The 72,089-nt window shown below is 36.8% G+C and overlaps 4 protein-coding genes and 1 pseudogene across 4 annotated transcripts in view; 1 reads left to right on the top strand and 4 right to left on the bottom strand.

Moving 5' to 3' along the window:
- Positions 1-7,516: 7,516 nt before the first annotated feature.
- On the bottom strand, positions 7,517-8,855 carry LOC125657717 (D-aminoacyl-tRNA deacylase-like; annotated as a pseudogene).
- Positions 8,856-12,061: 3,206 nt separating this feature from the next.
- On the top strand, positions 12,062-14,776 carry LOC125663032 (ATP-dependent DNA helicase RecQ-like). Its single transcript, XM_056150674.1, has 3 exons — positions 12,062-12,685; positions 13,782-13,941; positions 14,374-14,776. The coding sequence occupies exons 1-3, from the start codon at positions 12,343-12,345 to the stop codon at positions 14,774-14,776; spliced, it is 906 nt and encodes a 301-aa protein (XP_056006649.1). The 5' UTR covers positions 12,062-12,342.
- Positions 14,777-15,691: 915 nt separating this feature from the next.
- Positions 15,692-25,409, bottom strand: LOC125663031 (uncharacterized). The gene is made up of 6 exons (XM_056148942.1): positions 24,252-25,409; positions 19,568-20,036; positions 18,876-19,346; positions 18,472-18,598; positions 18,033-18,163; positions 15,692-16,886 (listed from the first exon to the last, which is right to left on the bottom strand). The coding sequence occupies exons 1-6, from the start codon at positions 24,314-24,316 to the stop codon at positions 15,714-15,716; spliced, it is 2,436 nt and encodes an 811-aa protein (XP_056004917.1). The 5' UTR covers positions 24,317-25,409; the 3' UTR covers positions 15,692-15,713.
- Positions 25,410-33,974: 8,565 nt separating this feature from the next.
- LOC125659276 (uncharacterized) lies at positions 33,975-38,148 on the bottom strand. Its single transcript, XM_048890889.2, has 3 exons — positions 37,610-38,148; positions 36,811-36,901; positions 33,975-36,024 (listed from the first exon to the last, which is right to left on the bottom strand). Exons 1-3 carry the CDS (start codon positions 37,919-37,921, stop codon positions 35,624-35,626), a joined length of 804 nt encoding a protein of 267 aa, XP_048746846.2. The 5' UTR covers positions 37,922-38,148; the 3' UTR covers positions 33,975-35,623.
- Positions 38,149-69,385: 31,237 nt separating this feature from the next.
- LOC125660376 (uncharacterized) overlaps positions 69,386-72,089 on the bottom strand; it is a 21,542-nt gene continuing 18,838 nt past the window's right edge. Inside the window, exon 5 of the mRNA XM_056148944.1 lies at positions 69,386-70,714. Coding sequence (XP_056004919.1) covers positions 70,629-70,714 — 86 coding nt within the window. The 3' untranslated portion in view covers positions 69,386-70,628. The remainder of the gene's footprint in view (positions 70,715-72,089) is intronic.

A 72,089-nucleotide genomic window follows, 5' to 3' on the forward strand; every position in this document is an offset into this window, starting at 1 on the left:
TCATGTTCTCGCTGCGTAGACTATACCAGATGTTGTAGTCAGGCAACCTGGACTGCTAGCTTCAGATAAACCACGTGTTCTCACCCGTTCGTACGAGTCACCCGACAACTTTGAAACTTCTGCGCAGTTTCTGGTTATGACATTGTGGTGAATTTCTTTTGAATAACTACTAAACAAATCAATGTCCGAAAGTATTTCTTTCTGAATGTGCGATGTTGCTTGGTGATCATTTATTTCTTATGAATACTATTGCATCGCTAAAAATCAAAGTAATGTATTTGCACAGTACTTACGTGTAATTATAATGTATTAGACTCTGATGAAAATGTTTCACATGATGTTGTGCTAGAAAGCATGAAACTCAACATTTCAGTCGTTAATAACCATTGTCCACTCACAGCATGGCTTCACCGATGTTATTCCACTTTCAAACTACATGTATGCAAATATATTCTAATTTCCTTGTAGTCACGAGAGGAAAGAAATAAATCAAAACTGATTGCATCCATGAGAATATCTAAAAAGGTAGGTGGATTATCAATATCGTCAAATACATTTGGCCGTGTATTATATTTCGAGGAAAGCAGCTACCGCTAAATTAAAATAAAGTACATCACGAAATGGCTTGCATCTATATATACTACTCAAAATTTGATAAGGATCATAGATATTTTTCTGTTTAAAAATCAATAACTGCATAACTGGCAATATTGTGTCCAAGTGAAATCAAAAACGTCTTCAACAAACTTTCACGTGCATTTCATGCCATGGGAAATGCGTTTCTCATCACAGCTTATGCTTTTGCTACCATTGCACGATTTTCAATCAGGCATCGGTATCTGATTCTTTCTAAAATTTCAAACTCACTTGAGTGTTTACACTACGTTTATCAACACAATGCCTTCTCAACGTGTAAGGCGTCGCCTGACGACATAACAACTGGGCAGATGTATTGGAATGCTTGACGCTGGCTATTCACAACGTGACGTTGCAAATGCACTAAACGTCAGTCAGAGCGTTGTAAACAGGGCCTGGAACCGACAGCAAACTTTTGGAACAGCTGCACACCGACATGGGGGTGGTCGTCAGAGGTCGACAACCCAACGCCAAGACCATTTTGTGGCTCTTTAGGCACGACGCCATCCCTTTTGGACAGCAACCAGCCTACGTAACGACCTCCTGAACGCCTCGGGGGTGAATGTGTCCACTCAGACGATACGGAATCGGCTTCACAATGCAGGTCTCAACTCGAGAAGGGCATGTGTTTGAGTCCCTCTGACTGTTCGACACCGGCGGGAGCGATTGGACTGGGCTGAAGATCATGTCACTTGGACACATAACGATTGGGTTCAAGTTCTGTTCACCAATGAGTCCAGGTATTGTTTGGACTTTACAGACAGGAGGCACCGAGTGTGGCGACGACAACGTGAACGTTTCCATGATTCCAACATCAGTGAACATGACCGTTATGGTGGTGGTTCCATCATGGTCTGGGGTGGAATCAGCAGGGATGGAAGAACAGATCTTCATGTCCTGGAGAGAGGAACAATGACGGGGGTGCAGTACCGGGATGAGATCCTCGATGTTTACGTCAGACCCTACGCTGGTGCTGTTGGCCCTGAGTTCATCCTGATGGATGATAACGCCCGTCCTCATCGCGCCAGGGTGGTGGAGCAGTACCTTCAGCAGGAGACAATTGTCCGTATGGACTGGCCAGCGCGTTCGCCGGACTTGAACCCGATTGAGCATGTATGGAACATGCTGCAGGTTGCCTTTTCACGCCGTAGAGCACAACCCACGACTTTGGCAGAGCTCGGAAACACCCTCGTGGAAGAGTGGAACAACCTTCCCATTGGAAACATCTGGGTGCTTATTGACAGCATGGCTCGACGTTGTCAAGCCGTCATTGATGCAAGGGGAGGCCATACCCGGTATTGACACTTCATCGACTAAGTGTAATGATGGACTATCCACAAAAACTGTGTAATTCTTTCTCTGGTTTGCTGTTAACTTTTTGTAATGAAATGCCTTTTGGTGTTGTTATCAGATTTCAAGCATTCCGTATTGATAAAAGTTCATGCCGTTCATGAATTTTCATTCATAACCTGAGTAAACACGTTTCTGAGTCAAATTTATGTCTTTTGTTATGTTAGTGGTAAATTACACACATATAACCTAGTGATCCTTATCAAATTTTGAGTAGTATATTTTATGTAGCACACTTAGAAAGTGTTAAATCACGTCTACGCCAACTTGCTGAAAAAGAAATTTCTGTCAAATATCTTGCAATATTTACAGTAATATTTAAAATTATTCAGGAACAAGTGGTTCTTTCTCTCTAAAAAGTCATGGATCGCTTCCCCATTTTATGTCATTAGTTAGTGAGACAGTATAGTTCTGAATTTACATATATTTGTCTTGTTGTCTTATAGCAACAACGCCCAGCCCTATCCTTTATAATAGGAGGGAAGGTCTTCAGTAAAGGGGGTACGTTTCTTGTACGATTATAATTTCTGGGATATAACCAAGCACATACAGTAAATACTGGTGTTTAGAATTGTTGACTGAAGCTGGTTCACCTTTATAGAATGAAAAGAATGTCATCACCTATGAGGATGAAGACATTCCAACCAATATTGTAAGTTCCGCTACTCAATTATTTACTAGTAAGTCATTTGTTGATATCAATTGAATCCCTTTAATGAAACTTGTTCTACAGAGTCACACACACTCAATATACATCCATCAACAGACAGCTCAATCAAATTCAGAAAACAATCACAAGGGGAAATAATAAAATCCGTACACTTTTTATCATTTCTTTTTGTAGCCCAAGAAAATAGTCCTAGAACAAGTGACAGAGGATGAACGAGAGGTACACCATTATTTATCGCAAATAGTTATATATTGAAATTATAATCTTGTGAATTCGAAAAGGAATTATACTTTCAGGTCATTGTACGGTGTCATAATTTGAGTGTTTTATTATGCTTGTTATGGTGTTTCATACTTTGTTCTCTTCATATAGTCGTTACGGATAGCTTGGTCACGGCTGTCAGACCGGTTTGTAAATGCTTACGTGTTAGTTCTGACCAGGCCGTGGAAGTGGGAAGGTGTGTCATCCCAATGTGTGAAATGATAGACCTGTGTGGTCGAGAGATTTACCTGTGTGGTTTACAGGGCCTGCATTGTATGTACATGTAGTACGGGTGTTCGAATGATGAAGTGAGAACACAATTTTGGGCATTTAGACAGCTGTGGGAGTGAGCTGTTTATTTTTGTTTACGTTAGGAAATTTTGTCACTTTTTAAAATTTGTGTAACCAGTTTATTTGTATTACACAATATACCCGACATATTCAAGTTTTCAGTGTATATAGTGTATACGTAAAAACCCCGACTGTTACTGTGTAATTATCTGATAATAGGTGACCAGCTGTGTGTATTGTATGGCTCGAGCAGGTGCTCGCAACATTATCGTGTAACCGAGATATTACATGGCATAAGAACACAAGGCATATAAGCAATGCCCTACCTTAATTCAGCAGGCTTTCAACATATGGCATGCAACAAACAGACATAATGCATACGAACACATCATCATAGGTTTGGGGTAAATCGTCGACTGCTGCAGGGTAGATGGAACGAGCTGAGTGAACTGTAGCTCCAGGTCAAGGGTTAGGAATAGGACAGACCAGGTTCAAGGGTCATTTACACGAGTACATACATATACATAAATACGTTTCACTACAACATGTATATTATGGCGTTCTGAGATATTTGATGAACAACGTTGGAGAACGACTTATAGAAATACAGGGAATATACGCTTACGGCTACAGAAACGTTGAGCGAATGATAGACAAAGTGTCGCCACGTGTATGAAGACAGCCAACGACTGTTATGTAAAGTGTGGTAACTCTTTAGTCAACGTATTTTGTTTCGCCACCCTGTTAAACCTATTTCGAATTCAAGAGACAAGTCTGCTGGTTTTCCTACATAAGGCAACATAACTAAACATTTAGCTTTGGTCGGGTACACGTGTAATAGTTTGTAAATTCATATTTTTTTGTTTTGTTATAATTTTTTTGTTATTGTTTGTGTGAGTGTTGTTGTGTGCAAGCGTGTGTATGAGTGTAAATGTTACTTGCGAAATTGGTGAGCACCATAATAAACTTGTTTGCACATACTCTTTATCTTTCTTCAAAAAACGGTTTCCAGCGAGTGATTATTTCAATGCCATTATCAAAAATTGTGATAATTGGGGGCTCATCCGGGATGGAAATATTTTGAATAACAACTTCCTTACGCTGATTAAACTGAGCTTTGAAAATGGAGAAAGAGTTAAAGAAATTAGTAAAAACTGGGCAGAAGTTAGGTTTGCAAGAAGATAAATTGTTGGAATATGTTAGAGAAAAGAGAAAACTGAAAGAAAAATGGAAGAAGATAAACTGTTGGGAGAGCAAGGGAAAGAGAGGGAAAAAGAGAAGAGAAAGAACTAGATTTGCAGATAATGCAATGTGAACGAGAAGCGAGGAAAAAAGAAAAAGAGTTAAGCATTGAAATGCAAATGAAAGAATCAAACAATCAAATGTCATTGTTAGAGAAACAAATCCAGTTAGAGAGAGTTAAAGCAGAAGCGTTAGCATTAGCATTAGAAATTAACTCTAAACATGAAGGTGTCCCCATAGCCCCAGGTGTTCAAAGTCGTGCTAGGTTGCCAAAGCTTCCTCCTTTTAATGATCAAAGAGATTGTATTGATGTTTATCTGCCAAGATTTGAAAGGTTTGCAGAAAATGCTAAATGATCTAGGGATATATGGTCAATAAACCTTAGTGCATTGCTCACAGGTACTTCTCAGGAGGTTTATTCTCGTTTGTCGCCTGGAGATGCATTTGATTATGACAAACTCAAATGTCCATTGTTTCAGAGATTTAGATTGTCTGAGGAAGGGTTTCGTGAGAAATTCAGAGGTACTAAGCCAGATAAGGGCGATAATCCTCCTCAATTCCTCGCGCGCATAGACAATTATTTAACAAGGTGGATGCTGCTCGCAAAATCCTCACCTACGTTTGACGGGTTAAAAGATTTAATGTTGCGCGAGCAATTCATTTCCAAGTTGTAGCAAGACACTTGCTACCAAATGCAGGTAAGAAAGACAAAAAATGTTACGAATGTGAACGTACAGGACACATATCTAGGGATTGTTTTGATAGGTTACAAAATAATATCGTCCCAACGCTAACAAGTGCGCGGCAATGTTAACTACTGGTGCAACCTCTAAAACTACTTCTTGATCTGGAAAGGCACAACTCCCAAAAACGGATGTTGAGGATGAGCATCAACAAAGGAATCAATCCTTTAAGTCAGGTAAACATGTTGGTTCTTTGTGTATATTGTCGGATAAGTTAAGAGATTGTTGCGTACAGGACAACCAAGTAACGTTACGTTGTGGACATATATTACCTGTCATTGGTGGAGCTTGTCGAGTTTGTCATGATATGCCAGTTTTAGATGGGTATGTAGATAATCATCCTGTCGAGGTTCTGCAAGAGAGTGGATGCAGTGGTGTTGTGGTAAAACACAGTCTCGTTTTTCAAGATCAACTGACAGGACGGAGTGTGGAATTGACGGCACTGACGGCACTGTCCGGAAAGTTCCAGAGGCATACATTAATGTACATACACTTTTCATAGCAGGTAACGTCAAAGCTCTATGTATGAACAATCCAGTCTATGGTTTAATCATAGGTAACATTATCGGCGCTAGAGATCCACCAAACCCTGACCCAGAATGGGATAATCGCAGAAATTACAAGGATATACCATATATCAGGTTTTTTCAGCGCGTATCCAATTTCTGCTTTGTTCGCGACGATTTCCGAATCGTGGAAAATAAATCCGCGTAAATTTGAACAAAGTTTGCTTTTATGACGGCCGATCTACCCCGCACATCTCAAAGTCTGTTGAAATTCACAACTATGAAAACAACGGCCTTGATTCCCCGATTCATGATTTTATTAAATAAACAACAACTTAAGTTTTGTTAATTAACTTCATCCTACCCTGTGTTTATTATACGTTAACCAGTTGATAGCTTGGGTATAATAATTGAGTCAGTGTGTCGACTAAATAAGATCACAGCCGAACTATTACCCGTGCGTTTTAAAACGAAAGTGTTAGGGACGATAATTCCCAGAATAGTCATGCTCTACTGAAATTGAAAGTGGGAACGCGTTATAATCGAAAAATGTACAGCCGTTCGTGAAATCACACGAAAGGGTTGTAGAAGTCATGGTCGTTGGTCGCGTCAGACAGGTGGTCGTTTAATACAGGTACAATAGATAGGGTAACGCCTTGGGCAGATTATTACGGTAACATACGGCAGTGAGTCGCCTATTTAGTTGAATGTAAAGAAAAGTGCAAAATCTTTGTGTGATCAGAAACGCAGAAATCGTGTACATCGTTTCACTGTGTGAATATTTTTGCATTAAAAGTTAAGAGTTACACTTTCACAAGCTGGCTTCTTTTATAAGTTTAAATAATCGTGAATTATATTTTCACAATCACTTTGAAATAGTGAAAAGGGGTATAGCGCTCTTGGTACGCAAATTCGCCTACAGAAATACATTTTTCTTGAATATCATTTTTTACAAATATTCTGCTATACCATGTCAGTTTATACTTGAGTTTACCCAAATTACTTAATAAAGATATCTATATGTTGATAGTATCTTTATTTGATAAACATAAACATCACCGTGATTATATAGAGTATATAGTAAGGTAATGGGCATAAAAAATTGCAAACTGTTGCAAAAGGCCACCATAAACCAGAAATAAAACACAAAAATTGTTTTACTTGATTATGACTGTATGTATGTCGGTTTGAGGAAATTTGGTTTAAGATGGCCCTCTTGTTGAAAATGGATAAAATATGAAAAAAATCGTTCTCAAAATTTAGCAGCCTGTCAAACATTAAACCTTTCAACTTACATGCCTGGGTGGCCTAGTGGTTTAAATGCTCGGTAATCTTACGCTTAAACTATACATCATTCCGAGTTCAAGTCCAATATTCCCCCCCCCCTTTTTTTGCTTATCATTTTTGGGGGTTGTTTTCTTGAGAGGTGTGTGTGTGTGTGTGTGTGTGTGTGTGTGTGTGTGTGTGTGTGTGTGTGTGTTGTAAATGTGATACATATATTGTCGTAATAGTCGAGGAAATACCTGACAAATCCCTCCAGATATGTCCTTTAGGCAGGCTGTGTCCGTAGAAACGTCTGGCAAGATGGCGGGTCAGGATATCAATATATCGTTAGGTAGATCGTACGCAGATGAGTCGGGCTGTGGTACCACACTCCTCCCCTCCTTGTAGAGCCGATGATGTTCATTGGCGAATTAATACTATATTAACTTTACAGCTATGTAAAATCCACCCCCCAAACAGTTCAACAATAGGACATGAAATATAGTAATAATTGAATTGTCCTCAAGATATGCGAAGACCAATATGTAACAGCAAACATCAGATAACAGAAAGCACTTTTTCTAGGTACATATATATGAAAAATGTATGTTCAATTCAAAATGAGGTCCCCAAAGAAAGAAAAGAAAAAAATTATAACAATAAGAAGACTGGCACTATATATAGTTAGTGGACTCAATGACCATATATCTCCATGGCATTAGTGTTGGCTATCTTCAACAGAAGGGATACCGGCATATTCCTTATAAAGGATACTCCAAGAGAATATTCCAAGGATGATTGAGGCGGCATCCAGGAGCAGGAGGAAGATAGGGGCATCTGTCTCAAGCAAAAGCTGCTCCGGCGGTATTAACGCTACCATCCTCGGGTCCTGCACGGATTTCATTGTGACCCCAAACTTGACATGGGTCAATTCCCTCTTCCACTGCCGGAGCTCCTCTAACTCGCCAATGAAGCAGTGTCTATGAAAGACATGATCCGACATATCCATCATGTGTATGGTAGCGAGTGTGTGCACTGCTGCTTCACCCGTGCCATTGTCTCGACAGTATAGTATGACGGGCTTGCCCAAGTCACGAGCCATCAGAAGCATTTCTGCAAGGAAGTCCAACTGTTTCCTGAGGCGCTCACGCTGGCAGTCCTGAGGGTTATGGCATGGATTACAGCTGCACTGCGATGTTAGATCTATGCCAATTTCACCAATAGCACAGCACTGTGTCAAGCTAGCCAATTCAGAGAGCCTTGTCAGGATGTCAGGGTGGGCATCACATACAGAGTGAGGGTGAATACCAAAGGAAACCTTCAGGTTAGTGGCCGACGCTATTTGTTCCCAAGCATCCCATTCTCTAGAAAATACATAGTTGGCAATTGCCAAGTCCACATAACCTCTGCCCTGAAGGGCATCTTGCAGTTGAGATAGCTGGAACGTTGGAGAACTTTGTCCAGATGGAAGTGACTGTCCACTAGTGATACCGGCTCTTCAAAAATGATTGGCTTATCTACAGTCATCCCTGTGGTTAGGAGCCTACATTGATGGTTCTTGAACATTTCCTGACGCTCCAGGGTCTGACCCTTGAGAATAGTGGATATGACCTGCCAATGGAGTACACACACTATGTGGTTTAGAGGGGAAATTATGTACGAGCATGGTTGGCTGTCACTGTAATGAGCGCTGTAGAATGCCATCAGTTGATGTTCAGAAACAGTAAATTCCCCACCTGGGATGTTAATTTGAGTTGCCAATAGTTGTAAGAGATCATTTAGATCCCCTGCACGAAACCATTCTCTGAGTAAATGTAATGACCCATTGAACAGCTGGCACCACTCATGTAGGTTATCATCGTCGAACGACCTCTGCTGTCCCTTATGGGCCATAGTGTGCTTCACTGTCAGGCTAAGGGCTGACCCTTCCAATTGTCTGCACTCCCAGCAGGAGAGATTACCTATCCAAAACCATGGCAGGTGGCTGTGTAAGACATGCCGTTTCACATGTCCAGACAGGCCTTTGCTACAGACTGGGCAATGGTAGCTCCGATTAGAGGCTGGAGACGTGCCAGAGCATGAAGCCCTAGACACGGACATCTGAGTGCCGGCATCGGATCCACTGCAGAGGCTGTCTCTGATAGGAAATGTTCTCCTGCAATTGACTGCTCCTGTAACCTTGCTCCTGGTCCAGGAGACCATGATGAGTGATCCAAACCGGTCTCGTCTAATACGATCCATTCGTCTCCGTTTGACGACTGACTGGTGGAGGACAGGTCGTAGTTTGGAACAAAATGGCTCTCGTCCAAACCATCCAAGTTTCTTAAATAAGCCATCTTAAATGAATGTGACGCCTAGTATATATTTTCTAAAAGAATGAAGAAAAAAAAGTGTAGGGAAATCAGTTTCCTAAGGTATAAAGAAAATACACGTCAAACATAATGACCGATTATTACTATATACATTATAATGTTAAGCACATTATTCTAGAGTAAAATCTCTAAATCTGGCTGGAGGGACCAACGGTCTTCCTCTTCGTGTTTGATGTCCATCTCTCTGAAGACTGTTACCAACGTCGACCTTGGTCGTGGCATACTAGTCTTCACCAGGATCGTTGTCATTGTAGTCTTGTGAGACATTCAAGCTTTGTCCAGGGGTTGCAACATCATCTAAGTCTGGTTCTTGACTTGCCGTTTCACTTAGATTTTGTATCTCTGTGTAGAAATATTGGTGCCGCAGTCGGAGGAGCCACATAGGAATATCTCGGTCTTGGCACAACTTAAGACGGTCATGGTGGATGACTTTTTCCTTCTTCCGGTCTCTGACCGTATACAAAGGAGGTCTACATGCCACAACAAGGAATGGCCCAGTCCAAGGTGATCTTAATTTAGGTGACTGGCCAATTTTTGTGCTTGAGTCCAGTTTGTAAACTATATCACCCTCATTGTAGTGGTACTCTGCTATTTTCAAGTCATAGTCTCGCTTTTGACGCATTTGGGCTTTCATCAAATTCTGGCGAGTAAATTGGTGGGCACCCGCCAGGCGTTGGAAAAGTTTGGCACTCCATTCACTTGGGTCTTGCGGTGTGAGGATTTCTGGTATGTTTCCCGTTATTAGATGTACCGGTTGAATGACTTCGCGACCCAGCATTAATCTATTAGGAGTGAACCCCGTTTGTCGGTGGACGGTTGAGTGCAGAGCCATAGCTAGTAGAGGCAAATCTCTGTCCCACTTTCTGTTATTTTTCTCAATAAAACACCTTATCATTTGCAAGACAGTTGTGTTACACCTCTCTACTTGTCCATTGGATGACGGATGATAGGGTGTAGTTCGGGTTTTAGCAATCTGAAGAGCTTCACATAGAGATTTGAATAGATTACTATCAAAGTTCTTGCCTTGGTCTGTATGAACCTGAAGTGGGCATCCAAATGTAACTATGAAGTGCACCAAGAACTTTTGAGCTATCGACAAGGCGCATTGATCAGGGAGGACAGCAATTTCTATCCACTTCGTGAACTGGTCAATCATCATTAAGACATAGCTGTTACCATCTTCACTAGTGTTGAATGGACCCAGGATGTCCAGATGCACATGCTCCATTGGGAAACCGGAATGGTAGGTACCCAAGGAGGTTCGAGGCCTCACATGCGGTTTCTTATTTTGATTGCAAGTACTGCATGACTGAACATATTCTATACAGTCACGAGACATGTTGTACCACATGTAATTTTGCTTGAGTCTTTCAAGGGTCTTTTGCTGCCCCAAATGTCCAGATGTTTTGAAATCGTGACACCCCTCCAAGACAGTTGCTTGAAGCTGTTTAGGTACCAACAAACATATACCTCTATTTACCTTGTTATCCCATTTGTAATGGAGCACGCTGTCAATCAGCCTTAAACATTTTCTTGTCATCCACAGCGCTCGTGTTGCTGGACTCTGAAGTGTAAGTTCTGCCTGAGAAGGTTCATGGTTATTGTCTAACCAGTCAATAATTGGATTCAGGTCAGCATCCTCTTTCTGCATTTCTCTGACATCTGTTGGAGTGAAACATGTGTGAGACTCCACATCCCTGGACTCTGGGCAGTGATCCTCCAGTGTTCGGATAGCTAGAACAGGGCCTGCGGGAAGGGATGGTCTAGTCGATAAGGGAACGACATCGTCAACATCTTCTGTAAATCGCCCCCACTGTGCATGAGCTCTGCAACAGTAATGGCAACCCCCGCAGGGTAAACTTGAAGGATCTGAGCCAGCCTGATAACAATCACATTCAGATATATCGTCTCGTAAACGACTCATTCCATCAGCATTTGTATGCTTTTTTCCCGGTCTGTGAATTATCTCCATGTTGTACTGTGCTAGTTCCTCCAGCCAACGGGCCAGCTGCCCCTCTATGTGCTTGAAGCGCATCAACCATACCAAGCTATTGTGGTCAGTGCGTAACAGGAAACGACGCCCAAGGAGGTAATGCCTGAAGTGTCTGCAGAATTTAACAATGGATAAGAGCTCTTTCCTAGTTGTGCAATACTTGCGTTGAGGTTTGAGCAAGACATGACTTGCATAACAGATAACCTTCTCCTGGCCATCCTGGACTTGAGATAGTACAGCTCCGATTGTCTTATCAGAGGCGTCAGTATCCAATATAAAAAGACCTTCAGGGCGTGGATATGACAAACAAGGTGCTGAAACTAAGGCCTTCTTTGCGCTGTCAAATGCAATTTGGTGCCTATCCATCCAAGCCATATCCCCCTTTTGCTGTGCCAAATCATAAAGGTCTGCACATATTGTAGTGTAGTCCTTAATATGGTCTCTATGTTAATTCAAGAAGCCCAAAAAAGATAGCAGCTCAGTTTGCGTGGTGGGTACGGGCCATTTCGCTACTGCCTCTGTCTTAGAAGGCGACACAGAAATGCCTGAACTGCTCACTACTTTGCCCAGGAATTCAACTTTTTTCTGGAATAACGTGCACTTTTTTGGTTTAAACTTCAAGTTGTGTAACCTAAATCTATCAAAGGCATCCCGCAAATTCTCCAAGCTATTTTCGAAACTATGCCCAAGAACTAAAACATCTAGATAGACAAGGACCTGGCTCCATATGAGACCTCTGAGCACAAGCTGCATTGCCCTTTGGAAAGTAGCTGGGGCATTGCAGAGACCCATTCCCATACGAGTGTGTTCAAACAGCCAATCTGATTAAAACCAGATCTTCAATCCGCTCCTCTATTCGCCATGTCGCGTTGAAGATCTGGCGAAATGCTATAAGGGGTCATGTTCTGGTGAACTCTAATGACGCAAGATTTACAAGTCGATCAGCCAATCGTCGGATTTCCTATCAACCAATCACGTTACACCTTGCTTATAAGTCTTCGGTTTAGTAACCAAGATGGCGCCTAAATTTGAGTATAGTCTCTCTGAAATATGTAAACAGTTCACGATCGACAATTTGAAGCCCGAGCAGAAAGAAATTATAAATGCATTGGTGAAGAAAGAAGATTGTATTGCAATTTTGCCCACCGGCTTCGGAAAGTCATTGCCATATCAAATTTTGGTACCCTTTATCCGCGAACTGAAAAAGATTGCGAGTGAACTTGAAGAGGACGTTCAGAAACAAGTGAAGAAACACTTTGATAATCAGACAATTGTGGTTTGCTGTCCTTTGATATCACTGATGCAGGACCAAGTGGAACGTCTTTCAGCTATTCCAAATCTACGTGTTGTGTTTAAAGGTATGTAGACTCGAGTCAAAGGGAATAAGAGTCGGACAATTATATTATTATAGATGATATATAGATGCTTACCAGTTTGCTTTTCAAAAATGCTAGGTGTTTGGATATTGAAATAGGCAACACTCAAGCAATGTTTATTTATATCTTATCATATGCTATGGGATAAGCAAAACTGTGAATGTCATTTGTACATGGGAGATACAGCACTCACAATTCTGACTGTGTTATGTAAACAAGGCTCGCGCCATGTTTTTGTTTACATCTAGGTTAAATATACTAGTAAAAGTAAAAGTTTTGTTTAAAGCAGACTTTTTCAATTTACAAGTCAAGTCTGAACACATTTAAATAGTTTTTAGTTTTTGGCACATCTCATTTTGTTTAAACATAATATTTTCTATTAAGCGCTTCATATGTAAACAAAAACATGGCACAAGCCTAGTTTACCTAGAAAAGAACTGCTGCAAGTGCTGTAACTCAATAACTGATATTCAAATTTTGGTTGACCATTATAAATACTTTAGTTTAGCATTGTAAACAAAATGGAAAAATAAAATTTGAAAGTTTTCAACTCTAATCGATTCCATGCCCCTTTAAAGCGCAAAGCATAGGTCAAAATTTCTGGTATTTCACCTACAACTGGTGACATTTCAATGACTGAAAAATTTTCAACGGGACACAAAACAATCAACAATTTAATAATCACCTGAATCAGTTCAAATTCATAAATTTCTGTTACACTCCTAAATAATATGTTCAACATGCTCATGCAGAAAATTTTCATCCCCTGTCCCTGTCTCTTTCATGTCATTGTTTGTTAGTTTAAACACATTTGGGAACATTTTTAACTTGTACAAATAAAAATCAAAATGTAATTTAACAATTTGATAACTTGGAAAAGTAGCTGTGCTGTTTGTTTTTCTGCAAGTGCAAGTGAATGTGCACATCTAAACATGATTGTATGAATTTATCCCATGACCAACTGCTCCAGATGCAGATCATTAAAAGGGGCTTGAATAGTGTCAACATGGAAAAAATGTTGATTAAATTCTTTTTTCAGACAATATGCATGTTAATATTTTCTGTTTAACATAACTAGGTACTGATCCAGCTGTGAATGAACAGATCAAGACCGGAGAAATAGATATTGTGTTTACCTCACCTGAGACTTTGGTTGGCGAATCTGACTGGAGAGCCGAGTTTCAGACACTGAAAGTTGACTTGATAGTTGTTGATGAGTTCCACACTATAGCAACATGGTAATATCATTAATTTATACTTTATTTGGACATTAAATATTAAGTATATTTTACAAGCATTTGAAAAGGATGAATGTTGGTGCTTTAAAATTTTTCAACAATTATTGAAACCCAAGTGCACAACTAAAACATGTACAAGTCAACCCTTTCATATACCACCACCAGATCACTTATATATGTAATGGTGTCTTAGAAGAAGTGAGTAAAAAGTCATGCAGACAGACACTCGGACAAACACGTGAACAGACATATGTCAGCATAATACCATAATACATCCCGTATAAAAATAACAGAGAAGATTAATTCGATTTATTATGAAATAAATATTCGACCCCAACCCAAAGGAATCCTGAATCTATTTAACTGACTCTGCTTATATTTAATCAGGGTGAGGGTATACACATATTTTTGATCTATTTCCTATAATTTTAGGGGAGGAGATGAAAATGAAGATGAGAGGGCTGTTTTCAGGAAATGGTTTCGCCATATTGGAGAATTACGATCAATGTTCCCATCAGCATCCCTACTTGCACTAAGTGCAACATGCACCATAAAAATTCGTAAACGTGTTGCCAATGTACTGGACTTGCGTGAAGAGTCGACCATTATGATAACAAAGTCTCCAAACAGAAGTAACATTAAACTTGTGATATCAAAAACAAATAATACAATTGAAGAGGGAATGTACTGGCTGATCAGTGGAATGGAAACTTTAAGACATGCATTTCCCAAGACTTTAATTTATGCTAACTCTATAAGTGATGTCGCAAAACTGTATACCTATGTTGTTAATGAGTTACCTGACTGCACCGAGTTTGTGGATGTTTCATTCTGAAACAACTGAGGAAAACAAAAAAACAATTTTAAATGCTTTGCGTGACAATACCAGCACAAAGAGAGTAGTGTTTGCAACAAGTGCCCTTGGCATGGGTATTGATATAGGAAATTGCCAAAGTGTTGTTTTATATGGTCCACCTCATAGTGTTGTTGATTTAGTTCAGGAAATTGGAAGAGTTGGGCGTGATGGACAGTCATCAGTTGCCATCATGCTCTACAATTCTTATCATCTGAGAAATGTGGACAAAGACATAAAAACCTTGTTTAAATCAGAGACTTGTAGGAGGCAAGTATTAATGGGTAATTTTCTAGAGGAACCACAACTAACTAAACTGAAAGCTGAATGCAATCTGCATACTTGTTGTGACGTTTGTGCCAAATTATGCCTATGTGGAAAGTGTGAAAAACCGCCAGTGGAAAAACTGTTGGAAAATATTGAGTGTGTTGAAACATGCAGCTTAAGTGACAGCAACACAGTTGACTACAGTGATTTAGAAGCAAGTGATGTAAACAGTGACTCCTTCACAAGTGATTGTGAGGAAATGTTGAAAGCTTGTGATGATACAAATTAAATGTGCTGGTCAATAAAATATTTTGGTATTTAAATTTTGTGCAAGTTTATTTCAAATTACCAAATCTTTTTAAAATTTCTTTTAAATGCCCTTATCCAACACAAGTATTGTTATTTTGCTTTTATTTACAAAATATATTAGCACGTTACCCTTTTCCAAATCATTTTAGAGCATAAAATTTATCATATGTATTGGGAAAAGTATGCAGAATTTTTTTTTGAATTACAGGAGGAAAAATTTGTTCCACACACATTTAGAAATTGGGTAAATGTTACCACAAATATTTGAAACCAAAGCAGGGAAAGCAATACCATATAAAGCATAAAACTAAAAAATAATTGTGGCTTTCATATTTATTTATAATTAGAATCGTTTATTACGTAAACGTCCATATGGTAGCATCGGTTTATGTCTCCGAATCATTGTTGCCAACCCTTGGCAACAATTCAGAAATGGATTTCTGTTTGTGGACAGCTGTGAGCAGTTTAATTTCCGATTAGGTTTATTTCTCAAAGCTTCAATTTCTATGAGCTCTTTGACTACCTTGTGAACATCAGCTTTGTATTCAGGCAATTTATGGAAACCCTTTCTTGCTTTCAGCTCTGAGATAATGTCAAAATGTTTCACATAATTAATTAAATGTGGATATTGCTTTGAGTGGGAAATTATGCTTTCCTTTGTTTGATTTCCTTTTGCAATGTCTTTGCTGTCCCTATTCAGCATCTCTAAGTATTCGTCCAATGCAATATTTCGGTTTGTTCCCCCTTGAATATTTACACATCGATTTGAAATAAGTCTTTCACGTTGCTGCTCCGGAAGAATCTCCTCAGTTAATGTTGTAAGATGGATGCACCCAATAACATACTTAGTTTTGTGCGTTTTATGAAAGATCGGAAGCTCATATTTACAAGATCGAACGGATCTATGACCATCTGCCATGTCAATAGCTGTGTCTAGGTTCTTCAGTAAAGCTGTTAGCTTAAACAGAAGACACATATAATTATACAGCTCATCTTCAGTATTTTTCACTTTGGGTTTCCTCTTCATTGGCTGGACTGTATGTTGATGTTTGATTTGTTCATGTGATTTCAGGCTGCCTACATAGGAGAAAGATTTCTCACAAAAATGACATGGAAATCGACCATCATTTGCATTGACCACATAGTAATTTTCTTCGTGATCCGGGTTTTCAAATACGCCACGTATTTCTTGACAAATATCATCACTGTCCTCAAAAAACCATTTCTTAACAATAGTTTCACATACATCATTCAACCACGATACTTTATCCAAATCACTTTTCTGATGAAAATCTGCTGGAAATTTTACTTCTTCTTCTAAATTATGCACACCAAATTCATTCAGGAATAAGATGCAGCATATTCCATCAAAAATGGAATAGTATAGATGTTTGTACGCTCGAAAGGAATTTTTTACTTCTCCTTTCACATTTCTGGCATTCAGCATGTTCCTGAAGTAGTGAGCTGTACCTCTGTCTCTTTGTGAAGTTGTATTATATGTTAATTTACAGATAGCCTATAAAATAAAATAAGACTTGCATTATCCTTATTCGTTTACATAATTAAAACAAAAGACTTATGGGCCACATCACTCACCCGAGTCACCTTAACCCATAGTTAAAGATTTTCTCTATATATTTGCATGTAAAACTTTGATGCCCTATTGTGGTTTTCTGCACTATGTTAGAAAGCTTTAATGGGATGGTTTGGCTGTTTTCCGCCGCACTCAACAATTTTTCAGTTATCTGGTGGCACCTAGTTTTTATTGGTGGAAAAGAGAACCCAGATGCAATGTACCTGAGAAGAGACCAAAGACCTTCCACAAGTAAACTGGGAAACTTTCGCACTTACCAGCGCGAGCGGGATTCAAACCCGCACCGACCAGAGGTGAGAGGCAGTGTGATTTGGAGTGCGATGGTCTAACCACTCGGCCACGGAGGATACAGAAAGGTCTAAAGTAAATTTGAACTTTTTCTGGCGCAGCGGATCCTGAGAATAAGACATTTCAATGACCCCCACCCTATTTTTGCATTTTGTGATTATCTTTTCTTTTGAGGGACACGACTCTTCATTTGAACAAACTTGAATCCCCTGCATCCAAGGATGCTTTTTGTCATGTTGGTTGAAATTGGCCCACTGGTTCTGGAGAAGTCGAAAATGTGAAGAAAAAAAAATGCAGACAGATGGACGACGGACAGCGGGTGATCAGAAAAGATTGTAGACTCATAAATGTCAGCGAAATAGCCCAGACACAAAAAAGCTAACAGACCGATGTCTGCAAATGCCATATCATTATAGAACCCATCTATATAGACGGGCACATAATAATCATGTCGCAGTTGTTACAACTATTGAGGATACATTGTATTGATTGTAAAGAAATATTATAGTGCAAAAATAGGAGTTATGGTTGTTTAGATTGCATAAATACACTTCAAAATGCTATTTTACACAATTTCTTTGATAGATTTTTAAGTGGTACTAAAAATTGTGGAATCGGATTTTTAAAAAAAATTATTTTAGCAATTTGATTGGATATGCATGAGAAGAATTTTGACAACATTCCAATTTTACATTAAATCTTCTATGATCGTATGGATAATCAGCAAGACTCTTTTTGACAATTTCAGACATGTTACAGGATAAACAATTGGATTTGTACCTCCATAAAATTCATCATGCGATGCCAATCCTCAATCTTTGAAATAAACCCTTCAAGTCGTTGGAGTTCTGTTGCAGCATTCCGCATAGCTTCCTGAGCCCCTTGAATTTTTTCATCTGTCAACCGGTCTCCTTAAAAAAAAATTAATCATTAAATTTGTGTTAAATAAATTGCACTTGACACTATCAAAAGTTCACCGAGGCGGATCCAGAAATTTTTGAAAGGGATGGGGGGGGGGGGGGGGGGGGGTCCACACGTGAATTTGGTTTTCAATGGGGAGGAGGTCCACCCTCAAAATGCATTATTTATAACTTTTACCAAAATATCTGATAGGGGGGGGCAACCCTCTGACCCCCACCCCCCCCCCCCCCCGCCCTTGGATTCACCACCGGATCTGAACCCAACCCTCTGGATCCACCACTAGTTCAGATGCACATACCTCCAAAAAAAACCTCTTCTACCATTTTCCCGTCCTGTACTGGAACATATTTCTCAGTCAGGTATTTCAAGAGTCTGATGACTTCTGCAGTTTTGGTCTCGTTAAAATCAAATAATCCGATAGGAAACTGAAAGAATGTACACCATAATTTAAACAGTGATAATAATAATAAAAGTACAGAATGGTAAACAGGCAACACAGCTTGAGATTCACATGATATGTTAAATTAATGTGAAATGTTCACATGAAGTTTAAAGTAAATTTCAAGTAAATATGTTAGTTTTAAAAATTCCATGTGAACAAAAGTATAAATTTATAAGTAAAATTTTAGTGTGGCACTATTATATATAGAAGCATTTAAGTTCATACAAGTTCAGTATAAAAAAAAGTAAACTATTGATTACTTGTTTTGTTTTCTCTCCAACTTGATTGCTGTACTTGTGTTGCAAGTGTTTTGGATATATTGCTTCAAACACTTCCTGCAGTTGATCCAAGTTACTAATTAGAGATGTTGCCACAATAAATGCAAGTTCTTTTAAAAGTAATTCTTGTTCTTGTACTGATGGTATGAAGTCAGCTGGTTCTAAATTTCTGTAATTGTCATCTACATGTACCAGTGGTGTGATTCTATCCACCACCACTATAGCATTAAAGAGATGCAAAGAAACAGTTTTATTTTGAGTGGTTCTGTACGATGGAAGAATATTTTTGTCCCAATTGTCACCTATAATCTGATATTTCACAGGATTGCCTTCAATCCACCCCTTCTTTATCTCTTGGATTTCCAAATCAAGAAAATCCATCCAGGATGATAGTTTCAGCTGAACGGATCGCTCTGATGTACAAAGACCAATTTTTGAAAGTCTCTCAATATCCTGAAAATTAAATTAAGATATCAAGGTTCAGTTACACATTAATCTCATGACAAGATTTTTGGAAGAACAAAAATAGAAATCTTTAAGATAAATATTTATTTGTGTGCCCTTGTATCTACATGTATGTAAATGGAAAGCAACACAATATTTATTTGTGTGCCCTTGTATCTAGGAAAGCAACACACTATTTGTTTAACTTTGTGTTATCATAAATCATGTACCCTTTTTTTACATCCTACATGTGCAAGGATTATCCCGATCTGGTAGTGCAGTGAGGACATCTCAACATTTCTGCTTTGTAAAAGGGTTGCCACTGAGTGCATCAAATGCAGGAATTTCTTTTGTCCTGGTATTACTGTAAAATCACTGATTGCAGAAGATACAATCTTTAAGGTATTTGGTGCCTTTATGTGTATCTCGTCATAAAACTTGTTCCAGTTGAAAGTAAATATGCCGTCATATGACTTTTCCCGTAACACAGAACCAGAACCACGTTTACACAGATCTTTACATTCCTTTGATACAATATCAGTTGCACCCGATATAACAAGGTCTGGGTGTGATTTGCAAATGATATTAACTATGCACTTCTCCAAATTCTTGTTCCTTTGGATTATCTTACAAATCTGCTTATGGCTCTCCTTTGGTATAAAGCTGGGTTTTTTTCCCGCTGGGATAATAGACTGAAACCTATGGATATAAAATAGTTCAGGATTTTAAAACACATATTTCTGTACATTTTTTATGTACAGACATTAGTCAAGAGGCATCATAAAGTTGAAAATCAAGCTTAAAAATAAATTTCATTCAAAAGTTGCAGTAAAACAAAATTACAGATTGCATATGCATATTTCAAATTAAAAGATATAGGACACGCAATGTTTGATGCAGTATAGGATTATATCCAGCATCTTGCATTCTATTCTTGGCCTATTCTGCTAATTTTAAGATTTTATTTTATGTGAAACAAAATTTTCACCTCTTCAATAACACATGAACAAGATACATACATTTACTAAATGAATGTCAAAAAAGTTTACCATGATAATTTTGTCTGTAAATATGCATGTAAAAGAATGCAATAGTTAAATTGAACTATTTAAATATTAATACCACATAACTCACTTTTCAAGAACTTTCACTTAAAGAAAATGGGGTCTGAACAAAGTTCCAACAGTTTCTTTAAACAATTTATAATAAATGTATCCAATCTTGTAAGGGAAAAATAAACATGTCAGTAAAACAGATAACTTTAAATTCAACATATTCGAATAATATCTAGAGGTCCCTGGGCCACAATACTCAGCTGAATCAACAGGTTGCTGAATAGTTTGATACAACATACAATGGTAAACATTCATTACACCTTACAGGCTTCAAACTTAACTAATTTAATTATACCCCTTGAATTTGACCAAGTATTTCTTGCTGCAACATGTAAAAAGCTTCATTCAAAATATCTAAACATTCTGCTTAGTACTTTCACACAACTTTTTGATAACCCTGTTAAAATTTGATCCACTCCTTTATTGTCCCTTGAGTCGACACATCAATTTCCCTTTAACAACTTGATTTCCGTTGCTGTAAGGGATTTTCATGCAAAATATCAAGTCATTCTACTATGTATTTTTAAGCAGAGCAGATTTTCTTCTAAACGTCTGTCAAACTTTGAACCCCCATAATGGGCTCCTACATTTGCAGATCAATTTCTCTTATAAAACAAACTTGAATCTTGTGGTCTCAGCAATGCCCAATATCAAATCATTCTCTCTACTATCTACTGAGAGGAAGATGTTTCTTTGAAAGAAAAGGTACATTTTCCCCATTTTGGACCCAAGTACAAAAACCTGGGGGTCAGAGTAAGCAATTGAAAACACCTGAATTCCCATCCTACATGTATAATGATAATAATGACTATCATATGGCACATGATTGAAATTGACCTTGCAGTTTCAACAGAGTAGTAAAAAATGTGACAAGTCATGAAGTGAACAGGCAGACAGACAGATGACAAAACTTTGATCAGAATATAATGATCACATGAGCTTTCATGTGTTTAAAACAAACTCTAACTAGTAATAGAAATAATAACTGAAAAAAAGCTGAACATAACTGTCTGAAATTAAAATAAACTCTATGACATGAAAGTTATTAAATGAAACTTTCATCCCAACAAAAATTAAATTAAAATACCCCCCCCCCTTTATTTAGGCTACATGAATCCATTTTAAAACTGTACTGTTCTACATGCATTCTGAATTTTTGATAAAAAATTACCTTTAAATTGTAATTTGGTTTTATGTAAACAGTTGCTTTTTCAAAACAAAAAAATAAATTAGTTACTATGTGTACCTCAGTTTAACAATATTTTATTTCATCATGTCCTTCTTTATGTAGTTATTTATTTCCTTTGTTTTAGTTTGTTTTACATGTAAAACACTTTAGGGTAATTATTTCATTATATAAGGTGCTACATGTATATAAATACAGTATAATAATAATATTGCCCTATTTTTGAGTAACCATGGTAACTACATGTATCAGCTATGTTTACTAACTGCATAAAAGCAGAATGACAAAAGGTGAAGTAAGTCTTAGAACATATGTAGATCTATGCATGATTGTTTTGTGTTTTATGTCTGAAGTTGGAACATAATTATGCAATACATGTAAACATAATTCAACCCTTTGCATTTTCAGTAGTGAAATATGAAAAGGTATCTGACATATAACAGTGATATTTTCACTGGTATTATCTTCACACTGTGAAAATATCAAAATTCATTTCTTCACAGTGTCAAACTAAGCCATATATGCAATTTGCTGTTTAATTCATTTCAAATTCATAATTTTTTCCCCATAAATTAATTACATTTATTTTGTTCAAGTAAAGTTGATGTAACTTAATTTAGTGTTTTTGCTCAGTACCATGTTGACTTGCTAGAACTACATTCAATGTGCAATACATGTATTGTTTTGTATAGCATTGTAAAGTATTGTTTTGGTGCAGAAAGTTTCAAAGAGGCTACAATGTACATCAAGGAAAATATAATAAACAGAAAATTCAACATTCTGTCATTAGATATGGATTTTATTTCACTTGATTGTGAGACAATATTTGTTTGGTATATTTCCAAGAGTGTAAAGTACTTATGAAAATATATTTTTAAAATCCTGTCTAACTTGTGAAATAAATTAACATCCAACTGCATAACATAACCTCCTCTATATATTTGGGCTTAATCTTTATTTGTGATATTGATAAGTTTTTTTTTAGTGAGTTCAATGATTTGATTTCCTCATACATGTACATGTATGTAGATAGGTGATATTTCTTTAACTTTTATATAAAACAGCCTAAGTTTAAAAAAATAAAATTTTAAAAAATAACGCAAAACAGAACACCATGCAATGAAATACAAGTAACCGAACATTTTCAAACAATACCTCTACTTCTCCTTCTAATACGTTTAGAAGTAAGTCTGATGTCGGTTTTGCAAAATTTTCCTTTTCATCACCAGAGAACTTAAGTGACTTCCGTGCTTTTTTTTTTTTTGGAAATGATAAAATTTTATTAATTAACATGAAACACTGGACCCCACATAAATAAGAGTTTATGTGGTGTTGTGACTCACCAGAAATAAACTTTTTGAAAAGTCCAATGGAACCAAATATTTTATGACATGCTTGGACCCTTTGGCAGGGTTGACAAAAAAGTGGTCAACATGAGTATTGACCGGGCTGGTGGTCAACACTGGTTAAAACCGGTCAATATTGGTCAATTTAAAATTATTTGGTCATTATAGTCTGTGTTATTTATTTTAAATGTTTAAGCGACCATTATGGTAAATACTGTAATTCATAACATACACTATCAGCTTATAATATACTTATAAGTCATAATATTGAATAAATAATGTGCAAATGAATCTGTTGAATTGGGGAAGAGGTAAAGGTTTCTGTTCAAATTCCTTAGTTAACAAGAACTACCTATTGTTTCAAATCTTCATTTTAACTGTTAAATAAACAGTCGAGGAGGTGCATTGGTGATGTTTTCATAACAATAACATGCACACTGGTCATCTCTGGTCCCAGCCTATGCTTATTAACACCTGTCAACTCTGCTTCCTGTGCTCAGGTAATGGCCTGTTACCTTTTATTCTTAATCTGTCCAGGTACACATATAAACAGGTCTGTCTCCAATTGTCAAGCTATGCTATATAGAACTTTGACCCTCTGGTATGTACTGAAGATATTTCTGTTAAGTTTCAGCAAACCAAATATATTAAACTTATGAAATTACATTTGATTATCTAATGAAAAATATTAATCAACAATTGATCCATATAATGAAAAGACTTAATTTATCTTTGTCTTTGCAAGAAATGTACAAAAGTAGGAAAATGGACAGTTTATATCACAATTGACCACTTGTGGAGTATTGATTGGGGCGGTTAAAACCACTGGTTAAAACTGCCTCTTGGTGAACTTTCAACAACTTTACAACATGTTCGTGAGCAGTATCTTGATATACTGAATGGGAGAAAACCAGTGGTAGATAAAAGCTAACGAGAAACATCAGACACAGTATTTTATAAAATATATCTCCCCAGAAACTTGACAGCACCTAGACAAGGAATGAGGGCTATTGTGAAACATTGATAAATTTATCTTGATTTAATTAATATGACAATATCATGGGTGAAGGGAGGGGGTATGTGGGTGGGGGTAAGCCACCCCTTTGAATGTTCACATACTAAAATTATGACAAAGCACACCATATATTTACATGTAAGAGCCCCTACCCCTAACACTTTTTCAAAGGTTTTGTTAATCTTAAGTACCCCACTTTTCAATTGCTTCTTGTGGCATATTACATTATGTTATATCTGATCAGTTACTTACGTTGCATTACTGGCTGTACAGATGGCAATTCTGTAACTGTTGGTACCAAAATCACTTGCCCACATGGTTGACCTAGAGGTAATGGAATCTGTGCATGTTGTAAAGGAGGTATCCGAACTGGGGACTTCATAACTACTGTCGTAGGAAATGGTTTAACTTGCTTAGGTGGCTGAGAAATACTTGGCGATCTAAGCAGCCTTTTTTGAGAAAACGATCTCTTATTTGGAGATGGCAGAGTTAAGAAAACTTGTTCCATTTTTGAACGTGATTGTTTCAGTTCAGTTTTCAGTTTACACCTTTCTTCCTGTAAATGGAGAACCCTTTCAACCTTGTTGAAACACTTAAGACAGACACCATTTCGTTCATCGCGAGCACTATCCAACTCAAAACTGTCTACCACAATTTTTATTTTATTTACCCTTTCATCAGTTAGCTTCAATTTCTTCTTCAAAAATTTCGTTTCCACGCGTTCCCCAGTAGAAGTTATTTCCGTCTGAATGAATGAAAAACAACACAAGACACACACATTTGACAGACAATATAGTCGTTTAGGCGTTCCAACTTCACATGCTGCCATTTCAATTGCTAATTTCTCCAAAGAATACGTGTCAGGCAGCTGTTAGGAACATTTTTTATGCATCAGTCGTAGTAAACATTGTTCTTCTAGGATGCCGCCATAATGGATTTCTCCGTATTTTTTTAACGCGCGGAAATGGTCGAAAATATCCGAATGCAGTCCACAGATTCTAGAGCCGATTCATTGATTGGCTGAATAGGAAGATAACGATTGGCTGAAACTAACGTCATTAGAGTTCACCAGAACATGACCCCTTATAGCATTTCGCCAGATCTTCAACGCGACATGGCGAATAGAGGAGCGGATTGAAGATCTGGTTTTAATCAGATTGTTCAAACAGCCCATAGCGTGTTATAAAGGCAGTTTTATGACGATCTTTTTTGTCTATCATTATCTGATAATAGCCGGAGGCCATATCAAGTGTGGCAAAATATTTTGTTCCTTGAAGGGTATCCAAACAATCCTCGATTATTGGTAAGGGGTAACAGTCTTTCACCGTCTTTTCATTCAAGGCTCGATAGTCTATGCACCATCGCATCGACCCATCTTTCTTTCTCACAAGGACGGGCGCTAATGCCCAATCAGAACTTGATGGCTGTATGACTCCAGCTTGTAGCATTTTGTCCAATTGTTCTTTTTCCTTATCTTGGAACCCAAGGGGGGTTCTGCGCATTTTGTGTTTGACTGGCCGATGATCCTGAGTGTTTATCTTGTGTCTTACCGCTGCTAAGCATCCAAGGTCAAGATCATGCTTTGAAAATATGTCCTGGTATTCCACTAGCAATTGTCTAACATGCCACTTTTCTGTGTCATTGAGATCAGCGACTGATCTATTGAACATGTCAGTAAGATGTGCTGGAAGTGTGTAGTCCTCACTGACACCAGTCTGGTTAGTTCGGATACGAAAAGCGCCACTGTTTTTTTTAGACAGATCTCCGTGTAAACTTCAGTCTCTCCAACTACAGTTCCTTCTTTGATCTTGACGTTTGTATTGGTATCATTTATAAAGTTCATGGTTGTGGTACATCCCATTCCTAAGGTATGTGAACCTAGAACACCAAATTTCAGACAAACTGGGGAAACAACATAATCACCAATAAATGGGTTGTCAAGTTGGACTGGTACTCGGGCTATAGAATTAGGTGGTATACACACTGTTCTCTGTACCCGCACCTGAGAGCTATGAAGCCCTTCATGTAGGTTAGATATCAACTTGGCTGGAAATGTTTTGCCTTCTAGAGATAATGTTCCCTCTTTTATGTTGATAATCCCATGATTGGCCTCCAGAAAGTCCAGTCCAATTATCATGTCATCTTCCATTGGCACAGCACAACAGTCCCAGGATACATGTAGGGTGTCAATTTCAAAAGTGGTATATTTTAGTAGCCTGCCATGCACAATTTGGGATCCTAATCCTTTTAATTTCATGAGTTCAGCAGTGACTAGACGATTCTATGGAATTATGCGTTCATTGATAAGGGTAATCATAGCCGCTGTATCAATGATGGCATTTAATGGTTTCCCCTCCATGATGACATCAAGCTTAATACTTTTTCCTAAAGTTCTTCTTATAGTTATTAACTGATCCTTTAGGCCGCTATCATCAAGGGTCAAGTGAGGGCCTATAGATTTGACCCCTTCCCGTTTAAATCATTGGATTTGGGATTTTTGTTTTCGACTACAGTCTTGTTATACTGGCTACTCCTGATTGGGGAATTGTAGCGCTGCCCTCTGGTTGGTGATCTAACTGGACTTCGTGTTCTCGCAAAAAACCGCCCCCGCACAACCGGAGAACTGGGTGGAGTCTGCTGTCTACCAATTTACTGCTGAACAGTTGTGGTCAACTTCTCAACCATGCTAGCAAGATGACATATTCGCTCATCCAAGGAGGATATGCTGTTATCTTTCTGTTTAGAGAGCTTTGGTTCAGCCCTGCTAGGAGAAGAATCACTTGCTGGAGACCCCTCCCTGCTTGGGACTAAAACTTGGCGTTGAGCAAATGTAGTGGCTCTGGTACTTCCTCTTGACCCATACAGGGCACGGTGGTTTGCGATAGAAGTCCTTACATATTTTACGACTTTCTGTAGTGTTGTTGGTTCTCTATCCATAGCTTTCATAGCAGCTTCCTTATCTCGACAGCCTCGTAAGAAAGTTTCCGTTGCTATCTCTTCAATCATGTTCCCTTCACAGCTCGCATAGCCATCTAGTGCTAAGAAGTAAACACGCTGGGCAAATTCTTCCACGTTCTCATTTTCATATTGCTTAGTGAAGGGCAGCTGACGACGAGCAAGGATAGGTACCTCTTTCCTGCTAAATCTCTGCTTTAACTGTCGTTTCAGGTCCTTGTAATCACCATTCTGGTTTACTTTCCTGGCGTACTCTAGGGCTACGTCACTCAAACAATCCAGGAGGCGGAAAGCTTTCTTATGTACTGACCATCCTCGATGCGCAGCAATCCGCTCAAATTGATAAATAAAGGATTCCCAATTTGGACTCTCAGTACCCTTGAATACTGGCATTTCTTGAACCTGGGGACTTTTACTTCTGGACCTGCTGCGTGAGATTTGAGTCCACTTTGACATGGTATTATCATCTGAAGAATTGGAAGAGGAGGATCTCTGTCGTCTGTTCATTTTTGTTTTCCTACCCCTGTCTTTCCCCTTGGGAGTCACAGACCCCACCACACTGGATTCACTTTGGGGTTCCTGAGACTCTGGCTTTGACATTCGTTATGTGGCAATCGGCTTTCCACTGTTTATAACCTTAGTTGCAAGAGGCTTGCCATCCTGTCCGAAACTAGGGTTTAAAGGTATCGGTGACAAATCCTGGAAAGGAACGGCTCCTAACTTCCCAGTAAGGGGTGTACTTGTTTTAGGCTTGGCTCCTCTGAATGGATCCGTTATATAACCTGATGAAGGAATAACAGAGGTCAGTTTATCTATAATAACTTTCTGTTCCTTTCCTTTATCCGACTGCTTGTCTGGTGTTTGAACTGTGCCCGTAGTAAGGATCACTGTCTTATCCAAGCTATCGTCCGTGTCCTGAAGTCCAGACGTCGGTGCACTAGATGTTTTGTACACTGGGAATATTGACTCATCAATTTCAGATTTCAGGACAACTTCCGATCTTAATGTTTGAACCTCATCTCGTAGCTGCTGGAGACTTTTATTCATTTCTAGTAGGGTGAGATGAAGCTGATTGGTCTCATTAGGTATGAGTGCAGGAGCGTTTGCTGAAGTTTCTCCTTGGGACTTCTCAATGGTGACAACACCTGCTTCACTCCATGCTGTCCATTGTGCGAGTGTAATTTGTGTCAATTCTGCCACATCGTTGAAAGTAAAGTTTTCCTTGGATTCCCTAAGCTCAAGAATTCGTTTAGCTTTAGCATTACCAATTCCTTCCAACGACTTTAAATCATTCTCAGAGGCTTTGTACAAGTTGATTGGGTTATTCGAAGCCATAATTTATACAACTTACTTAACTATCCAATATAACTCAGAAAGAGGACAACAGAGTGATAGCTAAGAGTATGAGCAGAGCCAGTGACCCCAATACCTAATGCAAGTGCAACCGTATGGTTGGGAGTTATAGCTAAGTAATAAATTGGAGTGAAAATTATCCCAGGTAACAATTGAAATTAATCTTAACCTGATTTCATAAATCCAAACCAAATCACTATCAAAATTCTGAACAAAAATTCTAATGGCACGAACTGCGCGCCGTAAATTTGGTAATAAAAACAGCGGGAAAATATGATCACGTGATCTTATTTTTCGGGTGTAGTATATATTTTTATTTATACAGTGCATCTAATTTACTTTTTAGATATTTTAATTGTATATCTTTTAGTCGACTTTTTACGAAAAACCCTAATGGTATTGACCATCGTTAAAGTCTTTTGGGAAGCATATTGTATTTACTACAACTACATACGCAATTCAAAGTTTTCAGCGTGTAAACCCAACTTCAACATCTCAAAAAAAATTCCTTTATTTTATGAATATCATAATATTAATGAGCGCATATCTGTTTCATTAAACTATAACAATTTAACAGCACATATTTGTTCCTTTTTGTAACTTTTTTTTTTTGATAACATGTACCTCTTTATAGCAATAATAACAAATTTCATTAATTATTATCTTCAACTGCATGGCTTTCTTTCATTATATGTTTATTCAAAAGCTACATGAGAAGAAAAAGATTCTGGTCGATGAAATCCGGAAACAGGAAGGGGGAAATTCTATACCAGGGCGGTTTTTCCGCCCAAGGGAAATTCTATACTGACTTTGTATATAGGGGGGAAATTATATGCTGGGGCGCTTTTTCCCCTTATGGGGACGATCTATCCCGGGCCCGTTTTTCCGGGGGGAAAGTCTATGCGGGGGAAAAGTCTATGCTACAACACCGGTACATATGAATACGAACAAATTAGATAATACAAATAGAGTATAATTTTCTTTACATGAAAACTGTACCCTCCAGATTGTGCATTTGTATCTGTCAATCACGGTGTCGTTATTTTCTTCATAAAAGATGCATACTCATTAATAATAGAAAAAGAAGTTCTTATGTATCAAATTTTGCAAAGCAGTGCCTCCAATTTTATGGTATGTTTAATTAAGAACCACATCTGTAAATTGAGGTACATGTATTTCAAATCTTTTATTAAAATCTGAAAATAAAAATCAGATATACCCTCATTCTGTAATATGATATTCGAAAAGATTAATTCAGATGTTGTCTTTAGTGAAGTAACTTTATTCAATCCATTGTCATTATTTGAAATATTTTATACCTGAAAATAATTTAAGCAATGTAATTTATTTTAAAGTGTTACGTATACATGTACTGTATACAGACACCCATATATCGTCGTATTACAACAACTGACTATTTCTGTTCGCTTTCCCTTTATTCTTCCTAGTTTATACGAAATGCGTACATTATGAAGATTTTTTTTTTTAAATACTGAAAAGATATGCGTCTTAAATGATGAATGGGAGTGTATTGGGAGACAAAGAGGACAAAAGAGGTAGATCAAGTTTCTGGGGGAAAGATCCATGTTCATACTTTACACCATCACGAAGTATGTACAGTGTATAAAATGCAGTACAATAGAAGACCTATTGAAGGCAAATTGCATTATATTGATGTTATAGATAGTAATAAACGGAATATTTAAAAGAATAAACAAATTTAAGTAAACTTCTTTCCTCTTTTAGCATAAAAAATTTGAAATCTCTCTCTCTCTCTCTCTCTGATAATTTTAATATGTTTTTATTCTTTAGACCCTCGCCTTACTGACCTTTACAAACTTTTTATTCTATTTTGTATATATTTCTCGTTACAGGCCGACAACTTTCGCAAGACAACCGAGGGACCCCAAAAAACCAAAAAGGAGACTTGTAACAAAATAACATTAAAGAGAATCATTATCGGCGTTGTCATCGCACTTCTTGCTCTCGTCGTCATAATTGTCGTCGCAGTAGTCGCTAACAAGTCCAATGACACGGAGATTCGCACCTTTTATATTGTCCAAGTGGTCAATGGCACGGCGCCACATTTCACACCATCCCCAGGTTGAACACCATATCCATCCCTTTCTCCCCGGCTCTGTAATAAGTGGAGAATGGTCAGATGATGGGAATACATGCACAACCTTATACTGCCCCGCTCACGATTAGCTCATACCGATAATCGGCAATGATATTGTTAGCTTCAATGCTATGTACTGAAACTACCTACCTATACTCGGCGTTGAGGAATGTTTCATTTTTAATTACTCATGCAAGTTAATAATTTTACTAGTAATTATATAGATAAATAACGAAATAATATATGTAATATATTGGCATAATAAACCCATTATTGCTTTTTTATGATAAACATTTGAAATGTATTATCTTTACATATGAATTTCAGTATTGTTAACAATAATCTGCATTTATGCAATCGCAAAATATTTTTAAAATTATCAATTTACATTTCATTATATCGATAGTCTGAAGAGGCATTAAAGCCGAAAGCACTAATAGTGAAATGTTATTCGAGTTTTGTGTTTCTTTACTATATATATACATGTATATATATATATATATATATATATATATATATATATATATATATATCTTTTCTGTTATGAAATAACTATACTACCAGTTTTACGATTAATTTAAGGTCAATCGTGGTGTCTTCAGAAAAATGTACCTCCCGGAAAAATAAATGACACAATCTTTTGATTTCTTGAATTACTTTATTGGGAGAACTTAATTTTTTCCAAAAACCCTTAAAATTTGCGTCATTTTATTAATTTCACCTTATTAAAAATGATAGAAAATAGTACAAATGACTAAATAGGAGACATATTTCAAGCCCTATAAAATCCAGGAGCTTCCGGGGGCTTCGCTCCCTGGGCCCCCACCTGGATCCACTGGGGGCCTAAAGGCGGCCCCCATACCCCCTACCTCATAAAGTAGCGCCCCCGTAACCACAATTCCTGGATCCGCCCCTGGCTATACATCATTAGATTTATACAGATTCGAATTGGATCAATAATTTCGTGACAGATATACTTTTGTTATTATAAACACGTGACTAGAATGTTTGATATACCGTGCAATATGTTTTGTAAGTGTGATTTGTAGATAGGTTATAGGCATAGAATTTGTAATACTTCCATTTGACTATGATAAGGCATTACAGTGGTATCTAAATTAATTTTGTAATCTTCAAACTGTTGTGATCCACTGTGTGTTACTGTAGATTTGATTAATGAAACCCTCATTCTCGAGGGAATTGAGCTGCCATAGACCTTGAATCGATGTTTGTAGCCCTCTGCTGTGAATTGAATATGTTGTAGTCCTCCTTTTGTGTTAAGTTTTTAATCTCAGTGTTGATGCTTGCCATGGGGAAACTTTGTTACCGCAGTAACGGTGTTCGAATGTCTTTGTAGAATAACATTCCCCATTCCGATATTCGCTGTGATAGCTAACTCCACTTTGATTTGTTTGTCCATTTCCTTTTTTTTTTTTTTTTTTTTTTGACAAGAAATGGAATGAAACTAATTACTTGAGTTATAGAATTGCTTTTATACGTGTTAAATCATTGTATGCCATGCATGTTTATCAAACAATGATGTTTAATAGTTGCCCACTTATGGTACCTTCACATTCACGGATTTTTCTTACGAATCCTTACGTATTCCACAAATCCGTAAAAGTACACGGATTGTTACGATTTAGACACTTTAAAGAGCTATTTAAGAACGTTTTAAGAGTATTTACGGGCCATTTACGGTTTATTACGAGTTCTTGCGATGCATTTACGGCACACATTTACGATTTGTTCCGAGTGAACACGGATAAATACGAGCAATTTACGACATTTTACGAGCTTTTTAGGGATTGTTACGAGTGTATTACGGAAATTTACAATTAAGCTTAGCTTTTATGTGTAAATCACGACATGTTAACGTGTTGATAACGTGCAGTTACGAATAGTTAGGAGTTAGTTACGATTTTTTACGTTTTTGACTCAAAAGTGTTCGCAATTGGCTTTGTATCATCATTCGACAACAGATATTACTTGTAACAGCATAGATGTATATTGTATGCAAGATGTGTAACTTCTTCGGTGTCTTGATAACAACTGAAAGAAACTGTAAGATTTTGCGTCTTTTATACCTTTCCTTAATCGTAAAGTTTACGTATGTACTCGTAAAGTAATCGTGTCTATACGTAAAGTGCTCGTAATGACTCTGAACAATCCGTATTTGCGATTGTAACACGACGTGAATGAAATCGTAAATATCACTTAGACATTCGTAATAATCCGTAAACAACTCGTAAACTGTCAGTAACATATCGTAAACTAACCGCAAAGATTCGTAAAAAAAAATTACGAGTGTTTTACGAATTCTTACGAACAGTTTACGTGTTCTTGCGACCAGTTTACGATACTTACGGGTTGTTACAAGTTATTTACGGAAAATGAAATCCGTGGACAATCGTGAATTTTTTTTTTGACATGTCAAAAAATTTGCCCCTACTTTCACGAATCCTTACGCGTGTGCGAGTTGTGACGAGTTATTAACGGATACCGACGAGTGATTTACGAATGCTTACGATTAACTATGAGTCGGAGATCCGTAAGGACTCGTAAGAAAAATCCGTCAGTGTGAAGGTGGTATAAATATAATACACATAACACAATAAGCTAGATTAGGGTTATGGGACCTTATGAAATATACGTATGATTACGATACTGTACAGATTATGTTACCATAATGAAAACTGTTATAACTAACAATTCAACTTTATAACGAAATGACTGTAGCTTCTCCGTCGACAAATTCCTATATTATTTCCGTATGGTGCTTATGTTTCGCAATTGATTCGAGACGCGAGAGCATGTTATGCATATGACCATTTTTTTTAAAGCGAGACAGGCAACTGCCAAATAAAGTGGTGTTACACGAGTATCATGAGATTGGTACACTGATTTTGACTACAGATAACTCCGTTTACCTGATCGGGATGTAGGGCTCACGGCGGGTGTGACCGGTCAACAGGGGATGCTTACTCCTCCTAGGCACCTGATCCCACCTCTGGTTGTTCAGGGGTCTGTGTTTGCCCGACTCTCTATTTTGTATTGCTTATAGGAGGTATGAGATTGATCACTGCTCGTTATCTTCGCCTTTTATTATTGCAGTCGTTATGTATACATGTAGGTGCTATCTACCGAAAACTAATCAGACATAGCAACTGGATTTATAATCAAAAGTTTTTATACTTTACATTCCTTCTCGTACATAATGTGAGTAGTTAATTTATAAGAAAATATACCTGTGTATTAGTAATGATGTATCATGCATAATCCTTTGCTTATCAAACTTTAACAATTAATGTAAATCAAATTTAGAAAAAAGTTCATTCAAACTTTATTTTGTTGGTTTGTTTTTCTTATATATTAGTTAAAATATATTGATTTAATTAAAAGGAAAGGGGGGGGGTGTCCTCGGGAGGGGCCATTCTTCCGTATACTAGCAGAATATTCTCTGTAGAGGAGCGGGAAGTAGGTTATGCCTGTCTACTTCTCTAAAGAGAATACTGGCAAAGCTGAGTCACTACAACATAACATAAAAGTTGTTTCTATGGAACTGTTTTATTTGATTAAGCGTCTATTGTTACATGCATTCAATATACGTGTAGTGTTGTACAACAATTGTGCAATCAAAATTATTTACATATGATTTATACATATCAGAATTAGAATGTTACACACAAATATTTATTCCATCTCACCCCACAATCAGAACAAGATGTACTGTGAGCAATGTTCACTAAGAATACCCCCCCCCCCCCCGCTTACCCTCCTCTCCCAAAGGGTGTTGTTAATAGGTATAAATTACCTCTTTCCTGAGTGTCAAAATATAGTATGCCTTTGTAGAAGAAAATGGAAGATATAGTCCGAACACAAATCCATGGCATAAACCATAATTTTGACCTTGAGATCAAAGGCCAAGGTCATAAAGAGGTCATGAATGTACATGACACATATACTCATGGTGATATACCCATGTCTTATGGTATGACTATGTCAAAACCCTATAATCAATTTTGACCTTGAGGTCAAAGTTCAAGGTCATATAGAGGTCATGAAGGTACCCGACACATCGTATCATGGTGATACACTCATGTGTCAAATATGGTATGCCTATGTCAAAGAACAAAGAAGTTATGGCCCGGACACGAATCCGTTGTAAAAAAAAAAAACCTTTAATTTTGACCTTGAGGTCAAGGTTCAAGGTCATATAAAGGTCATGAAGGTACTTGACACATCGTCTCATGATGATCTACCTGTGTGCTAAATATGGTATGCCTAAGTCAAAGAACAAAGAAGTTATGGCCCGGACACGAATCTGCACAGACAGACAGACGGACGGACGAACAGACAGAGTGATTCCTATATAACCCCCCCCCCCCCCAGAACTTCGTTCGGGGGGTATAAAAATGCACACATAAAAAATGCAGATCATAGAACTAGCATTGACCCCTCAACGACAATATTGAACATCTCAATTTTACTATACATTTTACACCATGACTGATTATTCCTTGCCTACTATCATGGTTTATAACGGAATAGGGGAGCAAGCTTATGAGTGTACAAACAAAAACTATGGGGAAAAGACGTAATAGCCAAAAGTAACAGAGTATGGAAAATTTGCCTGCTATTTTAAACTCGCTATCTTGAGACCATATTAGATACCCTACCCCTGTTTCTCTTTGTAAAGGAAAACCATTTTCCTTATATGATATGATACAACTCAGTCGCTTTATTCTATGTCATTATATACCATATTACACCAGTGTCATAATATGAAAAAGTGTTTTTAAAAAACAACAAAAAACTAGCGCTTGAAGTATGACAAAAATAATATAGCATACCTATGTCAACAAACGAAAGATTCGTTTGAAGTTGCGAGTTTTCGGTTTACATGAAGCTTTAAAAATGTATGTTTGGACACAAATGTAGTGGAAAAGTATTACAGGAACATTTTTTTTTTTCTTATTAAAATTTTGAGATGGCTATGCAAGAATACAGTGATATAAAACCTCAACCGTGCGCAGAAAAAGCTATGCAGTAAATCGAAGGTTTTTATATGGGGTGGATTCGTAGCTCTCTGGTTTGTCCCAATATTTTCCCAAAAAGCTACAGATCTGCAGCTACGAAATTACTGGCTGCTTCCGATTAAAGTGTAGCCAAGGTGTTTCTTGGTCGTGACGTACATTCAGAGCTTCTCACGAACTGTTTTCTTAGGCCCAACATAACGAATAGATATCGGGGTTGTCTTCTGGTAAATGCTTGAAATCCCAGATACAAAAACGCTTAATTTGTCTCCCTTCTTCAACAGAAAAGTGTCGCTTAACACGCTTTGATGAAAAGACATAGTCTCTGCATATGCTGAGTAAGACATCGTCATCAAAGGCAACAGCTTATTTCCTTGGTGTTTGTAAAGCGCATGCGTTGTATTGGTGACGTCATTAGTCACCCTGATGGTTGCAATAGTTGAGACTTCGTACATGCCTTTCTGCGGAATTTCAATCGCGTCCCGGCTTACAATAAAGTCATTAGACGTTGCATCAAGTGAGTTATCGTTTGCTGTCAAAGCGCTCGGATAGCTGTCCATATCTGAAAGAAGAATTTGTGTCATATTTATCATCGCGCTGTGTTCATCCCTACACTGTATCGTGCACCAAAATGTTACCCTTCATACATGTATGTACAGCAAATGGAGGACGCGAATTTTTCGCATTTTGACTTAAATAATTAGTAGAACCAAAGTACAATATAAAAAGCCAGAGATGAATTGAAAACTCTTAACTTTTTACTTGCATTTACTTATAATTTCTTTGTGATAATACATGTATATAAGAAATAATGTAGATTCTTAGTTTTACGGAAATGAAAACAACTTGGACAATATTTATTCTTTATCTTCATGGTTTGTTACAATAATATGATTGATTGATTGTATCTTGCTTAACATCTCGCTCGAGAATTTTTCACCCATATGGAGACGTCATCATTGCCGGCGAAGGGATTTAAATTTAGGCCTATGCTCGGCGCTTACGGCCATTGAGCAGTGAGGGTTCTTTAGCGTGCCACACCTACTGTGACACGGGACATCCGCATTTAAGGTCATCTCCGAGGACCCGTGACATTCACACCTGGTGCCGAGCGTTTGGCGATGGAACTGTCACTACCTGTTTTAACGATTCGAACCCCGGTCTTCCGCATGCGGGGCGAACGCTCTAACCTCTCGGCCACCGCGGTGTTACAGTACTACATAGGTTTTATTTTTGTATAACAGAGATAAAATGCATTGATTGAAACAGTGTACATAGGTTTATTACATTTCACAAAAGATTGATAAGTGTATGTATTGATAATTTAGCGACAGTTTACGAGCCATACCTGTTTTAGATCCCGCTTTTAGATAACGTTGAATGGCAGCCTTAGGCGAGTTGTTTGTCCTATGTTGCTGATATAACCATTCATTGTATATCTAATTGATAAAACAAATATGTCTACATTATTATCAAGATTCTTAACTTCACTTTAGTATGTCAAATTCTCAAACTTTTGCTGATGGTGGAAAACTGGAAATCATACAAAAACAGATTGCTTTGGGGGGGGGGGGGGGGGGGGGGGTCAAAATATCCAGACCAAATCACTTGTGATAACAAATATTTTTATAAGGATGTCGTGTGAATCAATTATATATTACTGTGGATTAATACAATAAATTTTTTGCTTGAAAGTTACAATCTGTAATTCGATATTGAAGCCAACTCAATCCCTTGACCGTATTCGGATTTCGCGGTGATATCTACAAAAGCGAGTTTGATAATTAATGAGTTCCAAACCAAAACTACCTTGTGTATTTTATGTACGTAGATTTGTTTTGTTTTTTATTAAATTCTCTTGCGGACATTCCATACCCTTATAGATTAAATAACCAACATCACCCCCCCCCCCCCCCCCGAATATATCAATAGTTTGAACTCTTATCAGTATTGATTATGATTGATCTCGCAATAATTTTACGACTAACAATTGCGAATCAATAGAGATAATATTTGTTTGAAAATCACACGAAATTCAAATTATGCGATTAAATCTTGTGAACAACCTCCTTAGGAACGAAGATTTTTAAAGCGAAAGTAACTATAGGTAAATTTATCAAAACGAAAGTATATTATTCTGATATTACCAAAGAAACAAGCATTCTGCTTGAATCAATGTGTGGGTGCTTTGGATGCCCACTACATGACGTAGAAACCCCGCTCTCTGACTCTGGTTGGTGTCCTCGTAGTTTTTGTGTTAGCAAGAGTATAAATAGAAACTCGACACACAACAGACCAAGTAACACGGAATTCAAAACATTGAAATGAGTTTCCTGTCGGTCAGAAGTATTTTTGTTAGTGTCTACTATCAGTTTCTCACAATCACTTTCAGACACGTCTGGCTTTTGGAGTGGTGATTTGTCCTTTTCCCACATAGTCGGTACAAGCTGAGGTCGCATTTTCCATTAATCTACTTTCATTTTGATTATCAAGAAATCATACCGAAAGAGAAATATATTGCTGGCTTTCATAAAATCGTATTTTACTGAAAGATTGCCAAACATTACCAAGCAGTAAATGATAAAATACTTTGTTGTAATTCGATTTCAAAGTTCATGTATTTTGAAGAGTTTTAAAATTGCTCAAGTCAAATGGCCGTCAGAGGCGGATCCAGGATTAATTTAAGGTTATAAGTGTGAAGCCGAAGGGCGAGCTCGATTTGTTTACACTTAGTTAGAAAAAAAAGGGTAAACTTTTTGGTAATCAAATGCAAAGGTGTACACTTTTTTGTGTACATCACCTACACCCTAGCTTCACAGGGCATGCGTAGGTAAATCACCGAAAAATTCAATGTGGTTGAAAACATTTGCAGATTTTCCTCTCCGTGTTTTGTAAACTGTAAAGAATTCCAGTATATATGCAGTCATTTAAAATGTATTTTAAAGAATAGATGAATTCGATTGATATTTCGTACAATCATCTCAACAAACTTGGCTCCAAAAAAGCAACAAATATTTTGGAGTACGACTTTCAGATTGAGATAGGTATTTTTATGAATGCACTTCAAAGTTCATTTTTGTTTCATAGAAAGAAATCTAGACAATGGAAGATATATACTAGCAATTTTTCGGTACTTTGATACAAAAAGAAATCCCATAAAACAATTGAGATCTTCTACACTGTACAAAATGGATATATTTCCTCATCTGCTGTTGCAGTTCAACGCGTCCATATTGAATATATTATATTTGCACTTGATTATAAAGTAAATTGACTACACCGGGTGCACAAGGATTTAACAAATCAAATGCACTCGAAGACTTTCCGGAGGCGCTAGGCGGCGAAAGGGGGGTTAAGTAAGTTTGTGTATATAACATCCTCACAAATGTCTGGACGCCTAGTTTCATTAATAATAAATAAATTATACTCAAAGGTAGACGTGTCAAGATTCTGATTAAATAATTGACTAGTTTAATGAAGGTTTTGCTTACATTATGTATTTTGAAGCGAAATCTAGAAAGTCTAAGCATATAAGAAATACAGATTCCACCGTGGACCATGGTGAAAAGATTCAGTAACGCACGGGTTCCAGATTGTTGAAACGATCGGTCTATTTATTTTTCTTTTAAAAAGCCCAACATAAATGAGAGTTTTCTTTGTCTAAAACATATCTCACGGAAGACACATGGCCAATAAAGGAGCGGATTGAAGTTCTGGTTTTAATCAGCTTTAAGAAACAGAATATGTCCCATACTTTGAATGAAAATAGTTACTTTTCTCAAACACTCGTGTTTAATATCGAGTACCTAAGAAAATTCGCACGGATGTTTGCTTCATGACCTGAATTCTAGGTTTGAAATAATTTGAGAAAGAACCATGATAATGTGTCACAAGAATATAAAAAGACATTCAATTTCTTACTAAATTGGGGTTCATAATAGTCTTTATTTTGACGAAATGCTTGAAAATGAAAATAACTTAGGGTGAAAAGATGGAAGATGTAGCATTACCAAGGCGAAAAGATATCAAATATTGCCATATTTATATTGATTAAATATTGACAAAAAGAAGCTTGACACCCTACATAATAGCTGTCTGAGACAACTTCTTAGAGTAAGATGGCCGGACACACTTGTAATATCAAATGAAGAGTTACATCGAAGATCAAAAAACGACAACAGTCAGCGAAACACAACATTCAGGAACTGGATTGTCCAGGTACTAGGGATGATGAACACCAGGATATGTACATGTACCACCGCACTGAGGGTTGGCCAAAAGCACGGAGAAGGACGACCGAGCAAGAACAGTCACCGCACTGTGGGTCGGCCAAAAACACGGAGAAGGACGACCGAGCAAGAACAGTCACCGCACTGTGAGTCGTCCAAAAATACGGAGAAGGACGACCGAGCAAGAACGGCCACTGCTGGGAGGGAGTATAAATGAGCGTCCGAAAGGATAGTAGCCAGAGGCAGGCGGGCACAGTGTATAGGGGCCTTATGTGTCAGCGGACACGACGAGGATAGGTGAGGTGACTATTGTTCACACCAAATATATCCTAATCTAATACGATTGTCTTTAATACAAAAGACCAGTTTTTATTACAGTTTCTCATTCCATCGCAGTTGTCTATTAATCAAGTATAACAATTTCTAATTATACAATTTTTCACTACATAACACTTTAAACCTAATCTTGAACATTCTATCAAAAATTCAAATGATATTCATAGATAGCCTTCCAGTTTTCAAATACACAAAATAGGAGTTGGTGTTTTTCCCGCACACATAAAGCGGATTTTATAAACTCTAGATGTACACTGTACCCTTTGTAAATTGCTAGCATTATGACAACCTCAAACTTTACAACCACAATTTAGAATACACATGTATTCAGAATCAAAACTCGAAAAATTGTTTCTGTATTTAAACACTTCAGATCTTAATGAGAACATAGCTTTTCTACCTTGACATGCTAATTACTTTTGCTTATGTTTGTAATTACCACAAGCAATTATATCGTTTGGGTTTGAATTTACTATTAACGATACAATAAAAAATAAACACAAGGATACGCAAATTTGTCAATAACTTTATTTGGATTATCATTCACATGTTTCCCAGAGCCATCTGTCAATAAATATATGATTATATACACATACAAACATGATAAAAATTACATATTATATCGAAATTGTATACATTAAAGAGTTTTGCTAATTATGTACTATTAAAATGAAACGAAACACTTGGAGGGGAAATCAAATAGTTTAACGTTGCGTAAGTTGTTATGTCACTCCATTATAGACACATAAAAGGCAACAGTGTTGCTTTCATGCATAAAATATTATTTACTGATATCGTAAATGACAGTCTTCAACAACAAAAATTCTTGCCGCTTAAGAAAGCGGCCATTGAAGTTTATGACGTCACACCGTCGGTTCCGGTTTATTTCATCAGCAGCACTGTAAACATGACAAGTCACGAACAGTGAAGTTTGGAGCCGTATAGATTTAAGCCCGTTCTTTCAATTTTTAACGTTTTCAAATTAGTACTGTAGCTTATCTAGGTTGTATATCAACAGAATAGTATGACAAAATTTTATTATCTAATTAGTCCTATCATGTAAATTTAAGAGGGGGGTGCATTCCCCTTTAACCACGTTAAATAGGAAAGCACAAAAATCTGTTATTGTCAGTATGATACTTTTACAGACAGCGTACAACCAAAGGGACACAGTTTTCAAGTTTGTCCACCAACTCCTGGCAGGGGCGGAGCCAGGAATTGCGGTTACGGGGGGCGCCACTTTATGAGGCAGGGGGTTTGGGAGCCGCCTTGAGGTGGGGGCCCAGGGTGCGAAGCCCCCGGAAGCTCCTGGATTTTACAGATTTTTTAGGGCTTGAAATATGTCTCCTATTTAAGTCAATTGTACTATTTTTTATCATTTCTAATAATAATAATAAATTCTTTTATTCAGACAGGATAGCACAATTAGTACAAATGACTAGTTTACATTGTGGTCCTGTATAAAACATATTCACAGACAGATAAATGAGAGAATAGAAAAATAGATAACATAATATAAAATATATACATAAAATATACATACGATATCACTGGGGGGGTTAAACATATACATGTACATCATATCTATATATCACTTATTTGAGTAATAATGCTGCAAATATGCTGATTTAAAAGATGTAATAGCACCACAGCTTCTGACAGACTCGGGCAACTGATTTCATAAAATTGTGGAGGATATCTTAAAAGACCGTTTATAATATTCAGTTCGAACTTTTGGTAAATATAAAATGCCACTATTGCTACTTCTTGTTCTGGAACTAACTTGGCTGACAAAACTAAAAACGTTCATATATTCTGGTGTCATGTTATTAAGAACCTTAAAAGCAAGCACTAGTTTTCTATATACAAAATAATCATGAACAGGCATCCATTTAATGAGGTGAAATTAGTAAAATTACGCAAATTTTAAGGGTTTTTGAAAAAAAAATTAAGCTCTCCCAATAAAGTAATTCAAGAAATTAAAAGATTTTGTCATTTATTTCTCCGGGAGTGGAAGAAATTATTGCTTCTTTTATTGTTTAGTACATTTATCTAAACAAGATACCACGATTTACCTTAAATTTGAAAAATTGGGGGGAGGGGGGGGGGCGCCGGCTGCCCCCCCCCCCTTAAATCCGCCACTGCCTGGCCTTGTCATTCTTCCCGCTGAAACACATTGAGGAAACTTTCCATCGTCTAGATGGCCGTGCTCCAGTGCTCTTAGTTCCAGTGATGGACTACGTTTACAGGACATGAATTCGGAGCCCCATATTTGAGATCCGTTAATGGAGCTTCTTCATGACAGCCATCCGAACTAATAACGCCAAGCACACGTGCGTGAAAAAGTTGTCAAAAAGTTTAAACTGGAGAACTAACTCTCTCAATGATAATTCTTATTTACATAATCTGAATAATGTGTTTCTGTTAGTTATTTTAAATTAAATAGTTAAGATGACTGTAAGGATTTTTTTAATAATACTTTGAAGCATTGAGTTACCTATTTTGTTTTACAGTGATATCAGTACAATTAAATGTATAATGAAATTCAACACTAATCTCATTTCTATAACAAAATTGACGAATTTTATTTTTTGTAGGCATGTCTCTCAATTTTTCTGTTTCTATATATCTTGTTATACCAACTCTGAATATACAGAAATATTTCAAATGGGTTTTTTTTTTTTTATTATTCAGGTACATGTATTTTATATCTAAGTAAGTACTTTTTAATATAGAATGTATGTTTTAAAAAATTCTGTTATTACTTCCTTTTGAGGAATTATACATATCAGTAGTCCAACTTTGTTAGGTCACCTGAATTCATTCGGGTGACCTATTGCTATCTGTTTTTGTCCGTCGTCGTGCGTCGTGCGTTAACATTTGAACATTTTCAGCTTCTTCTCTGATACCCCTGAACCAATTTCAACCAATTTTGGCATATAGCATATGTGGGTGGAGGGGAACAAAAATTGTGAAATTCGTGGTCCCTGCCCCCCTGGGGCCTGAGGGGTGGGGCAAAAACCATCAAAATGAGTGTAATTTTAAAAAATCTTCTTCTTTACTCCTGGACATCAAGAAGCCAAACTGTGGGCATAATTATAATGAGCATTGAGCCCTCTACCAAAATTGTGAAATTTATGGCCCCTGGGGCAGGGGTTCTTGTGTTAGGGTGGGGCTCTATTGGTCATATAGTGAAAATGTAGAAATTCTTTGAAAATCTTCTCTGTCTCTGGGTATTAAGTAGACAAACTAATAGCATGGTAATGATGAGCAAGGATGCCTCTTTATACCCCCCCCCCGTAACAAGTTGTGGGGGGGTATACTGGAATCGGGTGGTCCGTCTGTCCGTCCGTCCGTCTGTAGACGCAATGGTTTCCGGGCTCTAAAGCATTATCCTTTCCACCTACCGTCACCATATCATATATATGGACTACCCATGGGATGAAGATGTTCCCTATCGATTTTGGGGTCCAAAGGTCAAGCACACTGGACATCGAAGTAGCAATATGGTTTCCGGGCTCTAAAGTGTTATTCTTTCCACCTACAGTCACCATATCATACATATGGACTAACCATAAGATGAAGATGTTCCCTATCGATTTTGGGGTCAAAAGGTCAAAGGTCAAGCGCACTGGACATTGAAGTAGCAATATGGTTTCCGGGCTCTAGAGCGTTATCCTTTCCACCTACAGTCACCATATCAAACATATGGACTACCCATGGGATGAAGATGTTTCTTATCGATTTTGGGGTCAAAAGGTCAAAGGTCAAGCGCACTGGACATCAAAGTAGCAACACTCAGAAAAGAGGTAGTTTATACCTATTACCAACACCCTTTGGGAGATTGGGGTAAGCGGGGGTATTCTTAGTGAGCATTGCTCACAGTACCTCTTGTTAAAAATTGTGAAATTCATGGCCCCTGGATCAGGGGTTCTGGTTCTAGGGTGGGGCTCTATAAGTCATATAGTGAAAATGCATTATTTCTTTGAAAATCTTCTTCTCTGCTGCTGGGTATTAAGTAGACAAACTAATAGTATGATAATGATGATCAAGGATGCTTCTTTCAAAACTGAAATTTATGGCGCTATTCAATGTTTCTTCCATCCAAAAGTAAAATTCTTATATTTAAACACAAACCTAATTCAAACATTGGAAGGTTGTTACATGATACTCAGGTGACCTATAAGGCCCCTGGGCCTCTTGTTTGAATTCATGATACAAAATGTTTAAACCAAGTTATATGAAATGCTGTTTATTCTGCCATATGTAAGATAATCCCCAAGCATTCAAAATCTTTTTCTTTTTTTTTCTTTTCTTTTTGTAATTAAACCAAGCAGTTTTGCAATTTTTCTTTGTCCCTGTGAATTTTTGTAATTTGGCTCAGAAAGAAGCCACGCGCATTTGTACTTTTATAGTACATGTTATTGAAATAGGATATCTTCTTAGTTCGTTTGCAAAATTATAAATGAACTCGCTAAGGTGATTGATTAAAACCCCATTCATCGCATCCATATGAAATAATAGGTTTCACAAACTTTATCAAACACATCAAGTTTACAAACAATGGATAGGTTGTGTTTTCTGCATTTTCCAATCACGCCATACATAGCTCTAGCGGCTTTGTCAAATAATTCTTTGATATTTAGGTTATATTACTATCCGTCGTACTTGTGTAACTAGCAGTTAGCGTATAACATACCATATACATGTACATTCTTGCTGCATATGTCAAGATGCATTGAGTATTCTGTTGGACAAGTGCCCTGGGGTGATCCCAAATCCTATTTCATAATTTTTGAAATACATGTGGACCCTCTTATATTTTCCGTGAACTCAATACTTCTAGCAAGAGTTGTTTTTCTTTGATTTATATCTTTTCTGAGAGCCAAAAGAAATTCCGGTTGTAGTATGTGCATATAAGTCGGACAGAGACTTCAGAGTAAAACATTTAACACCCCCCCCCCCCACAAAAAAAAAAACCCGCCACACACACACACACACACACACACACACACACATATATATATATTTTTTATTTTATTTTTTTAGGCAATGGGGTATAAATATTTGAAACTACCAACTATTTGAAGAATTTCATTGTTATTATTTAAAAACAGTATTGGTAGTGGAAATGCGTTTGCCAAAAATAATTTTGGACTTATTATTGCCGCCCTTTAAGTGTTATGTTTTACAATATTTATGAAATACATCTATAATTGATACTGAAGTTCTGAAGATGTTTCTGACAATAACATCTGCATACAGTAATACAAATAATCTTAGATAAAAATCTTCAGAAGTCACTTTATAATTTCTCACATAATTTATGAAGACCTTTAACATAAATTCTTCTAGATGTAATGGCGTCTCGTGTTAATCGCGACCATAGAGAGTGTGTGTAGACTCAACATCGAGATTTGCGAAGCCGAATCGAGACCTGTATTGTCAATTTTTGCACATCTTCTTTGCTATGCATGTACATGGAGTGTTTAAGAATTGTAAACAATTTACAGTGCACTATGTGATCGTCTCGATCTACGGGTTATTAATAGATTGAGCATCATGCCGCATGGACTATTGAACTGCTACAGGTATCATGTGTACTTGATCGTATCGGATTGTTCTGGTCAAAAGAGTACATACATGTAGGTGAAAATTATTCTTTAAAGAGATGCGAAAATGCGGGTTCCTACTTTATGCTGTTGGTTGAAGTCAATATTTTTAGTAAGTTTCAACATGATCAGCTATTTTCATATATAAAATGTCATGTATATATGTACACTGAACCTGTGTACGACTGATTCTCGTTACGACGTACTTCAATGTTTTTGAAAATCTTTAAATTCTGGGTAGAAGCGAAAAGATTACTGTGATTTTGGTTGTTGGTTTTTTTTTTAATGAGTATGACAATTAATTCATATACATCCCTAATTTTAATTAATCGCTTGGAGTTCTGTTCAGCTACTAACAGATCAATATGATAAGTGTGCATGGCCAGATCAAAGCAGTATATTTTGTTTTGTCTCCTTATAGTTATGGGCTTGGATAAATTATCATAATAAAATGTGAAATAAAAGCAATTCTTCTCTCCCCCCCATTGCATGTAGAGTGTATATTTTTGCATATTTATTTGTAATCCTGAATTGAACATATTTTAGATAAAGCACATAAAAATATATACAAGGACATGAACATTTCAGTTCTAGAGCCTTGAAATGCATGTAAATGTTCACATTGCAGTTATTCGCTGGTACTCGGGTTAACTCGTAATCGCACGTATCCGTGACAAGTTTCTTCATTCAAAACCTAGCTCATTAATTTCCGTGATGTTCCGAGAATTTGCCTTACTCCCATTCCTCTTGGAATAAATCTGCGACAAAAATGATATCTGATCCAAACAGGTTCACCTATGAAGCCAGATTCCTTACGATTGACAGAAACAGTAAGGAAACAAAATGTAGTAAAGGTGGCTGAGCGGATTTTGTTGAAATACGTCAGATAAAAATATGGATCTACCATTGAGATGTCTTCTTGAGGGTTTAAAATTTACAAAGTTGTGCAACATTTCCTGATTGAGTCTCGCGTCATATGTGTTGTATTGGAGCCTTGGACTAAAATGTTGCCTGAGGTTGTAGGTAACATGTTGGTCCTCAGATCCATCAAAGCACATGTTGCCCTCGACCCCACTTGATAAATGTAAACTGTTGATTTCGTCTAGTACATCTACCATTGACATCTTCATATTAATGATCACAAGTTCATCAAATATATGGTTTACCCAAAAGAGCCTCATTGTCTCTAATATTTCGTTTATTTCACAAGCTCCATTAATTGAAAGACATTCACCAGGTAATGCTCCCCTTTTTTGAAAATTAGTCAGATTTATCCAAGGATGCTTTATGGCAAGTTTGGTTGAACTGTTGTTCTGAAGAAGAAGTCGAAAATGTGTAAAGTTTACGGACAGTCAGACAGACGACGGACAACAGGTGATCAAAAAAGCTCAAAGGCTAAAACCATCACTGCTACATGTAGGCTACATGTAACACACACACACACACACACACACCGAGCGTCTTGTGTAGGTCTTGTGCACTTTACCTTCAACTGGTATCGTTTCGATATGAATTTTCAAAGTTATGATACAATTGAATTACGGATTTCGTGAACTATGATCTCTTTCTTTATAATTCGTTTAGCTTTGATTCATTTTTCATTAAAATGGAAGGAAATTAGAATGAACATTAGCAGTTTAGCTAGAATATTATCTCAATATGAGTGAAAAATTCTTGAAACGATGTAAAAACAACTAAACAAGACAAATATGTCCCAAAGAGATCAATACCAATTGATACATATGTATAACAATACTGTCTGCGTTTAAGAAAATGTCCACATATTTGATGCATACTGGGGAAATGGTTTTCAACATATCATACTAACCAAAACAATTAGACAGTGTTAATGAAGCATATTATGACTAAACTGCAATGCTTGGTATTTACATGTACTTCTAAATCAAGGAGGTAAACATATTGACGAACTACAAATGTAACACGAAGCACCAAACTGAAAAATTTTATTGTCTGTTTAGTCATTGGCAAAGTTTGTGTAATTATTACATTTAAATGTTTGTGTAAGGTGTTTTTTTTTCCACCAAGAAGAATACAAAACATTGGCAATACTTTATGTATCATAAAATACACAGCAATATCAATTTACGTTTAAAAAATGTGACTATGTCATGAGGCTTTTTCCCCCCAAATTTTATTATTTCTTAAATCATCTTTTACTTCATAGGTCTCTTATGTCATAGCTTTTCATAACAATGCAAACCAAATTAATTTCATTTTGTCACCCCGATATAAATTTTACAAATAGAATGTTATTGACCACAAAGTACAAAGCAATAACTCATTATCGAGACCACCGCCTGGTTGAACGATTTCAATTGGTTTCTCGGGGTTCTTCTCGGTTTTATAGCACCCTCTATTTTCTGGCTTTTCGGGGTACATTTGACCTTCGTTGTACTTTTCTGACAGTCATCTTCTTTGTGAAATTTCTACTCCAATATACTTACCGAGTATGTATAATCTAAGACAACATTTTAATTATTTAGTGTTGTAAACCATAAGAAACTAGAACTTTATGTAATTTAATTTTATATTTACATTGCATACATAACATTCATCAAAATTATATATTTTCTCTTGTGTTTAAAATAAGCCCATCTTTATTTTGAAAAGTTTAGAATCATGATTTTTCAGGGTAGATATGAAAATACATCAATAGATATACTATCATGGCGTCTCATTCGTTTTTATAGAATTTGTTATAATCCCAGATTTCATATGACGAAGTATTTCATTATTCTGATAATCTTCCTTCTAAAAGTTCATTTGTATAAGGGGATCGGCAAAATTCCCCCGAATAAACAGCAACCCCCTTTAGACGTATCTGAGTTTAGTTTACCCATTACCCTAGTCTGTGTACACTTTACGGCTATTCATTGTGGATATCAAATAATTGAGAACCTTTCATTAGCAGTTGTAAACATGTCAGACAAACATTTATTAAATATCATAATAACACTGACTTTGTTAACGAAGAACAATTACCCCGGCGGCGTGTTTACCTACTCCCGAGTCCGCGGCGACAAAACAACGACCTCTGCCGTTTAAACAGTAGTGCCTTTAGCCAAATTTGAGTTATTTTGGAATACTTGATCTTGTTTTGATAAATCTTAGCAATGTGTGTACATACACTATATATGGATATTAGAAATTAATTGTTAAATTATTTTGATTTGAAGGCTAACAAACTTTACATAATAAGGGACAGGTCCTGCTCCCTTCTGGTTATTCCGTGATGACAAATGCAGAACGAGTTCCTCCGCACTCTGTTGGACTTTCATTCAATTACATAGCAAATAGCCGTGTACTTACGGTTCTGTGTATTTATCTACCTGCTCGTTAGCAGTTATTCAGCTAAAATAAAAATATTTGTAACAAGGAAAAATTGTGTTTATGGATCTTATTGTTACATATTGACCATTACATAATGATTCTTACATGTACATATTGGTTTTTACATATTGACTACTAGATATTGACTATTACATATTGACTATTAAATATTGACTATTCCATATTGATTATTACATATTGACCATTCCATATTGATTATTAGATATTAACTATTCTATATTGATTAATACATATTGACTATTCCATATTGACTATCACATATTGACTACTCCATATTAATTATCACATATTGTCTATTACATTTTAACCATTACATATTGACCATTCCATATTGATTATTACATATCGACTATTCCATATTGATTATTACATATTGACTATTCCATATTGATTATTACATATTGACTATTCCATATTGATTATTACATATTGACTATTCCATATTGATTATTACATATCAACTATTCCATATTGATTATTACATATCGACTATTCCATATTGATTATGACATATTGACTATTCCATATTGATTATTACATATTGACTATTCCATATTCACCATTATATATTGTCTATTACATATTGATTATTATATATCGATTATTACATATTGTCCATTACATGTTCACCATTACATGTTGACTATTACATATTAACTGTTCCATATTAACTATTGATTATCACATATTAACCGATATATATCTTCGTAGCCTCTCTATTAACATGGTGTGTTCATGATTTGTGTGACCAAAGGGATCCTTCTCGTAAATACTAAAATCAGCCATCTAAGAATGAAATACTAGAAAGATTCTCTAGACCACCATTAATCCCTGTGTTCTGAGTGAATTAGTCAAGAAAACTAAATACATGTATACCATTTACTTTGATTTACAATTCTGATAGAGCGTTTACCTCTAAAAGGTTTCTTTCTATTCCTTCTCTTCCAAACTGTTATCTAGTCTAGTGACAAGTGATGTTTTAATTGATATGGGGTCAAACAACAGCTGCATTTTGACTTAAAGTTTTACATTTATGTTTTTCTCAGCACACGTCTCCTTTCAATTAAGCAAAATTAAACTAAAATGAAAGTTACCACATATGACTGTAGAGCCATTTCCTTTAAAAGGGTTCAGTACCCTCATGTTCCAACTCACACCCAGTCATTCACGTAGCACCTGACATACATGTATGGTCTTGTACGCCTCCGTGAAACATTTCTTTTATTTTAATCTATGTAGTTTTACGATTTTTGTCTAAAGGTTCTTAATGAGGGTGCGCTTGCATTCTTCACTTGATATTGTGTGTGTTGGAGATGTGACTAACCCACAAGAACGGCAGCAAATAAGATTAGAAATTCAAGAATTGCAGTTATAATATATTGCTTGGAAAACATCACACACACAAGAATTAGAAGACACATATTGCAATGTTGTAATTTGTGTAGACTTTAATCACTAGGTTCACAATTTAATACCGGTACCCCTCACGCTTTTTAGGTCACCTCAGTCACTCAGGTGGCCTATTGCCGTTGGTCTTCGTCCATAGTCCGTTAACAATTTTACATTTTTAACTTCTTGAAAACTACAAGACCAATTGTTACCATTTATTGCTGTGAGGCATCTATAGGGTAAGAGGAATATAGATTGTGATTTTTTTTTTACCTTACTACTTGTAGGGTCTCATGGGTGGGACCAAATATGCTTTAAAAAATAACATATTTTCAAAATTCTTCTTCTCTACTCCCTCACGTGGGAGAAAAACTAAATGCATGGATATGATTTCCATGAAGCTCTCTACTTAAATTGTGAAATTCATTACCCCTAGGTCAGGGGTTCAGGCCCTACGGCAGGACCAATATTACCATATAGTGAACATTATTAGATCTTAGAAAATCTTCTTCTCTACTCCCATATATATTTGAGAAAAATTAAATGCATGATTATGATGGCATTGAAGCCCTCTACCTAAATTATGAAATTATGGCTCCTGGGTCAAGGGTTCAAGTCCTTGGGCAGGGCCAATATGGCCACTTTATCAAAATGTATTTTTAAAAATCGTTTTTCTTCTCTACTTTTACTGTCATGGGAGATAAATTAAATGCATGGTTATAATATGTCCGTAATGTCCTCTTAAATTGTGAAATTAATGGGTATGAGGTTCAGGGGAAGGGGAGGAGTTGGAGGGGGTGTCAAAATTATTTATATGCTTCAAATGTCCAATTTTTCCTTCTTCTGTAAATGAATAGGAATTGTGTGCATATTTTGAAAGATCATGAACAGGTGCACAAAAAAACTCCACATCGAAGCTTTATGAGACGCTATGTATGGGGTATGATACTCAGGTGACCGTTAAGGCTCATGGGCCTCTTATTTTCCTGGTGTTTGGTTGGAAGATTCAGCATTTCATCAGGTCTATATTCTTATTTTAGGACAACCCATCAGGGATAATTCGTGACGCGCATTAGATTTCTTGAATGAAATTGTTCACAATTGAACTTCATAACACATTGTAACAAACTAAACTAGCCTATTTAGTATTTTAATGGACAAGTCTCTATCAGCGAAAAGTACATATTAAACAGAAATAAACCCCTATCCGCACGAAATAACACACACCGGTATGAAAACCTACTTATTTCCTAATAAAAGACTCATTTCCATGCATTTAAACTTCTTTATTTGTTCACGCATTTCCGTGTGAGCTAAACAGATATAACCAAGGATTTAAATTCTTTTCCCCTATACAACTGCACTGTCTGGTTTTAATATCAACAAATACATTGTGTAAATATTGATTCATATCGCTCAAAAAATGAAAACGTTTAATACAGTTATAGCGTATTAGGGTCAAAGTAAGTAGAATCCAAAGTGAGGGTTTATTCTTGTACATTACGCTAAAACAAAACAAATATTTATTTTTTTGCTTTACCGAATTTATCCATGTTAAACTCCCCTTTCTATTTTGAACGTAGAACGATGTGAAAGCTGCGACAGTCTGATTTAATCAGACTGAAGCTGCAATAGTGTCGACATGAATTTATTTCACCACTTCCATATCAAATCATTCACAATTTCTAAGTTATTGGCATCTTAAATTTTGATATAATATAGATATTTTCATAAGTTCATCTGAGGCAGACTGCAAGGGAAATCCTGATCTATAATGTGGGTTTTTCTCTCTCCAGTTCATCAAACATACATGACATGTTTTTCAGCAAGGAAATAATTTGAAAGAAATACCATTTTAGTTTAAATCGCAATTTAATGCAATATCGAACTCATGTGAGACTGATCAAATATTGTAGATTTTAAGAGATTTTTTTTATGAATAATAGCGTATGTTACTCAATTCCAGGGCATAGACTCCTTGGGTCTCTGTAGAACAAAAACTCGGTAAAATACCGAGGGTTAATAACTTCTGAAGTATATCTGATACAATCACCTAGTTTTTACCTATTACACAAAGCTATTGAGAGTATTTACTTTCTCGCCTTCTGTGATAGAGCCATGGCTTTTAAATGTATTACACATATCTACGTCATAGTTCAGAGCTACGATCCCGTCTAGATAGATTTTTATAATCATTTTGTTTTAGAAAAAAATATTTTATTATTTTTGTTTTTACGTCTCGAGCTTAAAACAAATAAGTTGACGTCATTCGGACATGGTATTGAAGAACATATTCAATAAAGACTGAAATGAAAGATAGCTATCTAACTTCAGTTACAACGGGAGAAAATTAACAAATTGTTCCCATGTACCAATTGACAATACTGCCATAAGCATTTAGCAGCAAGTGGGCGTGTCCGGCTTCGTGTATTTGTTTTTAACATTTAAAATATAGGAGTAAATGTCCCAATTGTCCACGTGGGGCTTTAAATCCCGTTACTTACTGGTTGAATTTCATATCATTGCTATGATCTAAAGTGCATGGTTTGGACAAACTCTACATAAACTACAGAGGAAGCCTGACTGGAAAATTCCGATAAAACATTGTGCTTCACTTTGTCTCTGGTCGGATACGTTGTTTTATACAAGGAGTTTTTTATCAGGACACTACAAACTGATAAATAATCAAATTGGGTTCTGTTTAGGAGTCGTTATCATACCTTCCCAGGAGATTGTTCCCTACCCGTGTTATCTTGGGTCTGATAAGAAATCACCGTATATATAATCAGCCTAGATATGGAAAGTCAACAGATCCTACGCAGTCAGTTTCCGGATGTCTCCAAATCACCAGAGCGCCAATCTGTGAGGCCCTCCTCCGAACCTATCTTCTTATCGCCGAATGCATTTAAAATGAAACTTATGAAGAGAATCGTAGCTGTAGATGGCGGTACAATAGACAAAAAGAGTTTGAAGACACTTGAAACAAAGAACAGTGAAAAAACTATGAAAGCATCCATCATTTTTCCAAATGGAGAAGTTGGGACTTTGATTTCTTTGGAAAAGATCGAAAAGAAGAAAGAGGAAGGCGAGGAAGACAGAATGTTTCCTTCTATCAATGAAATGGACTACTTTGATAACAATGGGTTAATGCATCCACAGCCCAGGAAAGAGAAGCCGTTAAGGCTGCCTCCTATTTCGTTACCAAGGATTTATGAAATGAAACCTCTACCAATTTTACCTACTGATTACAATTCTATGACAATGCCACCTAAATCAGTGACGGATGAAGAATGGGAGGACCTTAAAGAGTGTCGTTATTTGAGACCTTCCCCTCGGAAATACAGGTACTCTGGGGACCAAAGACGGTCCTGATCTGTTCAGTTGCAATGTTATTTATTTATTGAAGAAAAAATAAAGCAACGATGGTGCTACCGGTTTATGACGAACGGAGAGTTCTCCAGGAAGCAGATTGTCTACCGTTTTATGGTAGAAGTCGAGTTTGACACTGTTTAAAACTCTTTTGAGCCGATCGTAACAGTAAGCTGTCAACGTGCTGTGTATTGTGAGAGTGTAATTTATGACGAAACGATTTTACAAGGTTGTTGTTAAGACTCTTGTTAAGTGGTCTAAAGTGAAATTGGAATTCACCAAGTCTTATCTGAAGATGATAAATGCCAATTTTGAAGTGTTGTTTCGAAGGAATTAAACCAGAAACATTGAACAGTATATCTATAAGAGGGAATTGTAATAAAATCAATTTTGAATGAAAGATTATTTTCCTTTCTTCAAATACACAAAAGATATGATGCTTTTTTTGTAAGATTATATCATTAAAGGTTTTGTTTTCCTTTACAGAAGTGTTTGCATATTTGTTGTCATTAGAAACGTGCTCATGCATACCATCATTTGCGGTATGAAATCAACGACAGGCATGGCATTATTCATATATGAAATGCCTAAAGCATGCTATATGTGAAATAAGTTAGCCTATGCCAGCTGCTTCCATTAACCACCCCCTTTGAAAGTCTTCCCGGATTTTGTTTATTGTCCTTTATCTATTGTACTCTTATTTGGAAACTTTTCGATACCTTTTAATTAAAACATTGAATTATTTGGAATTTCCTCCTCATATCTTTTAATTGAATAATTGAATTATGCCTAGGCACGATCGGCATACATGGGAGAGGTTTGTGATATTCCACAAGGTGTACCCCATGCAAAGACATGCGCTCCCCGCGAGGAGGGGTGCTAGGGAGATATTTTAACAAATTTCGTTATTAATCATATAGCACCATTCCTCAGATATGAATATACTTTTTAAATAAATGTATACATTTTTATCTTCATTCAAACTTGATCAAGTTTTAATCGCGTAATGTATAGCAATTTATGATTTAAATGAAGCGGAAATTAGACTGAAAGAAAGTTTCCCATTTCAGATGTCATTGATTGACTTTAGTATTAATCCGATAAGCACGAATGAATAAAAGATATTCCAATTTCACCTAAAAGTTACTGTGCAGTTTAAGGAATAAAAAAACTCGCATCAAAGTTACTCCTTTTTAATGGTTGAGCAAAAGTAAAAGACATTTCTAATCCAATTATTTTTCCGTTCTATTTCCCGTAAATATTTTCAAAACACTGATTGACGGAATGACATTACATGTACATGTAGGCCCCTATATTACATTTTCACTTGTCGTCGATCAGTGCTGGTTTTAACACACGTTAGTTTTAACACATCCGTTCACATATTTCATTATGTTAACATGACAGACTGACTGTAGGGCGCAACCCCCTGTGACAGCTCTACAACCAAACACGCACTCCTAACAGTTCATTCTAGTGTGGGCCCAGTCAAATTTGAGCGATGGCAAATTTGAATTCTAGGACATTGTTGAATGAAGAATGAATTTGATTTCCGTATCAAGATTTATCTATTGATAAATTAATTGTCGCTGCTGGATTTCTCGATATCAAGGGTGTTTGAAATCTACCTGGCAGCTATGACGTCGATCTCGGGTATTGACTATGGTGAAATCGTATTAAAAATCACTGCACTGTCACTTATAATTACTTTAGAGAGGGAATGTAAAAAAAATCCTCCAATTAAAAGATAAAAAGTACGAGTTCGTTCGGTGCAGATCTTCAAATTGTGCATTTTATTTATTATGTCAATCTTCTAATATTTTGAATGAAAAATTTAAAAGAATAATATTTTTGAAATCAAAATATAGTTCAAAGTTTGTTATAAGACGAGGCCCTTGTATCATATTTTTGTGACATGGGGTATAAGCAATATAAGTCTACCGTAGATTTCTTTTCTCAAATCACAAATAACTTTAATGAGATGTAAGAAATAGCACCTATTAAATCTATGATTGGCATTATTTGATCTGAACCCGTAACCAGCGGGTTGTATATCCATGTCAGATATCATGAGTGCTATCGAAATACAACCCAATTTTGTTTCATTTTTTAAAAGCATTAATACATGTACAGGTATCTTGCAAAATGAATAGGTTGGTGTCACAAGATTTATTTATTCATTCTTTGAGCTTATTAGGGCTATTTATTAGTCCCCTACTGGTGAAACCACGGGGTATTTATGGTATCACAGAGTTCGGGCCCAAAACGGGCTAAGCCCCTGTGGGTGAAACCGAAGGGCATACTATAAAACCTGGCCTGGCCCCAGTTTTGCCCAAAACCAAATTTTGACATGGCCTCAAAAGTTGACCTGGCTATGGGGGCCTGTCCTATAAGAAAAAGCAAAATTTATAGTATGCCCTGTAGCCTTAGCTTCCTCTTTTTAATCTGTCTGTCCCCTGTCTGTCAGTCAGTTTGTTTCACTTGGTTTTCTGCACTTTTTTTTCTATCATGCTTTGATTTAGGACGCTGAAATTTAGCATGTGGTTTACTATTGTATGTTTACAAATCAAGTTTGAAGTTTCACCACTGAGTGCTATGATTCTTTGAACCGATTATAATTTTCTGGACCTTGTTACATGTACCTAATGAGTAGATAAAAATAGTTTCACTTTTATTACAGTCGATCTTGTAAGACTTGGTTTCACGGTTGAATGAATTTGTTCAAGTTTTTTCCACCATGCTTTGATTTTGGAAGCTGAAATTTGGTATGTGATTTACTAATAAAAGTTTAAGTTTCGTCACAGTGGAATGATTTTTACGAGCTGTATGGAACTTTGTGCTAATTTCGTCCAGATTTTTCTCTACAGTGCCAAAACTTAGGAATCTGAAATTTGATATGTGGTCATTGAATGCGTAGATATACATTAATTTTCACTATTCTAACACAAATTGTAAAACTTCGCCTCATAGTTGTCTGCATTGATTTTTGTACTCAGTCTATCTCTCTGTGTCTTTATCTAAAGCATGTCAGTGTGGTACAGAGTCGCTCAGATTCGCCGCATATCTATTTGCAAGAGATCGAAATTTTAATATTTCCTGGTATTAAAAAATTATATGCGCCCGCTCATCCATATATACACGGTCTGTATATCATGTCACCCCTCTTGTGTACTGCTTTTGTAATACTCAGAATGCTTGTTTTTCTTAGATCATGTCAGTGAAGAAATTCAGAATATCAAATAAAATAGCAAACTACAGCAAGAGACGAATTTATTATTTTTATGACGATTCTGGCTCGTGTACTGTAATGCGAGTACTTTTCATAATCTTACTGTGAAAAAGGTATTACTGTGTGGAAAAACAGTGTATATCAGACACATTAGCATTATCTGAACACCTAGCACCACTTCTCAGGACCGTGATCGATAAGGTCAGTTCGTGTTTTTGTACAACAAAACACGCACCTGCACGTGAAATATTTACAGGTGAATCTACAGTGTACATGATCTCTGTGGTTGTTTTGTATGGTTGCTATTGTCATACAGATGTATATGCGTGGTCCAGTTTCGTTTCGGTCTTATTTCCCCGCTGCACGCTGACCAGTATCACTGACCAGTACAGCGGTTATCTGCAGTATCGTGGGTCAGTCTCGTACAAATCAATCGCTAATGTAGGTGACCTGGTTTGTAATGTAGATTGTAGTGTCCGTTATTTATTTACCAGATAGCTCCCGGTGACATCAATTGATTTAAATGGGTTAATATTGAATTATGGGAAAACTTATCTTCTACTACATGTATTTGAACGGAAGTGGTTCAAGAATCGCTTTATCAAGATCTAGTGCAGGTATGATGCACAGGTATAACACACACAAAAATAAATGACACTGTATGAAGAGTCAGCATTTACAACTGACAATTTTAAAAATATAGAGGATATAATGGTTGCTCTGACATTGCTCAATAACTTTTTGTCATACACCTTGGTCAAATTTATACGGGCTATAAATTATATACAATGTATATATATATTGAATCCCATGTTCATACTTTTTGCCAAATACATTCACCTTGTATAGAAAGTCAAGAATTATTTTCTCTTCATTCTGCCAAATGGAAATTGATTCAATATGATTTTCAGACGTTGAAATGACTATGAAAATGGTTGGTTTTGAAAATTGAAATGACTTTGAATTTCTAAAGTTGAATCAACCTTGATTTTTCGATTTTGAATTTAGGTTGATAATAGGGCGAATTTGGTTGAATAGTAATTTCATAACTGTTTAAAATCACTGTTGTTGTAATTCAGTAGATGACCTACAAGAACACGCTGTCACTTACGTGGCACCAGTTAGTGTTAGACGTCAGAGCTTATAGCTGGAGACAACGTTTATACCATGTATACAATGTACTTGTACTAAGTTGATGCATATAAAATCAGAACTTGTAAATTTGTAGATGAAATGTAAATGAACTAAGTTGATGCATATAAAATTAGAACTTGTAAATTTGTAGATGAAATGTAAACGATATGTATTCTATGGAAACAGCATCATTTTTCTTACATATAAAGAAAAAAAAATTGTTGAATTTTTACATGATTATTTGCCTTTTAGGCTGCTAATCCCCCGTTTCATGAGTTGGTCCACATTGCTTTCTTCTGTCTGCTTTACTCTATGTAGTTTTTAGCTCACCTGAGCTGAAAGCTCAAGTGAGCTTTTCTGATCGCTTTTTGTCCGTCGTCTGTCTGTCTGTTAAACTTTTCACATTTTCGACTTCTTCTCCAGAACCACTGGGCCAATTTCAACCAAACATGGCCAAAAGCATCCTTGGGTGAAGGGCTTTCAATTTTGTTCAAATGAAGCGCGATGTCCCTTTCAAAGGGGAGATAATCACAAAAATAAAAATCTTCTTCTCAAGAACCACTGGGCCAGAAGAGCTGAAATTTACATGAAAGCTTCCTGACATATTGCAAATTCAAATTTGTTCAAATCATGGCCCCCGGTGGTAGGATGGGGCCCCAAGGGGGGATCGAAGTTTTACATACAAATATATAGGGAAAAACTTCAAAAATCTTCTTCTCAAGAACCACTAAGCCAGAAAAGCTGAGATTTACATGAAAGCTTCCTGACATAATGCAGATTCAAGTTTGTTCAAATCATGGGCCCCGGGGGTTGGATGGGGCCACAATAGGGGATCAAAGTTTTACATACAAATATATAGGAAAAATCTTTAAAAATCTTCTTCTCAAGAACCACTAAGCCAGAAAAGCTGAGATTTACATGAAAGCTTCCTGACATAATGCAGATTCAAGTTTGTTCAAATCATGGGCTCCGGGGGTTGGATGGGGCCACAATAGGGGATCAAAGTTTTACACACAAATATATAGGAAAAATCTTCTCAAGAACCACTGTGCCAGAAAAGCTGATTTTTACATGAAAACTTTCTGACATAGTGCAGATTCAATTTGTTCAAATCATGGCCCCCGGGGGTAGGATGGGGCCACAAGGGGGATCAAAGTTTTACATACAAATATATAGTTAAAATCTTTTTCTCAATAACCACTGAGTCAGAAAAGCTGATATTTACAAGAAAACTTTCTGACATAGGGAAGATTCAAGTTTGTTCAAATAATGGCCCCTGGGGGGTAGGATGGGGCCACAAGTGGGGGGGGGGGTCAAAGTTTTACATACAAATATAGGAAAAAGCTTTAAAAATCTTCTTCTCAAGAACCATTGGGCCAAAGAAGTTGACATTTACAAGAAAGCTTTCTGACATAGTGTAGATTCAAGTTTGCAAAGGGTAGTTTGGGCCATAATAGGGACTAAGGTTTTACATTCAAATATATAGGGAAAGTCTTCAGATATGGGCCAAGGTGACTCAGGTGAGCATGGGCCTCTTGTTATTATTTTTCTTTTTTCAAATCTATTCACAGTGTATGATAGTAAATCTCGCCGGGTACGATTAATTTTTAGGAAATATCACCGGGTAGCTTCGCTTTGTTGTGGACAAACTCCCCGTCGAGGCCAATCGTAACTACTCGGCTATTTCCGTAACCGCTAATGAACCTCGTATGTGGATCGACGCCATCAGAATCTGTTGCCAGGTGTATACAAGGTAAATATGACGTCACAGTCGTACGTTACAATATGAAACGCGAGCTTTCAAATGTATCTAAGATATCATACATATCTAGGGTATTCTACCACTACCAATTTCCACTTATATATTTATGTAATATGATTAATAATAATTTAATGACACCAAAACTGAATTTGTGGTGAAAGTCTAAATATCACGTTATACAGGGATTCAGTTCTGGTCTTTTAACCTCAAGCAAGGGCGTGCTTCCGGAGAAGAAATGCTTCGCCCAGATTTGATACAATTCTTGCGCCGATTCACGTCCGAGTCTTCTTACCGGTTACGAAAAAGGACGAACGCGTGATCCGATTGCGTCGAGGCCTCATCTACATACAATATACCAATCGGATCACGAGCTCGTCCTTTTCCGTAACCGGTAAGAAGATTCGGACGTGGATCGGCGCAAGAATTGCATCAAACCGATGCATTTCTTCGCCGGAAGCGCGACTGTGGATGAGTTAGTAATATGTTGTACGGTGTGACCGTTGAGACGAGCGAAACCCATTAACATCTTGCAACACGACTTATAGACATTTTATCCGCCTCCAATCGGAACATCACTCGGCCTATTCCGGAATAGGCCGAGTGATGTTCCGATTGATCCGCCTCTTCATTTAAAGCGGGAAATATAACGTGGTGGATGTAAACAGTTACATTGTGACGTTATATTAGCTGCAATGTTTTTTCTTCCTCTCTCAAACCAAGCAAAAACAAAATGTTTGAAGCTATGAGTAAGCTTGTCTGGAATTTAAAAAGATTTATGGTACTCTCTAAACAATCTAATTATTTTAATTACGGGTTTGTCAATGAAGTATACCGCAGTGACGGCGACATTTTTCCAGAAGCATTATGGGTAATACTCATCCTTTTTCAGCTGAAGAAGAGCAAATCACGTGACTCATATGTGTAATCATTGGAGCGAGCTCGTCGCATCGCTTCGCGACGCGAGCTTCGCTCGCTAATATGTATACGGTGTGACCGTTGGACAGCGAAGCATGTACGTAACTCCGTGTCCCGAGTGGTAATCATAATTCCGTTAAGTACGGTAGATTATGATTCATTTAAAAATATATATTTTGAATGAAATTGCCTTGCCCTAAACACCCAGTAACATCTCAATATTAAAGGAGTTTATATGGGGACAACAGTTTTACATGATCCGCCTATTCATTGAACGCGGGAAATAAAACGCAAGGCGACGTAAACTGTACATTGTGACGTCACATTTAGCCTCGACTTTTTTCTCTTTTTCAAAGCAAATAATTATAAACAACAATAATACATTCCGTATGCAATGAAAAAGGCTGTTAAAACTAAACAAAATTAACCAATAAATTCAAAATGGTAAAAAAGTAACCGTAATTTTATCGTATACTCTTAAAGAAACTCATGAACTCGTTCATCTATTTAGTCGTATTACGGTTTTATATGTATTTATTTGTTAAAACATGTTACAATGATAGTTATACTATTCACTTTGAACAAAATGAGTGTTTAAATTACGAATTGCACGTTAGAGTCTTCTATTATTGGCATTCAAAATAAAACACGAATAACTGTTGAAGCAGGTAATGAAAAAATAAATGGCGGCGCCCATATGGATCACGAAAATTTCAGTGAACGTATATAGAGATTATCTCTTTTTCTTTTGCTGATTTTGACTTTTTTCTTTTACATACGTGTTACCTTTAGAGCCTTGCTTCGCGGACGGGCCTTCGGCCCCTCCGAGCTTCGCTCGGTATAATGTATTGTTTAGATTTTCAGTTTCGGTACATGTATCATTAACGTCCTATTCACTCTAATACATAAACATATAAGTGGAAATTGATAGTGACACAATACCTTAGATGTGTATGAGATATCTTAGATGCATTTGAAAGCTCACAGTGTAACGTACAACTGTGACGTCATAGTTACGTTTATGTATACGTAGCAAACTTCCGCCAGAGGTCGTTTGCACACAAACCAACCGTGTGTGCGGAGACGCAGAGGACTATGGGTAGTATGGTATACGTAGCAACCAACTCTGATGGCGTCGATCCACATACTAGCTATGACGTCACAGCCTACTACACTACGAGGTTCATTTGCGTTTACGGAAATAGCCGAGTAGTTACGATTGATAATCAAAAGATCACTAAAAAGTAGGGAGGTTATAGTCTAGGTCACCTACACGTTTGTCAATGCAGTGTTCTGGGAAGTCGAACGGCTTGCGTGACCTAGGCTAGTTAGGTTTGTGCTATCTTTACCCAAAGTTGTCGTTCCTTGCTCTCACATACACCCCTGTCAACGTCTCGAGGGCTTTACAAGATTCTTGTAAAATAGCACATATACTCAGATAAAACATGATTTCTACTTCAATTATAAAAATATACGTAAATAAGTAAATTACTGAGCTGATCTCAAGTCTTTTTTGTGACACAAGAAGCATTGATTTGGGTTGAAACGCTGATATCGGGTTGTTCTATTGCACCAGGCTTATACATGTAGGTACATGAGGAATGCATAGTAATGGGGGGAACTACAAATAGTTGTTTGTTCTAGATTTTCCCGATATCTTTAAAAGAAGTTCTTAGTTTTATTAGCCGTAAAAAAGTGGATTTACATGTGGAATAACATTGTTTATTTTGAGATGTTGACAGAGGTAAGTGTAAGGAACGATAACTCTATGTAGAAATTGTGGTTTGTGAGCAAACGAACTCTGGTGGAATTTTGGTATTGTGGAGCATAGTGTAACGCCCTCTGGTGAGAGATTGCGGGTACGAGTTAGGTGGCAGGGGACAGTTTGTTGTGGTTCTGAAACGTGGGTCGGGGGTGTACATCAAAGTCAGAATATGACAGACTAATGAAAAATCATGTTTCCCTTATATGTCAATACTTGTATTTCATATTGGTGTAGTTGATAAATTATATATTTATCTATCTATATATACTGGTGCTGGTGCACAAAACATGCTCTAAGCAGGTGCTCCTTTCTTGCTTCGATTTTCTCAGTTTCATTGGCCTAATCCGCACCACCCCTACACCATGACAGTATCGAGCCTTCCCTCTCAGCTTCAGATTTTTTGTTGGACCATGCATGTTTTCACCGGAATTTCTTCAGCACTTCACCGGCAGTGGTGACGTCTCTATATGAGTGAAATATTCTCGAGAAGGACGTAAAACAATATTCAATCAGTCATCTTCAGCAACTGACCACATTTCTTAGTTTCGTATTTGCATACATCTATATGCTAGGAATCATGGTGACACCTACATGTTGTATATCAACATTTTTATTAAGCACTCAGCTACATTTGACATGTATCCTAAAATTATTGTATACGTTTTTACACATGTATCGTCGACTGCCCTATTTCGGTGACTGACCAGAATCGGTGACCTTTTGTTTACGTGTGCGCGTTGTCGTTTCCGGGTGTAGATTGCGTCATCGATTTCGCCGTATGTAGTGTTAGAGTGCGTCTTTATCCCCCCCCCCCCCCCCCCCCCCCCCCCCCGAAAATGAACTACTAGAAGGAGAGTAAGCAAACAATCAAGAAGACCACCCCAAAAATAAGCCCATTTACTTATTACTTTTTCAAGTAAACCTTCAAATTAATATAAAGTATACCAAAAGTCTAGAATTCTACACTATGTTATTTTATTCATTGACGTTTAGTTGCACATTCCTCCTGTATATACGTTTGAACAGTTACAAACTTTTCGCAAGCCTATAAGAACAATGGTCACCGAAATAGGTGACGTCACCGTTTTAGGAGCACAAAGTGACATGTTTTTTGTTACGAAAATATATTCAATCAACGTACCAATGGAGTTGGAATTTGTGGATGAAATTAAAGGAATTTAATTACTTTAAAGGTAGGTGTATTATTTATTTATTTAATCCAAGTGATTAATGAGAAAATCGCGGTTTATCACTAAGGTCACCGAAACTGGTCAGTCGACGATAATAGCACTTCAAATACACTGTATGGGGTATTTCCAATTTTAAAGAAAGTTGATCGGGCTTATAGTGCGAAACTGTCCCCTGCTACCTTAATGTTTGCACTGATTACCATCATTAATTAACTCGTCCTCTGTGAGATGATTAAAGTCATCAAATGACTTCGCTCATTGCGGATCAGCTTGTTTGGACCTGAAACCGCGATTCCTGGATCCGCCCCTGGTGGATCAGCTTGTTGGACTTGTTGGACATGTCCTCATTCGCTCCCTAGAAAACATAATGATTAAAAAGCCAACAACAATAAACATGGGATATGCAGTGTAAATACGTCTGTAGATTTTCTGTACATCTTTCTCAGTCTTTTGACATCTATATATACTTTTTCCGTTGTCCTGAGAAATTGACAGATCATCCCGAACTTGTCGTTGGGCATTATAGACGTGTGTGTATGTGTGTGTGTATGTGTGTGTGTGTGGGGGGGGGGGGGGGGGGGTGCGTGCGTAAAAGCTGGTATTTGGTTGTCAAATGTGATTGGTATGTATAAAGATGATTATCCACCAGATATTTTATGTTTCATATAAAAATAATAAATTCATAAAGATACGTGTCTGTCCGCGCTCTGAACTTTCACAATGCAGAACTGCCGATATATCAAATTACTGTAAATGGTGTCTGACAAGTGATGTTACTAAATCGATGCGAGAGTGTTTTGTGGTTTATAGATGATTGTCATTGTTTTCATTCATCCAAAAAATGAATTTTAATCATGAATTCTAGGTATTGATGGATTGCTGCTTATTTTTTGGCCCAAACTTGTCCATCCCTACAAAATGTTAAAGACAAGTGCATTTATGAGTATGTGCATTAATTATCGAAATGAGAAACAAAGTACGGATGAAAAAAAAACGGATCGATACAGAGCGATGAGAGAGATGATGGAACAAAATTCATAAGATGTAAAGGAAAATGATTATATCTGAAAACTTTGGTCACGTAAACAATCCATTATATCAAAAATATAAGATAAGCACAGGGAATATCAAGAAAGAATTACATTGTGATATAAATTTAAAACAAAGATAAACAACACGATCAAAGAAAATATATATAATAATATCATATGATAGAAGTTCAGCATAAGAAACTATTCATCGTCAGTTGTCAGTGTGTATCACCTCAAAAGGACATGTCAGTTCATACGAGTGGATTGCACATGCAAATCTGAGGAATAAAAATAAACCTGTTCTCTATAATTAGATCTGATCAAGAACATTTTAAATGTAATGATAAAAGATTTACAATATGAGAGGCATGCTGTCTTTTATAAGGCAGTAGAATTGGAACCTCTTGTCTCATACGAGTGATATTTTTCAGCACTTTACTTCCGCTGATACACAATGATAAAGGTCTTTACAGTAACATGTCATTCGCCATACTCCTTTAATTGGTATTCATACGCAGGTCCAGAGGGGGACCAGGAAACCACTTGATATTTTACAAATATAGTAATTCGTGATAATATTCCCATGCAATTAAAGAAACTGAACATTAAAAATCCTTAGGAACAGACTGTCTATAAAGAAGACTTGTTACCGTTGAAGTATATTATTCAGGTAAGAGTTATCTCTCTTATCAGACGTCTTTTTTCTCTTCATTGATTTGCGAGAGTCAGCATTCAATCCAGTGAAATCTGGAAGGAGGTGTCATTGAAAAACAAGTTATCAAATAAAATATCCGTATTAGCATGTACTCTTTTCTATTTGTGTTTGGTTGCTTTTCGCCAATACAGTTGATACTTTTCTACTAATCTTATATCGGTACGTACGTATATTGTTTAGACGGTAATAAAATCATGAAAAGAATTTTCACTCAAAAATTTTAATTACATTTAAAATTCTGCTTTTATCGTCACCCATTCCAAAATTCTTTCTGATTATTTATGACATTAAGCCACCATGAAAATAATTCCCATCGACGCAAATCACAGTATTCGATAGGTTTTCGCGACCACTCTTTAGCTTATTTCCTTGTTTGTAAATATCATATGAATATCATATTTGAAAATTTATTGATGTGTCAGATCATGGGTCTCGGGGGTGGGGGTGGGGTGTCCTTCGTTGAATGCGTATATTAAGTATTGATTGATTGATTATTGTTTAACGTCCCTCTAGAGAATATTTCACCCATATGGAGACGTCACCATAGCCGGTGAAGGGCTGCAAAATTTAGGCATATGCCCGGCGCTTAAGGCCTTTGAGCAGGGAAGGATCTTTATCGTGCCACACCTGTTGTGACACGGGACCTCGGTTTTTGCGGTCTCATCCGAAGGACCCCCCACCCCCACCCCCACCCCCCACCCTTACGACAAGCTAGGGGTACTGAGGACCTATTCTAACCCGGATCTCCTCGGGATGTATATTAAGTAATATAATTAAAAACCATCATAAAATGATAAATATGGGCCTAGTCAAAACTATTGTAAGTATAACTAACACTGAGCACCTACACAATTTTATGCTGATGATGTTGTAAACCAATCGCAAGTACCAATATATGCGATTGGTTGTAGACCTAAGGCTAAGCGTTTATGATGTTGCATCGTTCTGGGCGCTTCGTTCTGGAAATATTCATAAGGCTGTTCATTACTAAAATTACGAATTGAAGAAACGAACAGACTTGAATATGTATTTCATTTATTCAACAATTATCAAAACTTACATCGTCGGAAACCCACGGTCGGTCGCTTTACGACCTACCGTGGGTCACAAGACCGATATTTTCGCATAACTCATTAAAATATCTGATCTTGCGTGACCTATCGAGGACCAATGGGAATCGCCGTAAATATTCCCGGTACTCAACGTGTCAGCTGTAATGGCGGCGCTCATAAAGTGTGTGTGTGTTGTTGTGCCACCATCAAAGGTATATAAACGAAAACTCTAGATTTGGCACCCAAAATGGCTGATTATTTTAACTAATAATTCACTTTCACATTTGCCCCCCCCCCCCCCCCCCCCCCCCTTCGGAAATCCTGGATCCGACTCTGGTATATTTATTGTCATCACTGCTTCATATAAAATCAGTCATGCATAATACAATTTAAAAATTTGATGCAAATTTGAATTAAGATATGGTCTTACAATCCCGTTACCTCCCCTGTCTTTATAGACACAAATACACCCTCAATAATGCAGATAAAGCATCTCGCTGAAAATTTTGTAACTTGTCCAACTTAGTCAAAATCTTGGCTTCGAAAGCATGTTTTTCTATGCTACTGAGGACTGGAAATAAGGGCTTTTTCTTTGGTTTAATATCGCAATAAGGAATGGTGAAGCAACCAATCGCATATAGAAGCCGAGACACACCTTCCAACGAAAATACTGGCCTTGTGACCCACGGTAGGTAATCGTAAAGCGACCGACCGTGGGTTTCCGACGATGCAAAATTTACTTCTTCTGTAAAATCAAAATCAAGCATCAATAAACAACAGATTTGCTTCATATCGTATTATCTTAACTTGTCAGTAAAAAATAAAAGATAACTGGCTTAGATACGCCAAAGAATGTCCGCCACTTTACTCTCAAATTTGCTTATTTCGGGGTAGTTAATCGAAAACAAAAGTAGGTTTTTAACCAATCTTACGATATTACTAATCGGGTAAGATTCTATTATATAACTTACGGACTTCACCTCACATATGAAATAATATTAAAGATACAAGCAGTATCCCTGTACGAAGCGTTTCGGAGTTTATTGGCAAAATTTGTTAATCAATAAGTATAGATGCTTATGTTATCTGAGAGATTTGTTAACTTGTGGTAAATCTCAGTGTATCAAAGACGTACATGGAAACCAGCCAAGTCCATTAATTAACCCTTCCCTAATAAGCCCATATCAAATATATGTAATATATAGGTACTGTAAGTGTAAATTACAGTGTATAAACTGCAAAGGGCAGCACGAGACGGTGTTATTGGACGATGAATTATCCACTTGTATCCAATGCATGTTATACAATATACGCAGTACAACGGTGCTCATTTCTCTACACATGTAATTTCTACATTGATATCCTGTGGCACCAAGCAGTTTTTCTCCAAGTATAAACCCGCTAAGTTTGCTTAAAACATCAACATCTTCATAGTTCATCAATCATTGAAATTTATCCGACAGACATGTTGATGAAAAGAAGACAATTGGCTGAAATGGTGGAAAAATACATAGTATAAATATCGTATAAGCAATGATTGATTGATTGAATATTGTTTAACGTCCCTCTCGAGAATCTTTCACGCATATGGAGATGCCATTGCCGGCATCGTCGGAAACCCACGGTCTGTCGATCTCCGTTTAATCGGAGTGTCGCTTTCCGTTTAATCGGAGAGCAAACGACCGTGGGTTTCCGACGATGCATTGCCGGTGAAGAGCTGCAAAATTTAGGCCTATGCTCGGCGCTTACGACCTTTGAGCAGAGAAGGATCTTTATCGTGCCACACCTGCTGTGACACGGGACCTCGGTTTTTGCGGTCTCATCAAAAGGGCCGCTCCATTTAATCGCCTTTTACGACAAGCAAGGGGGTACTGAGGACCTATTCTAACCCGGATCCCCACGGGATGTATAAGCAATGTTATAATATCGTATAAACCACCTTATTATATGTCGTACAATGGTACAAGTCATGTTCTATATATCGTACAAACAATGTTATATACATACAAGTGTACATGTATATCGTACATATGTATGTGGGTAATTTCTGAAATTTTCAAAATCTTTGAACTTTGGACCTCACCTTATGCCTACAAATTTGATTGCTTTTTATTTCATGGAAATTTATAATTTGGTAAAATACAATTTTGATTTCTTGTTTAGTAGATACATTTGTACATGTATATTGAAAAAAATTTGTGGCATATGTGGTAAGCTTTAAACTATACTTCTTGGTCTCCACCGGTGTGTTAAATTTTCACATGTTGATTTGAGGGGCCGAGTGGTTAGAGCATCGCGCTCAAAATCACACGGCCTCTCACCTCTGTCGGCGCGGTTTCTCAGTTTACTTTCGGAAGGTCGGTGGTCTTTTCCCAGGTACATCGTATCTGGGTTCTCTCTTCCATCAAGAAAAACTGGGCGCCAGATAACTGAAAACTTGTTGAGTGTGGCGGAAAACATCAACCAATCAATCAATCAATCACATGTTGATTTGTACACACAGCTTGAATTTATCAAGTTATATTTATATTACAAATCGCATTTTCCTCTATGAACCAACCAATCCGTTCACATTGAATGATTTGAAGAAAAAAATACAACATGTGTTACAAAGATCTTGCAAGTCACACCTTTGGATTAAGATTGTAAACTTACGTGGATTATCATCCCAACCTTGCTGTCGCCTACGTCCAAAATACAGTGCACCTTGCAATGCTGATAAAAGGCAGGGTGAGACGAAATGTGACGTTATGTCTATGTGTTGACGTACGTCACAATAACTACTGTGACAGAGGCTAGGAGTTCGTTTTATGCAACAAAATAGAAGTAATGTAAACAAACGGTGTTTCAGTAAATGAATATAAGAAATGAACATCACTTTTGAGCTGTTCATGGTCAATATGAACGGATTTGGATTTGAGGCAAATTATCTGTGAATCGCTAGCGCGATTCACAGAATTTGCCTCAAATCCAAATCCGTGAACTCATGAATACTGACCATGAACAGCTCAAAAGTGATGTTCATTTCTTAAATATTATACAGTTTTATTTAACACATATCAAGTATTATGTTACATAGTATAATATGGTATATGGTTTTGAAAAGAGGAAGCGCAGATGAATGTACACCTCGTATAAAATGGTTATTTAAAAAGAGCTTCATTCCCTAAAAGACAAATTGAGATTTTCCTTTTGCAACAAAATGAGAAAATATTTGTGTAATGACACGTGACATTATAATGAGGGGGAACAAACACATACTGGTTATCATCAGAAACATGCACTTTTGTAGAAAAAATGTACTCAAGGCTTCAGCAAAATAAAAAACAATTGGAAATATAAATCCACGTAGAATTGGTGCAAAATATTGAGAGGTTCTTTAAATAGTATCAAATCAGCTTAAAAAATGTCTGTGTATCAGGTTATAATCTCAAGATTCTGTCGTCATCAAAGGTTATTTCAAGCAACCAACGCAGATGTATTGCGATCTCGACATAGATCGGTTTATAAAAGGGTTCCAATTTCATCATGTTACGCAACTTTCTGCTTTTGAAAACTGCTATTAAATATTCGAGCAGCATGTTTTATGGAAGAATCATGAAATAAAATCTACAACAATATTTCAAATTCTCAATCATTTTAAATCAAGTTTTCAGTTCCCCTATTTTTTAAACAAGTTCTTGGCCGTAATCACAGGCACTTGCATGCTGCTTCCATTCGATCGTACACTTAACAGTACTAATGCGACCCCTTCACTATATTACATGTACAAGACTAATCCCAGGACCTAATGAAATGTCACGTGTTATGTAATCTTATGAAATTCTCAGCGTGATCACTACTGTGACAACACACACGTACAATTATAATGGGTAACATACGTCATTATACTTAAGGATTACATCTAAAATATCACTCATCACACGCTATATCCTTATTATGTTCTTGTATCATCATGGTGGGGTGGGGTTATGCTAACAATCTAACATACATGTATATATGTTATTTGTATTGATACACAGTTTTATTAGATAATGTCTCTATGATGATCACTATGACGCTGATGTCACTCCGATCCTTCCTGCTCTATCGTTCTTCTTTCCAGTGAGGAATTTTCCTTTTTTGACACACCTTGGAAGAATTCAATCAATTCTAAAGGGAAAAAAATAATTGACATATATCAGTCAGTTTTAATCATCCCCATTTGTCATTTGTTACTAATATAAGATGATGTAAGTTTCGTTTTACGCTGAGTACAATGAAGTTCTATGGTTGTTCTTATCAATTACGAACCATTTCATAACCATGATATATTGAAAAACCACCCTGTTATTATGCACCCAATCTCGCACATACGGAAAGCGCATTGAAAATAATTTATTTTCAATGCGCTTTCCGTATGTGCGAGATTGGGTGCATTAATTAAAAGGTACATTGTAAATTTTAACGCGTATGCCTATCCCCTTCGATAAGGAAGTACTAAGAAGAATCAATACCCCTGTCGTTTACATCACTCAAAAAAAAAAATTCCGTCACAGGATCGGTCGTACGTACACATGTTGTATCTGTATCAGAAAGATGCAGAGAAAATCACATACAAGGGTAAAAAAACAATTAAATGTGTATATGTTCCGATTTTAGATTTTAATAATTCTGATAAATTTAATTAATCTTAATACTACGGTATTTTATGAATAAAACGAAACAAAGAACTCTATTAAATGTACATACATACACAAAAACAAAAAATGTTTGTAAAACACATATACCCCCCATGGTGCAAAATTGAAAATGGTTATACACAAACATCATTTAATTGATAGTAGTATCATCAATTCAAAATATTGAGCAGACAATATCTTCCTATGTCAAGAGTGGATTGACCATGTGGCCTAAAAATCAACAGGGGTCATCTACTCCTTATGCTGTACCAGTGTACCAAGCTTGATGTCTGTCAAGCAAAGGGTTCTCTAGACATTGAATGTTCAGTATATTCTTATGCCCAGTTTGACCCTTGACCTTTGACCATATGACCTTAAACTCGGTCATCTACTCCTTAGGATGTACCAGTGTGCCAAGTTTGATGTCTGTCAAGCAAAGGGTTCTCAAGATATTGAGCGGACATTATATTCCTATGTCCAGAGTAGATTGACCCTTGACCTTTGGATCTGAAAAACAATAGGGGTCTTCTTCTATTTATAACGAACCCACATATGAAATAGCATTATCATCAAGTGAATGGTTCTCAAGATATTGAGCGGACAACATGTGGTCTACCGACCGACAGGTGCAAACCAATATGCCCCTCTTCTTTGAAGGGGGGGGGGGGCATAAAAAAAACCCAACAACTAATGTTGTAGAGATATACCCGGTAGATGAAAACAGCTTCAAAAGACAGCCTGTCTTTTTACACATTAACCAGTGCTAACCACGTGACTATCTTATTTGCATATCACGTGCTATTTTCCCAAAATTTCTGAGATCTGTGTATATCATGTTTTACACTAGTCCAAAATATCTTACGTTT

Source organism: Ostrea edulis, chromosome 9 (assembly GCF_947568905.1).
Source record: "Ostrea edulis chromosome 9, xbOstEdul1.1, whole genome shotgun sequence".
Classification (NCBI taxonomy): Eukaryota; Metazoa; Mollusca; class Bivalvia; order Ostreida; family Ostreidae; genus Ostrea; species Ostrea edulis.

Bases quoted from the DNA above. Each gene is read 5' to 3' on its own strand.
- LOC125663032 (XM_056150674.1), top strand. From the start codon at position 12,343: ATGGCGCCTAAATTTGAGTATAGTCTCTCTGAAATATGTAAACAGTTC. The intron at 12,686-13,781 runs GTATGTAGACTC...TAACATAACTAG, and splicing joins TCTACGTGTTGTGTTTAAAG to GTACTGATCCAGCTGTGAAT. The intron at 13,942-14,373 runs GTAATATCATTA...CTATAATTTTAG, and splicing joins TTCCACACTATAGCAACATG to GGGAGGAGATGAAAATGAAG.
- LOC125663031 (XM_056148942.1), bottom strand. From the start codon at position 24,316: ATGTGGGCAAGTGATTTTGGTACCAACAGTTACAGAATTGCCATCTGT. The intron at 20,037-24,251 runs GTAAGTAACTGA...TTATATCCATAG, and splicing joins TGTACAGCCAGTAATGCAAC to GTTTCAGTCTATTATCCCAG. The intron at 18,599-18,875 runs GTAATCAATAGT...ACATTCTTTCAG, and splicing joins TTGGAGAGAAAACAAAACAA to TTTCCTATCGGATTATTTGA.
- LOC125659276 (XM_048890889.2), bottom strand. From the start codon at position 37,921: ATGCGACCTCAGCTTGTACCGACTATGTGGGAAAAGGACAAATCACCA. The intron at 36,902-37,609 runs GTAATATCAGAA...TTTATCAATTAG, and splicing joins GCAGAATGCTTGTTTCTTTG to ATATACAATGAATGGTTATA. The intron at 36,025-36,810 runs GTATGGCTCGTA...TTCTTCTTTCAG, and splicing joins AAAAGCGGGATCTAAAACAG to ATATGGACAGCTATCCGAGC.